Source organism: Pteropus medius, unplaced genomic scaffold (genome assembly GCF_902729225.1).
Source record: "Pteropus medius unplaced genomic scaffold, Ma_sr-lr_union100, whole genome shotgun sequence".
NCBI classification, from domain to species: domain Eukaryota; kingdom Metazoa; phylum Chordata; class Mammalia; order Chiroptera; family Pteropodidae; genus Pteropus; species Pteropus medius.
In genome coordinates, this window is record NW_024345481.1 from 2,118,899 (window position 1) to 2,190,987 (window position 72,089).

The window sequence follows — 72,089 nt, forward strand, 5'->3', positions numbered from 1 at the left end:
TCATAATGCCAATAGAATATCAACGTCAATCTTGATAAACTTTATCAAGACTTGCAAACTCTTTTCCATCACAAGGAAAAATATGCATATTTTAACCATAGAAATAAACTTTATGGAGGCACAATAGATAAAATTCTGAGAGGCACATGCAACCGGATCAGGAAAAGAAAGCCTGGGATCATAGACTCTGTTTTCTCTCACCCTGCAGGGTAATTAAAGAGAAACCAGTTCACAGGTTTCTACTGGTTTGGTTTTTTTCTACTTTTATCGTCTTTGCTGTATACTGTCAGTGCTCCCACTTAGAAGTGACCCAACCAGAGGCATAGAAAAGCCCCCAGCCCTTCGGCTACTTCCAAAACACTCAATCGGGGTAGATTTCTATCAGGGAAAGGGCATGAAGAAGGAACTAAATGGAAACAGGTACTTGAGAGTAGTGGGGATTTTCGACCTCAATTTCCTGATTTTCTAAGATACAGACAAGTCACTCTATGTCAGTCTGCAAGTTGTTCAGTAGCTGGCATGTGGAGGGGGGCTGGCTGCCACACTCACTCTTTCCTGGAAGAGGAAATATGCGTCCTTCTTAGAGAGGAAACGAGCTAATGAGCTGGGGTGTTGTCATGGCACTATTAGTTATCAGCCAGCATGGATGAGCCAGCTGCCTTCATGTGCAGCTGAACATGGAGAAAGTAGAAAGGGCCCTTCCTCCCACCAGAGCAGAAGATGGAGGCTTACAAAACTGTGGGAATGGGGCTCTGGGAACAGCCTGCAGTCACCAGTGGGCCAGTGTCTGAGAAATGAGTGTCCTTCAAATGCCTTCCACAAAGCGATGGTTTTCCAGAGCTGGGATGATCACAAGAAGCCTAGGTGAGCGATGGAGCCAGGGAACTGAGAACCTGTTTAAAGGTAAAGATTTTAGCTGCACTGGGAGCTTTGGCCTTTTCAGTGGAGAGATCCAAGAGACTACCTGTCAAAACAGAAGTCTCTCACTGAAACTACCTGGCTTGGAAAGCGTGGGTAGTCAGAGGGGCTGGAGGTGGAGTAAGGGGGAGACACAGGGTCGGTCAGCTGTCCACAGCCAGAGTCTGGGTAATGTGTAGAAAGAAGGAAGGGGAATTAGGGCCCATGAGGAAAGAATAAGAGAATAGATGAGTGGCTGTGTGTGTCTTTGAAGGTATTGCCTCCTGGACGGCGCGCTGTAGCAACAGATGCTTTTAAAAATTCATTAATTCAGTTTTACAAATAAGGAAGTGGGTTTCTTTGCCTTCCCCCTGATTACATCTTCCGTGTTCCCTGATCCTCTCCATAGTGATTCCCACTGAGAGGCTGACTTGGAGGAACAGAGCTGAGAAACTGTAGGATATTCTGCTATTTCTTTGCTCTCTTTTCTTTTAAAAAAATTGTGTCAAAGCCCCTTTCTTTCAGTAATCCTTGGTATTCCCTCAGGAGCTGAGTTAAGATTTAATTGTGAAATTTGCATAGTAACTCAGCAAATAAATTCTCCCGTCTCTCATAGACCTTTCACTGCAGAGGGCCATTTTAGTTATAAATCATTTCTTTCAAGATCTCAACCGCATCAGCATTTTGCACCCCTGTGGAAAGTGATAAGGAGGAAAATTGCAGTGGAGTGCAGAGTGGGTGCCTGGCCTTGTGTCTCCACGTGGGGTAGGGTAGAGGCAGAGGCTGGGTGGGGGCGACCGACAAGGGCCATCTTTTTACCTGCAGCTTCTCTAAGGAAAACTGCAATGGTAACAGCATGGCACTCTTCACACCTCCTCCTCTCTCAGCACGTGCCATGCTAGGACATTCAAAGAGGTGAGCAAGACCTGAACATGGGTCCACATGGAAATCCCTGACAACTAGATGCTCATAGTAAAACATATGGGAAGGAATCCAGCAAGCAACAGCCAAGGAGAGTAGCGTTCCAGTGGAAACATCGGGGCCCATAAGAAGATGAGTCCCCAGCCTAATCCAAGACCAGCTAGAGGTCTCGAGCTCCATTTGAGACTCAACATAGAAGGAAGATTTGTTTTGTTCTATTGTCTTCCCTCTTGCCCCAGGCTGAAAATGTTCTTGATTCAGGACCAGGCTGGATTGTTGTAAATAAGGTTGTTCGGTTAAATCAAATAGAACCAAATTTACTAGAGCCCAGAAAACTAAACTTTTTCAATATCTTTTCATGTTTTATTTCAGCAACACAACTAGCTTCCCCTTTCAAGGTGAGGTCCAACACAATTATGATTTAGATTATAAAGGGCAGTCACAGCAATTTGCATGACTATGAGGTGGTAGAAAATAAGAAAGTACCAACAGGAAATGAAGAAGAAATACAAGAAAGTTTAAGCAGGGGGGAAGAAGTATATTTGATTATTCACCTGGGTATCTAGTATCTGTGCCTGGAAATACCAAAATGTAAGTACCATTGAACAGAGGGCACAGTTTGACCTGCATAGCATCTCTTGGTTCCTTAAAACTTTCAGGTTTCCAAGAAGGAAGCCTTAGCAACCCCTTGAAACAATCTACTTATCCGGAAAATCAGGGGTTAAACTGCTAACGAACCAAGGTTTGATCATCCTATTTTAAATATCATAATTCTTTAAGAAAAAAATTTACAAAGAACAAATGAGGAATTTTATGCAGATAACTTGCATTCACCTAAAAATTTGAAGATTGCTGATCAAACACAAGCCCTGTAGTCATATTTCTTTCAAACAACTGAGTTCAGTTCCTTATTTATTCTGTAGCTGATCAAAACATGGTGCCCTAATTTTCGAGTTATGCTTGTCAGCCCCAGGAGATCAGTGAAAATTTGAATTCCAGAGATGAATCAACAAGTCAGCACATCTCTATCAGATACATATCTCTCCATTGATACATGCCAAGTGGTCCTTCCGTGTAAGTTTTCTTTTCTTTTCTTTTCCTACATCTCCCATTTAATCAATGTAAGTTTCTAGAACTCGATCGAAGCTGCTTTTTCTAACGACTCTATAACTGAGTTAACGATAATTTTTCCCAAGAAAATGATACCACAAGAAATCATAATGAATGCAATATAGATATTAGTGAAATAAATAATACCCATTTGAAACTAACATAAGGTTTACGAGCGAAACACTAGGAAGGTTACATTGAAATCAGGAATAAGAAAAGGTGTTTACTTTATTAGTCATTATTGCTTTGGAAACACTGGCTAACGAAATGAAACAGAAAAAAAAAGAAACTACCAAATATGTAAAAGCATCAATAATAAGAGATATTATGTGTAAGTTATATGACTATATGGCTAGAAAACCAAAAGAATTCATCAAAGATCAATAAGACTCAGTATCAAGATAATGACAAAGTATGATTTTAAAACAAACATTCCAGTCACTTAATCAATAAAAATAAAAATACCAGAAAAATAAAAAGAAATAGAAGTAGACTAGAACAGCAGAGCGAGCTTCCTTGCAAAGCCCTGAAGAATCTCATCATTCCAAACTCCAGGCTTAGAAGTAAGGAATAGAACATGAAACTTGAAGATAGGAAGATGGATTAAAAGTCATAATATATAACAACAAATTTTCTTACCCCTTATTGGGATATCTAACAGCCACGCATTAAAAGCCACCATCCCTTTATGAAATTATGAGTCTTTATTATTAAATAAAAAGAAGGAAATGCACGAGTGCTGATTTCAAAGCAAAAATCCACTCTATTTCAGTGGTCTCAAAGCTTAATTGCCACCTCTTTGTTTCATCTAAAGCTGATAGTCCATATACAGGACAAAGACTGCAGTTGATCGATCCAATACACAAATAGGTATTAGACTGAGGAAAGAATGGAACGTGAAGGAGAAATTCAAGATAAGCAACACGGAAGATAACATGAAGGAACTTCAAAAGAAAAATAGCTCTTATCAGTATCCTCAAAGAAATTAAGATGTTAATTTGTAAAACTAGAACAGGACAGCATTAAAAAGAAACAGAAAAAAAATATATATAGTAGGAAAACAAGAATGATCTCTTGGCAGGAAAAATAATTTGATGAAATCAAGAATCTCCTGAAATGGTTAAAAGATAAAATCATTCTCATGCCAAAGAAAATTAAAAGAGAAATGAAGAAATATGAGGTAAAAGATAAGTGACAGAGTTGATGACTTCAGGAGGTAAAATATCTGACTAAGAGAAATTTCAGAAAGAGAACAGAGAAAGCAAAAGGGAGGAAATAAAGAAATGATACAATAACGAATTCTCATAGTGGCAGAAAAACACGAGTCGCTAGGATGAAAAGACCCACAGAGAACTTCCAACATAATGAATGTCAAGACATTTACATGTAGTTTCAACAGAACATTACAAAAGAAGAAACCAAGCTCCCCAAGAGCTTCCAGGGGGAAAAAGCAGGTCACAAAGATGAAAATTAGATGATATCCATCATTTTACCAGGAACACTGTATACAAGAATATAATAGAGTTCAGTCTACAATGTACTAAAAGGAACCACATGTAACAGAATTTTATGTCCAGGCAATTGTCCCCTAACCTGTCAGAGGACTGAAGAGACACTCTTAGGAAAGGTTGAAATAGGGTGTTCTCTGGCCTCGGGACACCAGGCACCACTTGGGCCAGGGTTGGGAGCCATCTCAGAAATGGATGCACAAGAATTCTCAAACATTTGAGAGAACGAGCAGCACGAGAGACAAAGGAAGACAACAACCAACAAGTTGAAAAGAGTTTGGCATAAATAGATACAATAATTGCAGACAGTAGCAGGAAAAACTATCTCCAAAAATATTCTCAGTGACATAAGAGGAGATATTATCCATAAAATAAGAATGGTAAGCTATCAAAATAATACTCAGTGAATAAAGAAGAGGCCTTTGATATTAAATTACAATGGCAGAAATTTAGAAAACATATTAATAGCTGTGAAAAATAAGCTTAGAAAATCCCCCAGAAAGTAGGGAGAAAAAGTCAGAGATGGCCAACATAAAAGTTCCATCTAGAGTATCTAATATCCAAATATTAGGAATTTCAGAAAGAAAGGACAGAGTAGAAAGATGAAAATATAATAAAATTTCTTGGACATTAATTTTCACCTTGATAAAAACTACCAACTTTTCAGCTCATTAAATAAAAATATTCTCACTAAATCATTTAATTTTGAAATTATTTGTAAATACACACCAGGATAAAAAGTAGAAGAAATTTCCAGGAAAAAAAAACAAAACAAAAACAAAAACAAAAAACAGGCCACGTATAAAGGGATAAGGAATATAAATAGCAATTGACAACTCGAAAACAGTACTAGAAGCTGGAAGACAATGAAGAAATTCTTTCTAAACCCTATGGAAAACTATTTCTAACCTAGAGTTAAAATTCAGCCAAATTATTATTCAAATGTGAGTGTAGCATAAAGATATGTTTGGATGGTACAAACACATTCAGAGGATCTTAGGAAGGTACTAGAAGCTGTGCTTCACAAAAACAAGAAGTAAACTGAAAAAGAAGAAGACACGGGGTTCAGTGAGCAGGGACAGAGGCAGGGGCCATCTCCAGATTAAGGTCCAAGGAAGGCCCAAGACAGCTGCACATCAGGCCTAGAGAACCATCAGTCCTCCCAGAGACAGAAAGACCTCCTAAGATAAATAAATGAACAGGTAGATTCCCTGGTGTATTGAGAAGAGTTTATAGTTGTGTGATGAGAAGTTTACAGAAAAATAAATTAAACAAATGTAAAACAAGTAACTCCAAAAGAAGCAAAAAGCTAGCAGAGATTTTGACTTTCTGTGATTGAATGGCAAGCAGTGTTTTATGTGAACTTGATCTCTTCTAGGGCCAAAGTCATGAATTGTAAATCCATCGTAATCTTGTGAAAGATGCAGATTCAGATAGGAGAATAGATCCCTAGACACTGCAGAGATTTCAAGTATGAAAAGATGGCTTCAGCATTCAGGAGCCAGGAAGGCACCACGGTTAGGGACCTGGTTTGTCTTCTGATAAAACAAAGAGGGGGGTCACTTATGCTGTTGGAAGGGTAGGAACTGCTAAACGTTTGTGCCTCTAATTTGTAAACCGAGTGACTATAAATTAAGAAAGTTCTGTATCTGTTAACAGGTGTCTTCTCAAGTTCCTTGATCACCCTTATAAAATAGCAACCCCATCATTCCCCATGCCTCAAAGTCTGCTCTCTTTTGACTCATATGCTTAGCACCACCTGATACAGAATATGCTTCCTTTGTCTTTTGTCTGTGTTCCTCCACCTCCATCAGAATGTAAAGGACCCCGGAGAACAGAGACTTTGCTTTCATTCCTGGCTGAATTGCCATCACATACAGTAGCGCCTGGCAGAAAAGATGTGTTCAACAAATAGTTGTTAAATAAAGACTATCGAATTTCACTCTAGACTAGACTTGAGTATATACTTAATAAATTATTACATAAAATCATATATCTGATTTTCATTTCTACAGCACCTTTTCTTTTTCGCCTCTAAACCAGAAGTGGAAATGTCAAATTGCAAATTGTCATACTTTGAGCAGCCCTACGACATGGAAAAAAGCCATTTCCTTTAAAATCTCATGGACTCTACTATCATGAGATGTTTGCCTTTCTAACCAAACAGTTCAGTGTGTACAGATGAAAATGCTAAGGCTTTCCTCAAAACTACAAATTTCCATTATGGATGAAAGTCATTTAATAAATGATATCAAAAAACATTTTTTAAGAACAATAATTATTTATATCTTCTTCCTACATCAGATTTGTATGTTAAACATTATTTATTAAATGTACAAGTCCCTAGCTCTTGCCTTAAAGACCAGACTAAAAAAAAAAAAATTAATTTTGACAAAAACATCTTGTATTGATGTTGGGGAAAAGATAACGCCCAAGATAGCACAAATCTGTTCAGCTAACTAATGTGGCATCGGGCCTACTTGCATATTTTTTGAGGAGGGCATTTCTTTTTGAAGTAATTTTCCCCCTCAGACCCTGGAATATATTAAGAGTAGAAGACCAGGTCAGAATGCATGCAAACTCGGGTGCACATTTGATTATGAACGTGAGATTGGTTGACTTAAGCAATTCTGCTTTAATATTTCACTAATTAGGTAGGGGACAGCTCTGATTGTGATGAGATTGTCCCACTCTAGCTCAGATTTCCTAGGAGACATGTTAATTAAAGCAATTCTCCTTCCTCATGAACTGAAACTTTACAGAGATGAAGTATACCTCCCCCACCTTCGTCCTGTCATACACGCAACTCTGTACCACCCCCAAGAGAAAAGAGTGACAGCAAAAAATAAGAGGCAGAAAAAAACACTGCAGCCCTGGTAAGGTTGTCTGAACATTTTTAGAACATTCCAAACGGTACAGACACAATAAATCACCAATGGCTCAGAAAGACATCACAGATCTTGCTATAACCACAGGGAGAAAAATACCATCAAAACAAAAACTTTCTAAATGTAAATGTATAAAACCATACACAAACGAACGAACTAAAGTACCATATGGCAGCAAGTAGAAGACAAATTAAAACTGAATATATATCATCTCTTACATGTCTACCCAGACCATTGTTTAAGATACGGTGCTCTAGTGAATCCTTATGAAGCATGGTGACAAACATTAAAGAAATACATATGACACCTGGTTGGGAGATTAATGTAGAATAAGGACTCCTCTGTCATCAACCTCTCTACATTACGAGCCATGCCATCGTCACAACCATAGAATGAGAGTAAGGCAGGAAGACCTATTCTCTCTCGCTCGCTCTCCCCTTTTTCCACCATTATTATAACACACTCACAGAAATGCACTCACACACCTGAGATGTTGGGATTTCACAAATGGAAAGAGAGCAGCGAAGCAGGAAGAACTCAGAATGAACTCAGAACTGAAATGAGACCAATCTGGGCTTAAACCTTATCTCTGTGACTTCTTATTTGTAATTTCTTAAGCAGTTTCTAATGATACTTCCTTGTATTTAAAACTTAAACAATAATATAAACTGCAATTTGTGAGGCAACGAAATAAGGTAAAGTTCTCTACATGAATTTTTATTGTCCTTAAAACGGTGTTCACCAAATGGTAGCCCTTTCTACTTTGAGCATAAATAAAAAAGGGACGTTTCCCTTGGTCCACTCAGTATATTTTAGGAATGAGGAGATACAGAGAATAAGCAGAAAAGAGGAGATCGGAAGATTTCATATAGACTTTTTAACCGATCTAAAGTAAATGTCTTTTTTACTGAGTTAAAAATACTTATTGTCAACTATATGCTAGAAATCATCTCTATTTGTCAAATTTCCTAAACTTACATAACAAAATTATCATAACAGAGGAGAGATGCTTACAGAATTAGTCATAACTTGAATTAGTTTACTGTCTCTATTAACTATATATACTGGACTGATGTCCATTTACTTGAAGGAGAGAGAGAAAGAGGGAAAGAGAATTTTCTGTTGAGGGATCTTGTGGCCAAAGCAGCGACAATTACTAATTTCTGATATGGATTTCCAAGTCCCTAAGAACATATCTGATTATTAAAAGTGAACATGATATAGTCAGAAGGGAATGCTGAATAGTTAAGGCTTAGATAAGAACCTCTAAAAAACATTTTTGTTGGAAGTTGTACAGAAAAGAAAAGAAATAAAGTAGGTACTAGGGCCTCGCTACCTACTTTTCCAGAAATGAGATTTGTATAGAGTTTATAAAACATCACAGATTGGGTGGCATAAACAAGTGTTTCATTCTCACAGTTCTGGAGACTGGGAATGTCAAGATCAACGCGCTGGAAGATCTGGCCTCCATTGTGAGCATCTTTCCTGGTCTGCAGACAGCTGTTTTCTTGTATTTTCACATGGCAGAGAGAAAGAACAATAATTAATGTTCTTATTGTTCTTTTAATCCTCTTATAAGAGTACTAATCTCATTCGTGAGGACTCCACCTTCAAGACCTAATGAGCTCTCAAAGGCCCCACTCCAAATATCATCATATTGGGAATTTAGGTTTCAACATTAAATTTTGAGGAGATATAAACTTTCAGTTGATAGCAATCTCCATGAGTCTTCTAGTAATTTATCTGACCCTCATTACCCTCTCATGGATTTTGAATCATTCCGGTTCTAGAACTGTCATGGAATAGAGGCATACTCACAACAAACAACTTTTGAAGGAAACCCAAGAAGACCTATGTGATAGATCACTGGAACTCGACTTAGAAAACATGGTTACATTCTTCACTAGATTCCTGCAGCTATTTGTAGAATCAATACCTCAATCTTCCTAAACCTGTTTTATTTTATCAATAAAGTAAAATTAATGGTTCTCATATTCTTGCTGCAGAGAAAGTCATGAGCATCTACAGAGCAGTTTTATAAGGAGGCTCTAATAGATCAGAAGGAATAAAGATGGAAGTATGAACAAGAGCACAGCATTGCTTTCTATTGCTGTCCCATTCGCTAGAGACTAGAGAGTTGACAGCCCAATCACAGAGCGCCCCTAAACTCTAGCTCCGGGAAATGGGGCACATCTCAACTCTGCAGGAAAACCAGGGTAAGAATTCAGGGCCATCACACAAACTGAAAAACAAGAAAATTGGCTTTATGTGGAAGGTCGTGGGGTTCCACGGGTTACAGAACATGAGAATCCGAATGGGTGGGTTTTGGACGTGCCTCTAAATAAAAGGTGTGGAAAGCTCCTATTTTCTAATTCTTCCAGAAACTAGATTGAAGCAAAATTCAAGGGAGCTCCTTGATAGAAGGTCTAGGGGTTTCTTATTTCATCTAAACCCACGTTCTCAGCCCTGCTGATTACCAGGATCAGCAAATCACACGTGTGTATCTCTTCCTGTGTTGACCTCTCATTTGAAAGTCTTTTGGCTCCAATTCAAGTTCACTTAGATGTCTAGAAAGAGTTATTACTTATTTTAAAGCCATTCTAAGAGTGTTTCCAGGCTAAATGCTTCTTGTTCTAAAACCAGCATCCCATGTTTGAGATATCTTTAGATTTAAAAAAAAAAATGACCAACATTAAAGAAATACAAACTTGATGCTGCATAATTTAAAGTTACATTGACATGATTTTTCCAGAAACTCTTTGTTAAGGTATAGTAAATTCACTTTTCTAAATTCCCTAGGCTGAGCTTATCTCGAAATATCTTTGGGGAAAGTGTGATACCCATTAACCCACTGTTCTGCTTCCTTAGCTCAGGGCTTAGGAATACATAAACTACCACCTTGGAAACCCATGATAAGACAGGCCTTCCCTCTGCCTTGACTTCTTCAGCAATTGGGGATGGGCAAGGAAGGTGGGGATAATAAATATGATACTATAATGCACCTGCAAGAATAAGTCTTCTACAATAAAGATGTACTTGTATCTGTATTAGGGAGATCGTGACTGTTCAGCTTAGAGAATTTTCTAATGAGGCTTTTAAAATAAGATAAATAAAGGAAAAATGAGTGCACAAAATAAATTTGGGCTGCCAGGAGATTTTCGTGAGTTTTTTGGAAGGAAACATGGTGAATATGTAAAGGCAGATGTGAAATCCCATTATGGATTTTAGAACTGGGTAAGAGACAGAAACTAAAAAACAGGAATTAATGGTCATTCCTTATCCTCAAAGGTAATAGTTACTGCTTTAAGATTCTGATTATAGTTAATCTTCTGGTATTAATTTTCTTCAAAACAGTTATTAACAACATGGAAGTATAAAACGTGCTGATAAAAATAATTACACAGTCTGCCAAGGCTAGGAGAAATTGTGAGGAAGACAGAAATAAGTCACAAAGATGGTCAAGGAAAAGAAATTCAGCTTAGACAAAGAAAAGTGATGCTGCCCTCAAAATCATTTCCAATAATCTTCCCCAAATCCCTTAAAGCTAATATGAGATGTTAGAGGGATGCCACTACGTCTAGCAAAAGCACGGTGCACCTTGATTCTAAGGACCAAGTTCAGTTTTAGTCCGGTCAGTTTAAACAAGACACAGCAGAATTCAGAATGAGGCTGAAAAGGATGACCCAAGTCATAAGAGAAAAAAGCCTGAACACACTGTTCTGGGGAGGGTTATTGACACATAAGTTCGGCAGGGTATACCTTGACTCTGGGAATGGAGGGAGCAATTGGAAACAATTGCTGCACCTCAGCTGTGCCTTGGACGATTCGTGAGTCATCGTAAGCAGAGTTATTCTGAAATATTATCTCCCTAAATGGTGCCCTCAAAATTGGTCGATTAATTCAGAGCTCCTCAAATAGCAATCTGTAAAAGAGTCCTATTTATTAATAACGAGTCATCAACAGAAAGGGAAACTGTTAAAAGCTGACAAATGCAAACCTTCCTTTGTGTTCTCTTCTCATTTTTCCTTGGTTTACACACTTCCAGTGACTCACAGGATCTGTCATAAAGGACCAAGTTCAAGTGCCCTGTTTTTCTACTGGCCAAATATTATTTAATTCCTTTAAAATTGAATTCTGACCCTCTGGCTTTCCATTTAAGAGGACTAGGCCATGTTTTCATTTGTAGAAAAGAGAGAGAACAGAGACTTTAAACAGAGAGCAGACCTTTGGGGAGGGGGCACTTTGCAGTACACTCAGAAGGCCTCTCTAGTCACTCACAATGTTTGTGGACTTGAGACAATCCAACCACAGGAACGTGATTCCAGGATGGCATCTCCCTGCCAGGGAGACATTTGCGAATTGTCTCTTCCTTCCCAACCAGTCGGATGATGTGGATTCTGAGAATACAACCTTGGCTATTTTGCAGTAAATCTAATTCAAGCATTACAAAGGGAATAAGATGCCACCAAGAAAATAGTCATTCGAAGGTGTCTATCTTCTTCATCTCCTTGAAACATTTCAAAAAGCAACTTTTTACTCAAAAAAATCTGTCACGGGGAGGCAGGTATAAGAGGTCAAATAAAGATAATGCTGCCTCTTTCTTTTCCCTTATATAATCAAAAACAAGGATGTGGGAGGAGACCAAAGGACATGCCACTTTCCATGAAAATAGACTCACCTAGAACTCAAGCAAAACTACTTATTAAAAAAATGTATATTCGCCAAGTGCAGTGAACGTTGCACCAGATTGAGGTTGGACACCAAGGGAGGGTGCCTGCTTTTGTTTATCTAAAAGGGCTTTTCCAAAGTAGTCGACAAAAACAGTTGTCCAGGTATGGTCAAGCATGGGAGCCCTGACTAATGGCCACACACTTGGAGTTGAGGCCTGATGGGCTACAGACAGAGGGCAGAGGAACCGTAAAGGAGCCAACACTTATATGGATTTGAAATCACTACCTGGCCTGGGAAATCCTTACCCCCGAAATGGAATAATGTGAGTATGTTAGTCTGCTCAGGCTGCCCTAAACAAAGGACACCACATTGGGTGGCTTAAACAACAGAGATTTATTGTCTCACAGTTTTGGAAGCTCCAAGTCCAAGATGAAGGTGTCAGCAGAACTGGTTCTCCTACGGGTTCTAGCAAAAGTTCTGGCCCATGCATCTCTCCTAGCTCCTGGTCGTTGTTGGTAACACTTGGAGTTACTTGGTTTGTAGATGCATCACCCTGATCTCCATCTTTTTATTCACATGGCATTCTCTACTATGTGTGTCTGTCTCTGTGTCTTTTCTCTTCTCCATATAAGGATACCAGTCATAAAGACCCACCCTACTCCGCCATGACCCCATCTTACCTAATTGTATTGCAATGACCCTATTTCCAAATAGTTCACACACTGAGGTCCCAGGAAGAATATGAATTTGGGGGGAAACATTATTTAGCCTAATACCATGACCCAAAATGGCAGATACCTTTAAGCTTCTGGAAAAGACAACAGAAAAAATGGAGGAAAATGTTATCATCCCATGCCTTATATTATTACTCACATTGAAAAGAGAGCCATGTTCCAGTAACAATTGATACAGATCAAAAAGGTTAAGTTCCTCGGCTTCAAATAAAAGAAAGAAGAAACTTACTTTGGTATATCCAAGCTAAATAAATAAATAACATAATCAAGCACCCATAAGGAATAAAAAAACAAAAATAAAAATTAGACATCTCAGACTTCTCCACTGAAGCCCTCAGAACGAGGCTGATAAGTTCATAGGGAAAAAAAGCATGACCGAAAATTTATGCCTTGTTACATTATTGCTTAAATAGAAATTCAAATGGCAAACACTATAATGCCCATAACACTTGGGAAAAAGCTAACGGAAAATTGGAACACGATGTAGCAAAATCAAGTGAAGTTAAAAATGTTCCTTCTCTTCGACCCCTTCGAATTCACTCCTAAGAACACAATGTAGAGAAACCCTTAGGCACGTAGGCAGTGGGCCACTTTCAAAGGTTCAAGGAAGCTTGGTTACAAAGGCCCTGCATCAGTAAGAAGCTAAATATTCAAATTCTAGGAGTTGGGAAACTGTTTTCGTAAAGGGCCAGACAGTGAATGTTTTTGGCTTTGCAGGTCATATTAGTCTCTGCCTCAACTACTAGACTCTGCTGTTGTAAAAAGCAGACATAAACCGTTTATAAGTGAATGGGTATGGCCATTTTCCAATAAAACTTTATTTACAATAGCAGGTGGTAGGCTAGATTTTGATAACCCCTGATGCATAAGGACATTACAAAAAAATAAATCGAAGAGTGCACAAAAAATAAACTGGAAGAGGCACACTAAAAAACACCTCAACCAGTGAATACAAAAACAAGGGAGATGAAGATATTAGTTCCCAACAAATGGCTACCTATGAAAAGACATATAGCCATGAATTTCCCTATAGTTTTGACTCAAAGACAGTACACACACTACTGAAGGAAATATGAAAATAACACTTAAAGCACTACACCCACAAGAAACATAACTTTTGATTTTCCATTGTGGAAGAAGCAAGCTCCACCGTGTTACTGGAGGATTCTCTCTCTCTCTCTCGCTCTCTCTCTCTCTCTCTCGCTCTCTCTCGCTCTCTCTCGCTCTCTCCCCTCCACCCCACGCCCAGACACAAGTCCTGCCCTAGCTTTGGCAAACTGCTTTTTCTGCCCAACCCACAAAATTGAGCATCTGAAGTGAAGTGGAAAATAAGGGTTGAAATAAAGCCATATTTGGGCACAGACCTTGAGAGGTGAAGAGAGGAGAGGCGTGCAAGCACAATTAGGGAGTCTTTAGTACAAAGTGTCAGCAGACGAGGGGTGAGGGGGGACTGCGGGCGGCAAGCTGCCAGCTATGTGCACAAACTCCAGGTGTGTCACACTTCTCCCCCTTTCTCCTCCTTTTTGCTCTCTCTGCTAGACTAACCCGGGTGAGGAGACACCCCCCACATCTTTTAAATGTGTTTGGGTGGGATTATTCCCCGTCAGTGACAGACACATTGCACTAATGCTCTGGCACTGTCGGAGGAACGATCAGAAATACTCACAGTCGCTCCTTGCAACCTTGATGGCCTGGGCTGTAACCGTTTGTTCCTCAACTAGAGAGAGCAGGAGAATGATGCTCCCTCACTCAGGGCAAGAAAGATGCTCTGGGGGTAAACTGGAAGTGTTCAGAGTTGTCGGGGAAACGTCGGATCCATCCCGGAAAGGCATCCCGTTGTCAAGTGTTAGCCAGAAAAGAGAGGGATAAAAAGAGATGGAAAAGGAGAAAAGAGAATGCAGGCTTCCACCGTGGGGCAGGCTCTGTGAGATGGAGGTGAGCGAGCCTTCCTCTCACCAGAAGATTCGGTAGCAAAGGCTTCTGATAACGCTGTGGCCCAGTGCTGACAGCCCTTGGCATATTTTCAGCATGAGGTACATTAACAAACAAGGAAAAGCATCCCCCTGGGCCTCTAATAACATTTATTTCATGCATCATTTCCTCAGAGGAATAGTCAGCAGTATGTTTTTTATTCCTGGTGTGTCCTGTCTAAGAAATAACGGCCAAGCTCACCTGTTTACTTCTGTGTATTTTACAATGCCCTTAAGCTTTGTTTGTCTTTCTTCAGCTTCTTCTTCTTTCTAGGCACTCCACGCGATGTGGGTCTAAATAAAAGGGTTGGAATACTAATAGAAAAGCTAGATTTACCGACTTTGTGGTGTCTTGGGCAAGACATCTCAAATCTTTTATGGAAGGAGGCAGAGTAAGAATCGAGAATAAATAAATCAAATGACCAATGTACTATAAACCGAAATGAGGATAAATAAGCAAAAATTAGAGTGATTCCCATGCTTTCATCAGGTCCATTAGTCCTAAGCACCTGCCAGGCTCTCTTGGCTTCTCTGTTGACCAGTTAGCCTGAGTCGAAATGTGCTCCCTGGCCTGGATGCACAGAACACCCCACCCCTCAAGCATCCGTCTGCTGCTGAGTGAATATCAAAATATCTGGTGACGAACAGAGTGATTTCAAGGTCTCAGTTCCCTTTTCTGCAGCTCTTCATCAGATCCAGGGACTGTAACCTTTACAAGTCTCTGTCCTGGGTTTACACTGAAAATAAAATGAAAAAGTTGATCTTTCCACATAATCTCAAGGGTTCTCTTCCCCAGCCCTCAGGCCTCCTGAACAAATAAGCTGTCATCCAGTACTCAAGCAGAGAGGGCGGTGGAAGACCCTGCCCAGCCCCAGAATACACCTCACCCAGCTCTGTGTGACCATTCTCCGGTGACATAACAAAGCTAGTGCAACCTACGGTCCAGGCCACAAAGCCCGGAGCAATGACATAGAAAAATGGTCATGATAAACTGTTAAATGTAAAACAGCCTATAGAACTATGTTTATATTACAGGTACAATCACATAAAAATGAATTCATTTGGTAAGAGAACATAGAACATGGGGAAATGAAAATAGCCCTTTATTGCCACGGTGAATCACAGGCCAAGTGTCTCCTTCAATTTTCATTAACATACTGTTATTGTGCAACATAGAAAATAAATGAAAAGTTTGATCATGTCAAGCTGCCTACTACGGGTAGCGCGGTTGGAAGCTGAACTCGCATGCCAATTTCCTCAAACTACAAATATACTGAAAAATACAACCAGCTCATCACCATGACACAATCCTGCAACTCAGGCTACAGAGATAACTGACTTTGAACCCTCTCACCTCTGCCATTCATTCATACTGTCTCTTCTGGCAGCTCTAAAGTTTCGTGTAAACTTCTGAACAGTCTGAAGAATAAGATGGCCAAATAACCTTATCCCAAAATTGGTACTGGAAAAAAACATTTGTCTTCTGCTGCCTTTTCAAACCCACCCAGACGAATGTGAAAGCTCTCATGAGTGAGCGAGTGGGTATCAAGCCATATCTTCATCATTGACTAATTGCCCAGATTTATTCGATGGTATATGAAGTTCTATATAGACAACTCGCAATCAGTTCAAAATATTTTTTGAATATTTTGCCACGTGTTCATAATGGCACTAGGAACTATTAAGGGATCCGACAGAAATAAAAAGGAAAAAGGTCTCCATCCTTAGCAATATCAACAGAGGCTTGTAGTCGGGTGTGGGGAACTATAGTCAGAAAATGCGAAGGAAGTGAGTATGTCATACAAACACCTCATTTCCCACATGCTGCCTGTGAAAACTGGGTCACTTTTGTAACTTAAGAATCTTTATGTCATCTCTTTATGTCATCTCTGTATGTCATCATTTTTAAGAAGGCCTACAGAACAATGCTGTAAACCACTTGCCGGGCACATATTTAAGGTAAAGGAGGGAGAGCGGGAAGACAGTAAATGGCAGAATTATCTTTATGAAAGAGGAAAAAATAAATTAAATAGGTGAGTAATTAGGTTGAAAAAGAATTTGTGTAAAGACAGTCCAAGAAAGATTGGCAGCAGTAATGCCAATTTCTTTCACCGTCGAGGGCTACCTTTATTACATTTCTCAGTAGGATGCGCATTTTCGCAAAACTTTTGTCTACGAACCACACAACATATATTGCCTGCTGATTAATTTGCTTCATCATTTGCGTCCACTGAAACATGCAGAATTGCCAATCAAAGCTTTTAATTATCACGGACTAACTAACGTATTAGTAAGCTGATTTAAAATGGTCCCTTCCCCCCAGAATAGTGACTTCATGGTTAATCATCACAGCCTCACCGCAGAGAACCATTCATTTTTGAAAGGTTGAAAATAGCTCAGAGTCTATTTATCATCTCAGGATGCCAAGGGATGCAGGAACCCCTAGTTAGAACCCCCTGTGGTAAGGTCTGGAGCAGCCAAGAGTACAGGGAGCATGGAGAACAGGCAGCTGGACTTGAACGTGGTAAACTTTCTCAGGGAAAGATGCCTATGAATCCCCTGGATAACCTCACAGTCACCGGGGCCCTCGGCCGATAGCTGGGAGGCTGAGGGAGCCTGGAGAGAGGCAGATGGGCTCCCCATGTTTACCTGAGTCTCATTTCCCAGTTCTCTCCAAATCTATCTTTCATTACCTTTCCTGGAGTTACTTGGCTAATGGTGGGTTTTTAAGAATTGTGTTGTTTGTTTTGATTTTAAAGAAACAATGACTTCTCAGAACTTTTCTGGAGATCTAAGATGTGTGTAATCAGATTGCCATTATGACTTTTAAGTGTGGACTCTCTGTGTTGCTGCTCTAGACTCAGTAGAGTCCAGAGTCCCTGTGTGCTACAGAGGCATAAAAAGAGAAAAGAAAACATTTTATAACTTTCGACCCCACAACAGCTTCACAAATTGAGCTCCAATTTAAGTGCAGAGTTTGATGTGAACAAGAATGAAGGCCATACCCTGCAGTGACTGTCACGGGCCAGCAGTGTTTGTGGGCAGCATGGTTAGAAGCAGCGAAGGGCAGACCTTCTCTAGGCAAAGCCCATGTGTACAGAAGCTTGCAGGACAGGAACTGGGGTTTAATCTATAATTGAATCACCACTCTAGCAGCCATTTCCCAAGGAGTACCCCAGAACACGTAAGAGAAGAAGCCTGCTCGTAAAGAACGAGGATTCTTTTATTTGTTTAACCCAGCAACTCTCGAGATAATTTAACCACAGAAATCTTCTGAGCGGTATGTATTAATACCCCTCACATCCTATTAACTCAATGAAAACAGTGAGCAGAGGGTTTAGAATGTGGAAAAGCCTCATCCTCACTAAGTGGAGGTTGGAAAGCTGAGACCAGAGCTACTGATGTAGGATTTCACAGGAATCACGGAGGATGTGCAAACAGTCAAGGAGAGAGTTTAGGAGAGGAGCTTAATTTCTAATGTTATTTGGATACCCTAAAGAAAAAGGGGCGATGGGGAGAGGAGGCAGAGAAGGGCGCTGTCAGAGAGAGTATATTAGTTTTCTGTGGCTGCTACAACAAATTACCACAATCGAAATGGCTGAAAACCACAGAAATGCATTCTCTCACAGTTCTGAAGTCCGGGAGCCCAAGATCAGCATCGCTGGACGGAAGTCAAGGTGTGGGCGGGGCCGCCTTCCCTCCGGGGTCTCTCAGTCCTCCATCAGCGTGGCTACCCGCACATCTTCCCGGGCAGGAGCATCGCTCGGCTCTCCTCCTGCTCTGTCTTCATAGCACCTTCTCCTCTTCCGTGTCAGATCGCCCTCTGCCTCTCTTATAAGGAACACGTGATTGTATTTTAGGGCCCACCTGGATGACCCAGGCCCGTCTATCCACCTCAAGATCCTTAACTTAACCCCATCTGCAAAAAATCCTCTTATTGTTTTTGCTTTATATATATTATATATACATATATTGTTTTCACTACATGTAAAGTAAATATATGTAGTAAAATATATATAAAATATAGTAAAATGTGTATATATACATATATATATATATATATATATATTTATTTATTTATTTATATAGTCATAGAAGGTAACCGTCATAGGTTCCAGGAATTAGGAAATGGCTAACTTTTGAGGGCCATTTTTCAGCCTACCACAGAAGGAAAAGAAATGATTTGGAAATCGAGGCAGAAGAGACTTTTAAGAAGGAGTGAATGTGATCGAGTTTGTCAAATGATACAGAGATAACAAGAAAGGGGGGGATTTAAAGAAAAGCTTGGACTGGGAGGGCCACTGCGTTTGTCTTCTATCTTTTGAACCCACACAAACAAACGTCAAGCTTTTGACACGTGAGCCTGTGAGTATCAAGCCATACTTTCATCATCGGTTAATTGCCCGGGTTTATTTAATATGTTGAGTTCTGTACAGACAACTGTGGCCAGAAGCATTCCAGCCACATGATGGACAGGGGAGGGGAACTGGGAGACAAATAAACTATAAACACGAAGACCTTTCATTTTCTCTTTCTAACTTAATAGTCATAGCTCCTGACCGAATTATATTTTATAAGTGTGCCTATGCTTGCACAATAGGTTTTCGTGTCGCTTTATTTTTAACCTTAAATGACCTTGGAGTTAGTCTTCTGCTTCTTTTTACTCGTGCATACTCCGTGAATAACGTTTTCCCAATGCCCACCGCCCTCGATAGGTTAGAAACTTTTACGTCCTCTCATTTGTCTTCTTTTTCCTTCAGTGTGCAGTTCCCGTTTTCGTCCTTTTTCCCTCTTTCGTCTCGTTCTCCATTCTCCCACTAGACCTGAACTCCATTACCTATCTCACAGCCGAGAACCCTTGTCTAATCACAGTTGAGAAAGAAGAGTCGTGAAAGTAGCAAGAAAGAGGAGAAAATGCAAGAAAATAAGAAAGGTTCTACTGTATTTTTGTTGGCAGGACTAAAATCAGTGAGAAATGGGAAGGGAAATAGGAAGAAAATGGCTTTAAAAACAAACATTTGGCTCCGATCACAAATATGCACGCATAAGCGAGTATGTAGAAACACGGCAGAGTTAGCTAAAAATGATGATGGTGATGATCAAAATAATATTCGTACAGGTCCTTTCAAGAACTCATGCTTTCATTTTTGTTTTTGTTTTCTATACTGTGACTTAGACTTTTTATTCTGAGAGAAAATGTTGTCGTGTTGCTTAATTTATCTCATCTCAAAAATACTTATGATATCTAAGAGGTTAAGGGCTTTGGGATCCCAAATATTTTGCAATAGAGAAAAGGAGAGTTTGTGGGGAAGTTTAAAGTAATGTGTCTTTAAACATTTATAGCATTTTTATTCATACTAGCCCAAATGCTCATCAATAAGACAAATAAATGGTGATAAATGTATTTATTTATTGGTCTACTATACAATCACTAAAATCAATGAACTAGAACAACAAATAATAATGCAGATAAAACCTCATAAACTAAATGCCGTGGAAGGAAAAAAACAAAATTGTGTTAAATTAAACAAATATGACGCTTTTAACATAAAGTTTAAAAACGGGTAACAAAAATTTCTTCAGCTTGTTACATTTCCAGTGATATGTGGCTTCCCTCATAGCTTCATCATGCTCATGGAAACTGCAAAACTGATTCATCCCTTAATCCTGATCTCTACCAAGATGAGGGACAAAAGTCTTCAAATAGCCCAAGGCTGGGCCAACTAGCCTAGGGGAAGTAAAGGACTGTGACCCAGATGGTCAGGGTGGCGATGTCTGGAGCATCAAAGGACTGAACGAACTGCCTACGATTTCAGTGGACAGTGTCTTTTGGAAATAAGGATTCCCTCGGAACCGTGTCAACAAGCATTTGTGCCTGAAGAGAAGCAATCAGGGAAGAATAACAATTCTTTTGGGAAAAAGACAGAGTCCAAGAAGCAAGGTCACAAGCAGCGATCTCAGCAAAGGATAGGAAATGCATGTTCGAGTTTCTCAGTGAACTGTTTCACCAGACCATCCATATCCACCTCCACCTAAAAATCAGAATAGCTTACGAAGTAGTCTGTAAATTAAAAGAAATAGATGTCTTACATAAAATGCGGATATAAAGATTTTTTTTTTTTAATTGGGGAATGAGTATGAAACGCAGGCTAAGATGGGCACGTGTCCTAGGTCACTTCTAAGTGCTAGGAAGCATCCTCCTTAGAACCCGCTGGTGTTGCATGCCGTGGCATTTCCCCAGCTTCACTGAGCCCACACCTTTGTGTCCGGAATGGTCTCTTACATTTCATTGGAAAATACTGGCAATAGTGGCTATACAGAGATACTGTCGGTTTAAGGCAAATGTGAAAACATGACTATAAATCTTTTGATTGTGAGAAAAGGAAACAGTTTTCCTTCCCAGGTCCTGGAGAAATAACTTGTTTCCATTCAGTACGTGTGCATGGCAGCCGGGAGCTACTCACTCAGTCCCAAGTGCCATGAGCCAGTTCTTGTCTTCAGAGGTGATCTCGCCCTCGCCCGAGAGGCTGGCGGCTGTGTTTGATCAGGTGCCCAGGGGATGTCAGATCTTCCAGGATGATTCATCTGCCAGAGGCTCGTCAATTTGCCATGGGTAATTCCAGCCTGTTTCACATTTGAATATGACAACTCCATTCCATAATTAGAAGGAGAGATTAGAGTGAATCAGGTAGTTATGATGAATAACTTCATCGCTGCTATTAGGTCTCTATTTTCTTTAGTGGTTACTAAAATATGTTTAAGAGGAAAAGCCTATGGACGTGAATTTGCACCGCCCCCGCCCCAGTCCTCTCTGTTATTATGTACACATTCTCTATCCTGCTTTAAATATTACTATGGAAATACAATTCTATACAGGAGTCTTTTCTGGAATTGTAGGTTCCACAAGGAATCTCCCCTCATTCCTGTCTTCTAAGGACTATTAAGAAGTAATTGCTTTATTTAACCAATCACCTGCTGGGCACCGGAACCCCAAATTCAACAAGTACAAGACAGATTCACTTATCTCCGCCCTCCTCCTGTACTCTTGCTCTCGGTTAATGCCTCCGCCACCCACTCAGTCTCTCAAATCAGGAGCCTGGCTGTCACCTAGACCCCCTCCTCCTCCCTCCCACCCTGTCCCCAATCAAGCTCCAAGTGCCAAATAGCTCTTACACTTCCTCTTCTGCTCCCAGCCCTACTTCATGTCCTCACCTCACTTCTGAGCTATTACAAGAGCCTCTTCAGTGCTGTCCCCCTCCTAGTGCCCTCTTAAGTCCTAATGCTATGTGACTAAGGGTAAGCTATCCACAGTGAAAGTCTGCCTCTGCCACTTTCCCTGGAAAACCCTTCAGGGGCGCACAGGACAAAGTATGAACTCCCTGAAGGACAGAAACGGGCCTTTCTCATCTGGCCCTGCCAATTCCTCCCGCCCCACTCTGCACCTTGTATTTTCTACTTTATCCAAACCAACTCGCTCATAATTTTACCATTATAACTGGGACTTGGCTCACTGGACCCTCTCCCTGGAATGCCTGCCTCACACTGGTTATTCTCGTGACCTTGGCTCCTCTTTCAAGATACAGGCCTTCCCGCCTCCAGGGGCTCAGCTGACCCTCCCGGCAGGTTAAAGGATCCACCGCACCCCACCGCCTCTCGGCCCCCGTGACACCCCAGCACGAGTGGGATTCTCTCTCCCAGCATGGAAACGGCCTGTCTCCTAAAACCACGTCTCCTAGCCCGCATTCTCCATCTTGTTCCACTCAGTGACGAGCATGATTAGGAAAAATAACCGGCTTTGAATCAATGTACGCCGGCGCTCTTTTAGGCCTTTTCGTGTATGTTTTCTCGTTTGCTTAAAATGCTAATTACCTGCCGATCAGGTTCTTTCATTCCATGCGTGGGAAGCGCTCACACGCATCGGCTATTTCCCACGGAAGGAGAAACGGGTGTCCGCCGCCTCCTTCCCAATCCCCTCATATTTCAGTGTCTCAAAGCTCGTTGAGGTGGAGAAGGGAAGAAAACAGTCAAAATGAAAATGGTTAAGTTAATTAATGGCGAGCTCGCTTGTAGGACCAGCACGTTTATTTAATCAGTTGCCTAGTAACCCAGGCTGCGTCTGATGTCAATCTGATCAGGCTGCTGTAGCAGGTGATGGCCTCCTTTCCATCAGCCACTGTGCTCCTGCCCTGCCTGCGTGGGCTTTGGGTACTGAAACTGCAGATCTCCTTCCGGCCCGAGATCAGGGAGGCTGTGAGGTGGAAACAAATTTTTAACATCTTCTCTGTCCACTCAGTCTCTCTCCTCGGACTCCACAGCCAAGGGAGGAAGGTCTTTGCATGAACGTGACCTTTTAGCTGGTGAATCATATGACAAGAAAAATGACTCGCACCCGCCTTCCTTCCGGAGTGACCTACACACCAGGCACCGAGGAGAGTGTCACAGCTCTCCAAACTGGTATCATTTGTGTACCCGCATCGATAAACAAGGAATGTTTGCACACGCCACCGCAGGTGAGGGCCTCTGCCCGTGGCAGGACAGAGAGGGTCAAACAGAGAGGGGGCTTGGGCTTTGGGTTTTGTGTCATGTGAGCTTTTCTGAGTGACCTTAAATGGGGAGAGAGAGAATGGATGCTGAGTTTAATCATGCAAGACCAGCTCAAGACAAACTGTGCAGTTTTGTTTTCTGTCTGGGAAAAAAATAACTCACGTACTGACAGGCATCTGAGCGCTCGGCGCTCCTTAGGTGCTGAATTTATTGGAGGATTTGACGACCAGAATTTGCTTGTAGGTTTTCACCTCCCTTATGCTATTCTCTTAGCTGGTCGTTTTGAACGCCCCTCCCCCATCTTCATCCCCAACCGTCCCTGTTCTTAAGCCAAATAAAAAGGAAACATCAATGAAATAAAGATTCATGTTTCTGCTTTGACACACCATGACCATATTTTTATACTATTATGAGATGGGTTTTTTCCTTCTATTTGTCAGTCTCTGTGGATAAAAGACTCCGTCTTCCATAAAGAATTCCCACCAGAAATCTTTATAAACCTTCCATCAGAGAGACACTCTGCCTTCGTGCTGTGCGAAAGCTAATCTAATTAAGACAGGATCTGCTAAATTTAATAGCCTGCTATGAATTTTTACAGACATCTGGTAGCTGGAAGTTGGAGCAGCTCTAACATATAAAATTCACATTGTCCAGATGACCAATATCAGGGTCAATATTTTCCTTCTTTTGGGAACTCATATTGTTTTAGTATGGATGCTGTTTTTAAACCATGATATCTTACAGGTAAACGCACTGGAACGGACACCGAGGATGGAAACTTCTAAATCTCGGCTTTCCATCTGCGAAATGAAGGCAATGACATTTCCATCCTGGGGTCGTTTTATGGATAAATTTGAAAATGTATACACTGGGCGGGCTTCGTTGGGTGACCGACCTATACGGTCACACAGCACCGCATGTTGGCAAACCCCTTGCTTGGTGTAATGCTCTTGTACTGTCTCGAAATTCTTCGTTTTTGAACTAAGAGCACTGCATTTTTTATTTTAGACTCAGCCCCGTCAGTTATGTAGCTGGTCCCGTGTGTATAAAATTCTTTGCATGATGCCTATTGCATAGTAGCCACGAAATAATTATTACGAAGCTCCCCTCCCCATTCTACCCTCTGACATAAAATTATGAAATTCAAATAAGTAAATTTTCTCCCACTTCTACCTCCACCTCCCCCAACACGGTCTACATCTATCTTTAGGAAATGGAAAACATGGTAATAGAAAAAAGTTAAATTTTATATATGCTAGGGTGTGCAAAAATTACCTATTATACAAAACCCATAATTGATGATGAGGGTGTTCTCTGAGGTAAAAAAAAAACTGATATTAGGTGTTAGTTTCCGGGGAGGACCTAATTTCCATTTCATTTTGTTCTTGTTTTTGTTTTATTTGGTTTTAGCATATGTATGATTTGCCCTAAAAAATAATAATAATAATAAATTTAGTAATTTTGTTTTACTTAGACTCCAATAATCCTATCTGTACATGTACATGACTGTATATTCACCAGTAACTTCTCACTAGTTATCTGAAAAGATGGAGCTGGGGAAGGGGTGGCTTCCCCAAAATCTAACCAATTTTTCAGACCCAGAAATGTGAGTTCTACTCTAGACTCAAGGCAATAATTAATACTTAATGGAGTTGATGGACATCTCCTCGACTTCCCTTGCATTCCATAGCCCACTCCCAGAGGGAAGAAAGAGGCGGGTGCCAGCGTTCTTTCACTGGAAACCCCACCCCACCGAGCCTCCTGGGCCCCAGAAAACATGTGCACTCACAGGCACCTGTCTGTAAAGCAGGAAAACAAGAAGTACAGCAACCCATTAAAATCCTATGTTCTGACAATATTTTGCTCCGGGGCTGCTGAGAAACATAGTATCTAATAGGCTTTGAAGTGAAAGGTGGAATCCCTGTGAAATGAGATTTTTTCCAAAGTATCCAAATGATGCAGGATTTTTTTCTCCCCACCAAAGACAGCACAGGTTGAATGACCTTGAGCAACGACAAACAATATACCGCACATACCCAATCAACCCTGATAATTACCATGTTAATAATTAAGCCTATGGTCTGAATTTACATGCAATGTTTCTGTTGAATTCTGTGGGGCACTCAGGGGTGGCTTGTGGGCAGAGGTCCAGCTGACTAGCCAATTCTGAAAATATTAGTGAAATCCCTCACTTTTTTTCGTCCAAAGTTCCAGTCTCCCACAATAAAATCTAAGATACCATCCTGAATGGAAGAACAGAATTCCTCCAGAATCATTGTGTTTCATTCCTCGGGGACAGCTAACTATTTAAAGCAAACAAACAACAAAAAAGAAAAGAAAAGAAAAGAAAAAGAAACATTTGCATGCTTTTGTGAGTCATGATCATATTACCTCCTTTTTCTGTCTGACAAAAATGCTATATAAGACATTTGACTCTTTTCCTGCTTGGTCTCTTGCTGCTTCTCTGGTCTGCGGGGGACCATCACACAATTTGTGTGCCCCAGAACACAGCTGTACGAGCGTGGGAAAGCACCTTAAACAGTGGTGCACCCATGACAATCAACGGATATTAGAAAATGATGGTAGATGCTACCTCCTGCTTTCCCCACTCCCTCCCAGCTGTCGTCCTAACACTTTTGCAATTCAAGTTTCCAAAAGAATTCTATCCAGGGCAGAAAATATATGTACCTGTTGTCCTAGCTGGCAGGTTCTGGAATTAAGCTGAGCTCTCAGAAACTTGATGGTTCGCGTGTCTGAGGTGACATCTGTCAGTCTGTAACTGTTCCGTGTTTCGATTGGCTGAATGTTCGCTTCCTTTTCTTCCCAGCAGTGCCTAGAATAGAGAAAGAATGTAATAGATATTTGTTAAATGAATAAGTCAAGAGGAATATTGGTATTGTTCTCTTGTGGTCTGAGAAGCCCAGGGTACTTTTAACTCCATGCCCAGTCTGTTTTAGCCTGTCCCTTACTGCTGCTTGTCAGAAAAGAGATGTTAACTACTTTCTTAGCTTCTTCCTAAAAAAAAAATTTTTTTTTAAATTTAGTTTGGGCCATGGAGGGGGCAGTGTGGTGTAACAGTGAAGGGCATGGACACTGAGCCAGATTCTCTAAAGCAGGATCCACACACACTCCTTGATAAACATGTACAACTTTATGTTAGTTACTGAACCTTTCCATGCCTCAGTTTCCTCATCTGTAAAATGGAGATAATACATGTTCCAATGTTATACAAGTAGTTAATATTTTAAAGTACCTAGAATGATGCTAGTACATAAGTGCCATATAAATATTTACTAAATAAATACAATAAAATGGTATTTCTAAGAAACGATAATATTAATTCATGGATGGCAAATAAGTTGCAGCGTGAGAATGAATTTGTACTACTTGGTAGGAGATATCTGAAATCATATTAGGAAGGAGTTCAAAGCCACACTGGGCCTCAGGTGAAAAGTAGAATCCTGGTGATCGATGATGCCGGACGATCTCTGATGGGGCAGTGGCAAGATATGTGCCCCCTTCTGCCATCCCTGACATGCATGTGACTTTTTCTACCTGATATATTCAAAGTACCCAAGGAAATGGGTCACAAGGCTAGAAAGTTTGAACAAATATTTTTGAGACGCCCTTCTGTGACTGTATTATGCTAAGCGTTAAAACATAAAGGTGAGTAAGGCAGCCACTGCTTTCAATGTATTTAAAGACAAGAAGGAGAGATGGGCCCGTGGATTGTACTTTAGACTACAGAGCGCAATAGTCGAATGTAAACACAGAACTTTGAGAGCAAAAGAAGCGGCAACTAACACACCCCAGCATGGGAGGGAGACATGAGAATCTCTGGCGGAGACCAATTGCTAAATGCTACTTGAGTGGCTTTCCTGTCAGAAACGAATATACTAATGGACAGAACATATTAAATGATGGTTTTCCAGACCCTGGACAACAATCAGCATTGAACTATGATCCCAGAGAGAAGGAAAACAAGGTGAACCTTACGACCACTTTACCCTAAGGACTGGAGGCAGGACAAGGTAAAGCGCAGGGAGGAGCAACTCAACAGAGGCAGTGGTGTGGCCAGGTGGAGGAGATGTAGATGAAGTCAAGGAAGGCAAAGGAGCTAGAACTGTGAGACAGTACCAGGGGGCACAAAGCTTCACAGAGGGAAGGCTGCAGAGACCCGCCAAGGGCAAACCTGCATCTTTGTCTCAGTACTCGTCTGTTCATAAACTGTAAAATATTTCAGGGATGGCAAAGGAAGCATGAACATGAGGAGGAGAAAAATAAAAGATATATATTTAAAAATACAAAAAAAAAGTAAAATATCTAAACTAAAAATTGCTCAGGATCAATTTACAATACACACCTTTAATCTACCAGAGTCTATCTTCAAATTATATTGCACCTTTTCAAATATAACAGGCTTACAAATATATACTTCTATCCCCCATTTTTATGCATTGTTATTATGTACTTTACCTTTCCATAGATAATAAATCGCACAATAAATACAGAGTTATTGATTTTTCTTTTAACAATCAATTATCTTTTAAAGAAATTGTAAAATAAGGGAAAAGTATCCTTTTATATTTATACATATGTTTACCATTTGGAGCACTAATTATTCTTTTTTCTAGGTCTACATATCCATCTGGCATAATTTCCTTTATGCTTAGATAAAAGTTCTTTTAACACATTTTTAGTGTGTGTCTTCAGCGATGAGTTTTTTAGGGTTTTTTTTTTTTTTTTGGTCCTAAAGTCTTTATTTGGTTTTCATTTTTAAAGGTAGTTTTGCTGGATATGAAATTCTGGTTTAATAAATTTTATTATCAACACATCAAGGATGCCATTCCGTTGTCTAATGGACTTCATGGTTTTTGATGGCAAATATGCTGCCATTTTTGTCTTGTTTCTCTGTGTAATATGTGTGTTTTATCTCTGGATCCTTTTAAAATTGCTCTTCATCACGTGTTTTCATAAAATTTTATTATGACATGTCTTTTTGTGATTTTTCTTATGTTTTTTTTTTTCTGCCTAGGACCCACTGAAATTCTTGGATCTGTATGTTTTTAGATTTCATCATTTGGAAAAATTTTCAGGCATTATTCTTTCAAATGTTTTTTCTTCACTCCCTACATTCTCCCCACACACTTTTTTTGGTCTTTTTTCTCTGTGCATTTATTTTTAATTGTTGCTGTTGCTATGTCTTCGAAGTCTCTAATCTTTTTTCCCACATTATCTAATTTATTCAATGATTGATAGAACAATTAAAAAACCTAATAAGGTTACAAAATATTGGAACAAGACTTAAAAATCATATTTATAACTGATGTATATAGAACACTCTATCCAGCAACAGCAGAAAACACATTGTTTTCAACTGCACATGAAACACCCACCAAAATAGACCACATTCTGGACCATAAAACAAAACTCGATAAAGTTTAAAAGATTCAAATATAAAACACATCATCTGACCACATAGAAAATAAACTAGAAATCAATAAAAACAGATTTCTGAAACATTTCCAAATATTAGAAATTTTCTTAATTCAAAAATAAAATTAGGAAGCTATTATTTAACAGAATGAAAATTGAAAGATGGTATATCAAAATCCATGGAAGTAGCTAAAAAATGTTTAGAGAGAAAATTTATCATATTAAAACTTTCTATTAGAAAAGTATATATGAAATCAATTACTTAAGCTTACACATAAAGAAATTAGAAAAAGAATGGCAAATGAAACCCGAAGTGAGCAGAAGAAAGTAAATATAGAACTATTGAGAAAAATAAAACAAAACAAAAAAATGGATTTTATAAAAGATCAATAAAATTGATAAACAAGTGATAATTTAAAAGTCAAAAAAATTTCAATATCAAATAAAAGAAAGAATACTGCTACAGTTTATACATGTTCTAAAAAATTAATAAGAAAATATCATGAACAATTCAATGTCAATAAATTTGACAACTTAGATGAAACACAAATTCCTGAAAGACAGACTACCAAAATCTATTCAAAAAGAAATGGATGAATGATATAGCTCTATATCTATTGAAAAAATTAAATTTGTGGTTAAAATTCTTTTCACAAACGAAACCCAGGTCTACCCAACATTTCAAGAAACAAAAAAGCAACCCAACACAAACACTTCTAGAAAACAGAGGAGTGAGGAACACTTACTGGCCCATCTATGAAGACAGCACAGCCTTGGTGTCCGAACCAGATGAAAATATTGATTGACATTCTAACAAATATAGTGATAAAAATATTTTTTTAAATTTCTAGAAAATTGGATTCAGAAATAAATGATAAATTAATATATCTTGGCCAATTGGGATTTTTATGAAGAATCAAAATTTGTATTAACATTAGAAAAGATAAACTTTATTCGCCATTAACAGACTAAACAGAAAAAATATATATGTTCATTTTAATAGATGCAGTAAGAGAATTTGACAAAATTCAATATTCATTCGGAATAAAACTTTCAGTAAACTAGGAACAGAAAGGAACTTCCTCAACCTGAAAAAAGGGGCATTTATGACCATTTTACACTTAACAGCCTACTTATGAGTTCCCTTAAGGTTGAGAACAAGATAAGACCACTCTTACCACTTGTATTCATCATTGTATCAGAAGACTTAGTCAGTGCAATAAGGCAAGAAAAATAAATAAAAGGCATACAAACTTGAAAAGAAGAGTTAGACATTGTGGTTGTATTTGTACAAGATCATAAAGAATCTAAGTTAAAAAAAAAAAGAAAGTACAAAGAAGGGAAAGGAACTAATAAATGAGTTTACTAAGGTCATAAAATAAGATGTCAATATAAAAATTCAATCATATTTCCATATACTGGTAACACAGGATTAGAAACGAAAGGAAGAACAATCTATAATAGTGTCAAAACTATTTAAGGAATAAACTTAAAATATGAGCAAAGACCCAGACTTATAAATTACAAAGCATTGCTGAGACATTAAAAAATATCTAAACAAATGTAGAAATATATCATGTTTATGCATCTAAAGGCTTAATAATGTTAAGATGGGAATTCTCTCCAAATTGATCTATAGGTTCAATAAAATCTCCATAAAAATCCCATAGGCATTTTTGTTGTTGAAATTGACAAGCCAATTCTAAAATGTATATAGAAATGCAAAGGACCTAAGCCAACCCACAGAATTCGAAAAATAAGCACAAAGAATAGCTCTTACACTACCTTATTTCATAATTTTCTATAAGACAATGTGGTGTTGGCACACTTTAGACATATAGACCTATGTTACAGAATACATCGTCCAATAATAAACCTACATATATCTGGCTAATTAATTTTGAAAAGAGTGGCAATGTAATTCAATGGGAAAACATAGTTTTCTTCAACAAATGTGTTGGAATAATTAGATATCCATGTGCTAGCCAGCCTCCTAGATGACCCCAGTAATCACTGCTTCTTAGTATTCATGTCATTTTGTAGTAGCTTCCCATTGAACCAAAGCTGGTTTACAGGACCAGTGAAATATAGCGGAAGTGAGGGAATGAGTGTGACCTCTAAGCAGGTGTGATCATCACAGTATGGAAATCAGATCATCTTGCTCCCTTGCTCGAAATAGTCAAATAGTGTTCTCTTTCACTCAGAATAAAACCCAAAGTCCTTCCCTTGACTTACCAACATCTTTGATGAAAAGCTCTCTGACTTCATCTTTTACTCCTCTCTCCCTTACTTTGTCCTGAAATCAGCATGGCTTGCTCCCCCACTTCACTGAAGTCAAGGGATGTAAGCTCCACGAAAGCAATGACTTTGTTCTATTCAATGACAAATCCCCAGTGCCTAGACAGACACCAGCCATGTGATAGGTGCCTCTTAAATAGAATGACTGAACAGATAAACCTCTGTACTCTTTCAGATTAGGAAAATAGTGGACCATGAGAAATGAAAATAAGGCAGAAATTTAAAAGAGAAGAAATGAAAAACAATGGAGGCCAAAAATAGGAGTTTATCATAAGAACATGCCAGCTCCAAAGAGTGTTCAAAAGCTCATAGTTTGAGTCAGCTAATGGGTGAGAAATGAAGAAATATCTCAGAAGTGAAGCCAAGTTGGAAAGTCTGGAGCCATCTAAGCAGCCTAGTTTGCAGGTATATAGCCCTGTTGAAAAAAACCTCAAAACAGAGAACAAACAAAATCGGCTAAGAGCAGCTTTGCTATTACCTCCTGGAAGAATAAGGACCTGAAATGGACCAATTTCTGGAGTATTGTGAAAAGCAGGAGAGTAGTAGGAAAGAGAAAGTTATTTAGCTGAAAAGGGAATTGGGGGCAGATTATGTCCAGATCATGACAAATAATAACAAGAGGACCTTAAAATCCAGAGTTTCGGGAGCTGTTCTTAGCTCTGCTTTCTTCACCACCTTTCTTCTGAAGCTGCAATTATTTTTGTCCTGATTTCCCATGAATGTGGAGGGAAAAGCCACCACAGAGATTTCTTAGCTGATAGAGACAGTCGTCTTCCAATATTCGTTTTCTCTTTCGTTGGAGAAGCGCCTGGGTTTGACGTCGGCACCTGGCCACCCAGCCACGGACTGCAGTGCTTCACTCCCGGGGATGCTAGGGATTGTCGGCTGGTAGGATTCCAGTGGAACTGACCTGTGCTAATCCTCTGTCATCTTCTGGGCCATGCTTGCTATGGACTTGCTTCTTGCTGGCTGGATCACAGCAAAGCCCCCTGGCCGGCCTGGCTTGTGGAGGAAAACATTCCGACTCACCTCGGTCTGTTTCATAAGAGAGAAATGAACTTCTTTCGTATGTCCCTTTGTTACAGCTACAGAATCCGTCTCCTAAACACTGCGATCACGCGATGGTGCAGAGTCTGGAGTGAGAAAAGCCCAAGTTCAGAGCCTTTATCTGCCACTCACCAGGCAGGTTCTCGCGTTTTCTTTCCTCAAAGCAGAACTGTGATAATAAAACCTGCCTCGCTGTGGGCTGTATGTTCATAACTTTAAAACATGTGTAGGGTCTGATCCTTAGTATTTACTGGGTAAAGTGACATCTTTGTTATTGACTTTTTTGACCACACACAAATTCCTACCAGGAGCCATAGCACTTGACCGTGTCAGGAAAGAAAAGGATGGAGGAGAAGAGATGCACCATGGTCCTTGGGCCCTCGCCCTCCGTCCTCGGTTCTCCCGAATAGCACTCGCCACCCAGCATTTCATGCCGAACACTGAAGACGGTCCTCACATGTCAGTGTGGGAAGTCTTCACGGCTTCAGGATTCTTCATCTTACTTAAGTAAAGGTATTTCCCAAACCTCCAATCCATTACTTCACAGAAGCCTTAGTGACAATACACCGTGTCCTGCTCTCAAATCGTGTGCTTTCCCTCAGCTCAAAAAGCTAAACACTGAAGACAAAGCAATACCTCCATGATCCTCCAAATAGCATTTCTGTAGTTTTAAAACCTTCAGTGAGGAAATGCTTGAAAATAACTTTTCAACCAAAACAAGACCAGTTTGGCCACATTCTCCAAAACTCCCTGAGGGTGGTTCCCCTCCCAACCCCCTGGAACCTCTCCCCTCCGAAGAAATTTGTTCTTCGGATTTTCAACTTTGTCATCAACTGCGAAACCTCAAACACACAGCAAAAAAAACATCTTTCCAAATATGATGTACTGTGATGTTTACCATTTTAAAGGAGTCACTTCTTAGTCTGCTACACAGTAAATAACCCATTTGTTTCACTCAAATCACTTCACGTAATAAAGGACTTGTGTAAATTCAGTCGGAGCTCTGTCATCCCGGGGTGACGAGTTGGCATAGGAGAATTTATCTCTACCATCCTCCAGTATGAAAAGCTGGTGCTGCGTTTTTTAGCACGGCAAAAGCAGTGAGAAAGTTGCAGTTCTGGCTTGTGAATTCATCAAGAGCTGACTTCATGAAATCTTAATGAACAGATTCAAGCAAGGGCTGAGGATAACTCATTCAGGCAAACAAAAATGCATGAATGCAACATTAAGCTCAAGAAAATGTAAACCTATAGAGCCTGAAAATTTAGTCATTGCAGGTATAATACATAGTATCCATTTATGTATAGATATTTATACATCCGTATATGTATATAAGTGTACATACATATGTATACATATACACCCAAAAAGGGAAAGAGACAGAGAGACAGATATAGACAACGTATATATTAAATAACCATAACTCAGGATACTGTGATCTAATATTGTACAATAAAACTTTCAATAATGATAAGTTAATAACCTGAGGTTAAAAGCTGCCCTTGGTCTTGCCTTGAAAATTGCCTTCAGCAAGGGGGAATTTGACCTCCCATTTTAGAGAGAACCCCTGAAAGCAGAATTTACTCCAATATATGGAGGTATAGATATGTAACAAATTGGAGGTGCCCAGTTTATGGTTTTTTTCTGTGGACAAGGATGCTTTTTCCATGTGCATAAATCCAACTCCACCGCCTGGCGGCATCTCTGAGTTGGGCTCTGCAGACACTAACGTCTTCAAGGTCCTCCAGGTGGTCCCCCTCAAACACTCATCTGAACACACAGCCAGGAGAGGCAGAAATCTGGGTGATGTTTCCATCAAAACTCGGGGGGTGAAACATTATAAAGGGACTATGCATCCCAAATGCCAATAACAGAGTGAAATTATGGTGGGCTATGAGGTTCAACAATTACTCATGGGACACTTTCTTATAGACCAGATGGTCACATCCTCATGACAGCGCTGTGGAGGGAAGGCTCACTCTCTTTAGAGGTGAAGTGTTTGCTCCTCCTTAGCCAGACAGGTGGTGCACAGCACACACACACACACTGTTTATGACTAGATTTCCTGCTTTTCGCTAGTCCGTGCTGCACATGTAATGCTGGTCCATTCTGCTGTCCACGTCAGAGTCCCACCCTTGTCAAGGACATGTGGCTCCTTCCTTCAGCATCACCTGCAAAGTGGCAAAGGCCTAGAGCTGAGAGTAAAATTCAAAGGCACCGTCCCCAAGGAATTCATCTGAAATGCAAGAGCGATTGGACTAGGGCAGGTTTTGTTCCTGCATCCACAAGAATCCGGCCAGCACAGGGCCTTTCTTAATGCTGCTCACATACCCAGTTGAAATCGGTCTAAGCAGCTGGCTGGTACGACCTTTTTTTTTTAATAAAAGAGCTTCCCACCCAGAGCATCTCAGACAATAGAAAATAGAGATATCAATTGAACGATTTGAGCTAATGGTAGTTTTATCTCCTTATAAACATTTTCTTATTAGTTCTTTAAGTGGTTAACATGAAACCCTTTGCAATACTTTCATTTGGGAAGACTTGGTAAAGTCATCCACTTGTCAGGTATATAACTGGAAGAATTGTAATACAAATATAAGTGATCATATTTTGGTCACATGTGGTTAATTTTCCTTAGATAAAACACTGAGGAACCCAATATGGAAATGTCAAAATTGCCTCAGAGTGAAACACTCAATTTGAATATTTATATACATGCTCCACGTTGAGGCAATCCAGCAAACTGTTTAATAAAGACAAAAGAATTGAGCTGTTTGTGCATTTTAATTTGCAAAACAAAGAACATCCCATAAATGTGATTTAGTTATATTATTACACACTTTAATTTATTATTCATGCATCTTATTTTCTATAACCCAAACAAGACATGTGTTGCAAAATATCAGCATTGCCACAATTCATACCATTTACAGTAAAACTTGGGTTACCTGGTTGGTACATAGTCAGGCTGCGGGGCCAACTGTAACAAGGGTGTGTGTATATACATAGAAGTGTGTGTGGAAGAGAGAGGACAATTTTATCAATAAAAGTAAAAATAAATGAAATAGGTCATGATGGAGAAAGGAATTAACTTTCTGAACACAGTGCCACTACCTACTATTTTCATGTTTCACGTGCCTGTTTATCGTCTCCATCCTTAACTAGAATGTACACTCTATGGTGTTCTCCCTCCCCCTCCTCTCCCTCTCTCCCTCCCTCCGTCTCTCTCTCTCCTCTTTCCCATTGCCTCAACCAACACCTACCTCTTCGCAGGTGTTCAAACATCCAGAAGCACGAACAGCATCTCTTGCTCAGCACACACCAGGCATTTGGGATATGTATGACCAGTGAGACATTACATCACAAGACTGCAGGCCCCCAGTGGTCCTTAGACTCATTTGTAAGTGTTTTAGTTAGTTAATTAATTCATCTTAATTGTGACAAAGTAAACATACGCTTTACCACTATAGCCATTTTTAAGTGTACGATTCAGTGGCGTTAAAGTATATGTACGTGGTTGTGCAAACACCACCTTCATTTATCGCCAGAACTTTTTTCATCTTGCTAAACTGGAACCGTACCTATTAAACTCTAACTTCCCATTACTCCCTCCTCCCAGCCTCTGGCAACCCCTAAGTTACTTTCTGCCTGTGTGAATTTGACTACACTAGGCACCTCCTATCAGTGAAACCATACAGTATTTGAGTTTTTGTAACTGGCTCATTTCACTTAGCATGATGTCCTCATACCACATGTCAGAATTTCCTCTTTTTCTGAGGCTGAATAATATTCTATTGTGAGAATATATTACAATTTGTTCATGTGTGAACACATGAGTCGCATTGGGTTTCGATGGCATGTTCTGCCTGGGGTTTGTTTATTTGTTTAATATATTGAATTCATTTTGAATGTCTTTAGACAGGACATGTCTTCTCCAATTCTTCTGCCCTCACCACCTTTCTTCTCCAGACGCCTCCCAGATTCCCCATTAACTCCGTGTGTCCACGTCTTTCAATGGAGATTGAATGATAATGATTATATTTCACTTGTTAACATTGGAATAAGAGTAATTCATATTGTAAATCAAGAATTATACTAGAGAAGAAGTTTCTACCTAACCTCTAGTTAATTTTGGTAAAAATTTAAGAAAACATTTATTTCTTGAGCTGTCCGGTCTTAACAGATAGAAATTTGATGGGCAGTCTCCTCTGACTGTTAAATCCCAAATTATTCTATATGATTCTGATATGGTCACTGGCGTATTTGCACACAGAGCAAACTCTGGCAGAAATTAGGTCGGTGGCCAGAATTTGTTCTCCTTATTCATTCATTCAATCATTCAATACATTTTTATCGAGTGCCTATAATTTGGAAGGCTTCGAATTAGCCTGGCAAAAATTAGCATCAACAAAACCAAGAGTTTTAGCCCTTGCGATTCTCTCTGTTTCTAGGGGAGCCAATATTAAGTAAACAGTACCCCAAGTAATGTAAAACTTAAACATGAAAGGTGCCAGATAAAATCAAAACTGCGAAAGGCGTGTGAAGCTATAATAGCAAAGAGTAGTAGAATCTGAAACAGTCTTACACGTGGGTGGGTGTGGGGTGGGGGTTACAGGAGAGTCAGGATTCTTCTAAAATGAAGACAATGAGTATGCGCGAATGACAATTCATATGAAGTATCATGCGGGGGCAGTGATGATTGAGGTATTCTCATTTCTCTTCCTCTCCAGTCATTCATTCATCCAGTCAGTCAGTCATTTCTTTATTGAGCACCTACTATGTGCCTGACACAGTGTCGGGCGCTAGGGATAGAAGGATGAACCAGACCAGCATGGTCCTTACCTGGACAGAGCTTGCATCCTATTAGGGATACATACAAAAAAAAGAAACACGAGTAAAGTAACAAATGAAATCATGACAAATGCTTGTAGGTGTCGTGAAGAAAACCGACCAAGGCTAAAATAGAGAACAACATGGTGGGGGAGGCATTTTAAACAGGATGGTCAGGTAAGGCTTCTTCGAGAAGGTAACATTTAGGTGCAGTTCAGAAACTCGAGAAAGAGCTGGTTGCACAACGAAACGGAGGGAACTGCATTGTGGCCATAAGGAACAGTATAAGTGAAGTCAGCAGTGAGTTTGGCAAATCTGTGTATTTGAAAGACCATGGCAACTGGAGAGCAGTTTAATTGTACTATGAGGTTTGAGATGTACAGGAGCCTGCTAAGCCTTGGCAATAAGTTTGTAGCTTTTTTCTTTTCTTTTTTTTAAATTTTGGACATAATCAGAGAAGTGACACCATCTGATGTCTATCTGAGGAAGATTGCACTTGTTGCTGTGTGGGACACGGATTAACAATGCCATTTGGGATCTGCCCGAGTGAGAATGGCTGTGTCCTGGACTCTACATTTTCATTGTCTTATTTTCATTAGATGGCCCTCTACCTGGAATGAAAGCTGCGTAAGGGAAGGACTTCTGTCTGTTTTTGTTCACTGCTCAGGGCCTGACAGTGCCTAGAAGGCAAAAGCTGGTAGTCAACAAATATGTCTTGTTATGAAGTAAGATACTCATCCCCGAAAAATAGCTCTTAAAATACTATTTACTTTAACACATCAAGGTAATGACCAGGGTAAATTTACTGAAACAATCTCCATGGTGGAGATTCTTATCATTTTCACTTGGCTAAAGAATTCTCAGCGAATATGCCGGCAGTCTCACTCTACTTTCAAGCAAAGATTTAATATCTAGAAGCAGCTGTAAGATTGCAGATCACTAAAGCTTCATTGCCTTTACAAAACAGACTACAAGGCATTTACTCGTGAGTCCTGAAATATTATCATAAAACTAAACCTCACTTGTCAAAACAAACAAGCAAAGTAAATTCCACAAGGCATTATAGCCTCAATAGCAACTGCATTATTTTTACAAGCTAATTCATAAAACCAGATAATTCATAACAGCACATCCTTTCCTAAACGTGAATGTAGGAGATTCTCTAGCGTTAATACATCAGTGCAGATGTGTAAATAACTATACTGATCCTTCAATAAAAGTGTTTTATTCTCATCACTATTGGATAAATATGCCATCTGAATAATTTAGTTCTTCTTTCCCCTCTTGAAATAATCTTTCTGAAGATAAAAATTTAGATTCAGAAAATTAAGAAAAACTGCATTTGATTACAGTCTGCCAAACTTCAAAAGAAGAATATGAATGATAACTCATAATCATAATAGCAGGAATAATAAAGCATTTGGTATGGAAGGCTCACTACTTCACATATTTCAGTCTATTAGTCACCCAAACAGTTCCAATTATTCACATATTTTGGCATTGTGCAAATAAAACATCTGAATGACTGATTACATTTTTTTTCCTCTTTCAAAGGTTTTTTTCTCAAAGTTATTGTAACTTAGAAGTGGCACTTTTAAAGAGTGCACAGCATGCTTTGATTTGATTTATTGTCACAGTAAAAAAATTGTCAGTCTTTAATCTCTCTTCTATCCTATATGTGCGTCGGATAAGTAAATCCTATAGATACTAATAAAAAAATAACACTCAATATGCATTTGATCATTTCCATTCCAAATCCCTTTCATATTCCAACTTGAGTAAATATAGAAAAAGCCAAACTTGTTTGAGATCCAGATGGAGTCTTCTAGAGAATCATACTTTCCATATATACGGAAAGTAAACTCATTATTATAAAATGTAAAAGTATATATCTTGATTGTTATTAAGGGCCCACAGGATCATATTTTCAGTTTTTGTTGACCAGAGTCTTTATCTGCTATCACTGGAATTTATAAGAGCTTCTATAATTAGAGTTGCTACTTTATACTAATACTAGCTTTGTTTCTAGGATTTAATCACAACTACAAATCTGCATCTGACAGGTGTAATGGGCCTTATTTCTTGATCTTTGGGCAACATTTGCATCATTTGGAAAGTAAATTGGTATTTGCAATTGAGATGATCATCTGCTTATAAAGAGGTATTTCAAACTAGTATCTAGTAGAAAGCATTTGACTAGCCTAAAATAGAGTATAATGTGTACCGTGGTATGGGGTGGGAGGAGCACTTGGAAAGATGACAGATTATTGAATTGAATTGTGAAAAGAAGAAACAGGATTTAAAGTAAGTGAAATTGGAAAGAAATGAACCATATCTGCAAGCACTCTCAAAATAAGTAAGACTCTATAACATAATGTGAATTCGTTCTTGAAAATACCTTGAAAGCTTTTGAAATTCTCTGATGGAAATTGCTATATGAGTACAAAGCATTAACATTATTAGTAATTATTATTATAAAACATTAGTAGATAATAGCAACACAGGAATTTTCAGTAAGTTTCACAAGTGTAAATATAGTGTATCCTGCTAACATTTTGACAAAATATATATATAAATGAACATATAGACTGATTGTTCTTTTTACTCTTTTCATACCTGAAAAATAAACACTACAACTGGATGAGTAAAACTCTCAAATGTGTCAAGTGGCATCAATTGCCTAGAAATTGGTTTCTTAAAAGAGCGAATGGTTTTTTTCCTAATGAGATTTCATTTAACCATCGTGTTGATTCAACAATCTCGTTTTTAGCTCTGAGTACCTTCCAGGCACTGTGCTAGGAACAGAGCACCCCAGGAGGCCCCCACCTTCTAGGAGCTAAGAGCGAATGTGGAATATTTACTAGTTTTATTGTTATCTGTTGTAGAAGGAATAGCATCATTATTAATATTCAATTGAGTCTTAACTCAGTAAGGGTAAAAAACATGAAATGTCTAATTTCTGTGATTGCAACCAAAGAAACTCCTGAGGTCCTTTGGATGGCTGGGGCAGGTGTTGGGATGGTTTTCCATTTCCTTTCCATGTAAAATGCATCTATTTATTATTAGATCTTGATGGAACGAGCTATTTCAAAGGGCCTCTTATTTTTAACAGTCCCTTATCTGGACGGAAATCTGGCCTCAGTGCGGTTTTTAGGCGTGCACCAGGCCCTAGGAGAAGTAAATCCAGTAAATTAAATTAAATCAATTAAAATTCAGCACTAAAGGGCCCAAGTAGAGCGGAACTCAAGCGCACGGTCCTAGCCCAACTCCAAAAACTTTAGGGAGGCCGAGGTCCGAGCCGACTGACAGGATAACGTATCCACAGTGACGACGGGTGTGTCGCCCCTGTCAACCACACCTATCGTTCAGATCAGAAAATCTCCCTCTAATCTGCTAGTTATCGCGGGCCTCTCTCAAATTTTCACTCCCGCGGAGGACCGAAGGCGTGAAGGATAACTGCAGGAAGGATGATGTATCATCCTTCCGCCGGGGGAGTCATTTCTCCCATGAACAGAGGAAAAACTCTGGTTTCAGAGCTCTCGCTACAAACACAATATGGACCAGCTGGCTGACTCAAATGCTGCCGTGAGAGAGAAAAAAAACGAAGCGGGGAAACTGTCATAACGTATAAACCAGGGTAAAGACTGTGGAAACCACAGGTTAATCTCGCGACTCCACTAATTAGATGGCAACGCGGGGCTTTGCCCTAAATCCAGGTGTGGAGAACTTGGCCAGCGGCCAGAGAACGCAATACCTGCACCGGAAAGTCCCAAGGAACTGGGCATTTGTTCTGCCAGAAGAAGCCAAGAGGCGGTCCTAGGTCCCTGTGTCCGCATAACGAAGAGGAGCAAAAGCAGCGACGGCTGGACCAGTTGAAAGGGTCAGACAGCAGCGGGGGGATTTAGGTTCCAGCGGTTCCAGAAATAATCACTTGTGCACATGCTCGGGGGCGGCCATCGGCCAGATATAGGTGATATGATTACTGCCTGGGCAGAGGAGGTCAAGACCCCTGAAACCAGAGAATGCTGCTCAAGCCCCTCGGGAACCACTTGTCCGCAAGTCACAGTCCCATAAGACAAGAACCGCATTCCGCGCCTGTCCTTACCTCACCCGGGCCCCAGCCTTCTGCGGATCAGCCGCATCAATAACAAAGGCCCAGACCCCAGCGGAGAAGAAACGCAGGCTCCCAGCACGTGATGGGTGCAAGGCCGGCGGTTCCACGCGGCCTTCCTTTTTCTTTCTTGTTTTTATTTTCTTATTAGGAAGAGTTTCGAGGTTCTGCTTTTTCTTTTTTTCTCCTTAGGAAGAGTTGCATGGTTCCGATTCTTTGTATTTTGTGTGTGTGTTTGTTTAATAAAAGAAATGCTAAAAGATAATCATAAATAATCATAAATAATTCAGAACAAGGCAGAAGTACATAAAATATAGAATGGCGCGGTACGACGTGGTGGCCCCTAGCCACTTGTGGCTCTTGAACACAGGAAATGTGGGTGCTGGGAATTGAGATGCCCTGTTCAGTCTAAGGTACACCTGGATATCAGACACTTTGGATGAAAACAAGATTGCGAATATTATATTAACTATAACTTTATACCGATTGTACATTGAAGTGATATTTTGGATATATTAGATTGAAAATATATACCATTAAAGTGAATACTATGTGTTTCTTTTTTACTTTTTAACCTGTTTAAATGTGGCTAGTCGAAAATCTAAAATTAAATATGTGGTTCCCTTATGTGCCTCTCATTGTAGTTCTGCCGAATTGCGCTAAGATGGAAGATGAAATGGAAGCTCCCCTTACTCTCGGCATTCCTGTCCCCAGAAAAAACATTCGTAACAATTTATCTATTCTTAAAGACCTCCTTTGATACATAGACAGTTAAAAACAAAAAGAAACCATTTTATATGTATTTTGCAGAAACTGTCTGTTTTCCACCTCACTGCAGGTCTGGGAGATTGTTCAATGTTGGCGTATGCACATGTCCCTCGTTTTTTGTGATTGCAATGTGCATGTTTTATGACTGTCTCCAATATTCATTCCATGTTTTTATTTATGGAATTTAAGTTTTTTCTCATTTTTGTTTTTGTAATAATGCTGCAATATGCATACTTGGACTTGCTGGGTCAAAGGGACTAAGAATTTTTCATCTTGATAGAGATTGCCAAATTGTCTTTCGAAAGGTATTCATTAAATTGTATTACCACCTAGTACAAAAATACCATTTTCCCCACACCTCTGTCAAGCTTTTAAAATGTTGTCCAACTCGATGGATGAAGTATATATCATTTAAATTTAGTTTTCCCTGTTACTGATGAGTTTGAATATTTTTTCACATTTCTAACCAGTACATGGACTAAGCAGAAAACAACTTGATTCATTTTCACGACTTCCTGTTGAAAACCCAATCCAGGACTCGAGACTTTTTCACATTTTTTCTTTCTTTCTCGCTTTTTGTGTGAAATCTCAGACAAATCCATTTGTGTTTCCAGCGACTAACAGAGTAAAAGTCCTCCCATCCCTTTCAATCACGGGATCAATTTTGTAATAGGAAGTAAAATGTCCAGTTCAGGCTCATAGGCACATAATACTTTACTTCATTCAACTCGAAGCTAGGCTGTACCCCAGCCCCTTCTCTTCAGATTGGAACACCTCCCGCCCCACACCTGCCCTCCCCCACCCCCATGGAGGAGCAGGTGTGTACACTGCAACTCCCACTCCCTCCTTACCGCGCCCTGTCCCCATACTCATTTTAAGTTAATTAATTGTGCCAGTTTTTTTTTTTTCCTTGATGTTTATAGAAGCTCTCTACATACTCTGGATATTAATTCTTTGTCTGATATATACGCTGCAACTATTTTCTCCCAGCCTGTCACTTCTTTTTTTTTTTAACTTTATCATATCTTTTACCAAATATAAATTTTGAATGCTAATTTATCAATCTGTTCTTTTAACTTCTGTGGTTTGCACACTGAGCAAAGCCTTATATACTTCAAGTTTACAGGAATAGATTCATTTTTATTTTTGTAAAGGCATCATTGAGATATAATTCACACACATTGCGACTTGCCCATTAACGTGTACAATTCGATGGGTTTTAATATAGTCACAGAATTGTGCGATCATCGCCACAATCGATTTGAGAACATTTTCATCACCTTAAAAAGAAACCCCGCGCCCTTTAGCCATCACCCCCCAACACTCCCATCCTCACCAGCCCTGGGCAACTGCTCATCCGCTTTCTGTCTCTATGGATTTTGCCTACCGTGAGCATTTCAGACACGATGTGGTTTTTTTTAAAACAGGCTTCCTTCACTCGGTATGTTTTCAGTTCATTCCCTTTGCAGCATATTCAAGTTCTTCATTTCTTTTTATGGCTGAATAAGCTCCATTGCACAGCTACACCACCTCTACTTATGCATTCATCAGTTGATGGGCATTTGGGCTGTTTCCACCTTTTGACTGTCATAGATAATGTTACGATGAACATTCCTGCACAAGCTTTTATGTGGATATATGTTTTAATTTTCTTGGGTCTATGCCCAAGAGTGGAATTTAATTTTCTGAGGAGATGCCAGGCTGTTTTTAAAGTGGCTGCACCATTTTCCCTTCCTACCAGCATGAGTGTATGAGGGTTCCAATTTCTCCCCATCCTTACCAGCACTTGCTATGATCTGACTTTTTGATTTTAGCCGTCCTAGTGGGTGTGAAGTGGTATCTCGTAGTTTTGATTTGCATTTCCATAAGGACTAATAATATTAAGCATTTTTCATGTGTTTATTGGACATTTAGATATCTTCTTTGGAGAAACGTCTATTTGAATCTTTTGCCTGTTTTTAATTGTGTTATTTGTCTTTTTATCATTGACATGTAAGAGTTCTTTATATAACATAATGTCCCTTATCAGGCATATAATTTGCAAATATATTCTCCCATTCAGGGTTAGGGTTATCTTTACATTTTCTTGATATTGTCGTTTGATGCACAAAAGATTTTTTTAATTTCAATGAACCCCAAGTTATCTTTTTTTGTCATTCATGTTCTTGGTGTCATATCTGAGGAGCCATCACTAGGTTCAAGGTCACAGAAATTTGCTCCCATGTTTTCTTTTAGGAGTTTCACAGTTTTAGCCCTAACATATAGGTGTTTGATCCATTTCAAGTTAATTTTATACACGCTTTGAGATGGGGTCTACATTCATTCTTTTGCATGTAGATATCTGGCTGTCCAAGGATCATTTGTTGAAAACATGATTTTTTTCCCCCATATAATTATTTTAGCACCATTGCTGAAATAAATTGATGGTAAACGTGAGGCAAGCCTCCTATCATTTTATTCTCATATTTTTCTAGATTTTTTTTTGTTTTTATGTAGATATTTATTTCATCTGCAATTTATTTCAAGATACGATGTGAGGTAGAGGTCTATTCTCTAAATTGATAACTAATTGTGACAATATTATGCTTGAATAATAGGTTTATAGGTTTTCTTTCTTTATTAACTTGAAAATTCACTTTATCTTGTGCCATATTTTCCCCTATGCATAGATCTATTAAGAACTTTTCATTACGACAGGGTCATGTCCAGGTGACATTTGCAACATTACCCTTGCAGCCCTTAGTCAGAACTTGCTTCCTTTTTCAGCAATAACATTTTCTTCTCTTATTTTATGAATAATTTCTCTCCCCCATTGTCTTCTTCTGGAAGAGACGGATACCTTTGGATCCATCCTTTATGCTTTAATTTTTGTTCCATGTGTTCTAATTCTGCGCTTTTCCATTATTTCCTGCAAAAATTCTGCAGTTTAACCTTTAACCTTTACACTAATTTACTCTTCATTTGTGTGTGCGTTTTTTTTTTTCCGTTATGCCCAAATCTTCTGCTAAATTAGTTTTTACAAGCGAGTAAATGCAATTTCCTCTCCTATCTTTTTCCGAGGATGATAACTTATTGCAGAAGTCCCGAGTATGCCCCTCCGTCTCAGTGCATGTGGATCTCTCCTCACACAGGCCAATTGCCAGCACCTGTATTTCTTTGCCTCAGGGCTTTCTCTTGCGTCTGAAGCCCACGTTGCTGCCAAAATCGCAAGCTGGAGGAATCGAGGAATTAAACCCCGGGAACAGCCCTCAGCCAGTGACTGATGGGAGTAGGCATATAATTACCTAAGCTCTCTCTCACCCTCAGGTTGGGTCACTCTGACTCATGTGTTCGAAACCGGATCCAGCTTCCCCCGTGGGACTGAGTTCTAGCTGCCACGGTGCTTGCCGACTTGATGTCGTTCTCTCTATTGGCTGCCTTTCCTTTCTTATTTCCTTTCCTCTCTCTCCTCCTGCTCTTTTCTCCACCTCCCAATAAATCACTTACCCTTGAATCCTTGTCTCTGGATCTGCTTCTGGGCAAACCCAAACGAAGACACCTTCTCACGATTCACCCTCTTTCTCTAGGCTTTAGTTCTTCTGTACTTTTGGTGGTTGGCGATTCTTATTTGTTTGCTTATCTTTGTATGTGAGATTTCCTGCTACTGTGTCTGTTTAGGCTGAGAAGCTTGCCTTAGAGGAAAGAGTCCACGTAAGCATTTCTTTCCTAACCTCATCTCTTCTGCATCCACATCCCGGGTCCCTAGCCTCCGTTTCTGACACATCCTAGGTTGGAGGTGGGGACAGAGAGTAAGAAACAAGAGCAGTTTTATTTGATGGGCACAAACGTAACCTAGCGATGGTACCCTCGAGTGCGGTATACTCCCAGCGTGAGTTTCTAACACACGAGGCACTTCGCCGAGCTCCTCTGAGAGTTCCCACTGGAAATCCCTAGCTTCCATTTTTTGATGCAGAATGACAGCTGAAAACTCCAATCTCCCAGACCGGGGGCATCCACGCAGGCTTTCTTCGTTAGGGACCATTGCTTGTTCCCAATGCCGCTTTTTAACATCTTTTAATTTCTCAGACATAAATTAAACACCAGTCCCTGGTATACCCATCGAATTCTAGAGGAAACATGTCACATCGTTTAAGCAGCCCCCCTAGTTGCCCCCACACAAGCACACACCCATTTGACTTAAAACGAGACGGGGCATCTTGGTAGGGAGTGACAGGACAGCGAACTGATCCCTCTTCCCAACGACAGCCTCTCTATCTGTGGTCTTCCCCTCCCCAACCTTTCTATCATGTCGAGGCTTCCTTTTTGGTATGGTTTTGGGGATCTTATATAAAAATCTTTTCCCGCCTCAGCATTATAACAGTATTCACTTTTTATTTTTTTGAAGTTTTATTTTTGTCATTTAGATCTTTAATAAACCAGTGCATTCTTTACTCCCCTTAAAATCATAATGCCCTGAAGTCCCCAGGTGTTATACAGCTGCACGTCTTACTGTAGGAAATTGGGGTCGGGGGCTGGAAGTGAGTAATTCCAGCTAGAACAAGATAACCGTTGCTCAGCTTTGTTTTCAAATAAGACTTTTTTTTTAATTATAAAATGAGATCGTTGTCTCGGGAACTTTATTAAGAGAGAAAAGGTTTCTCTGTCACCCAGGTAGATTAGGCATCTTATTGATATACAAAAAAGAAACTCAGGGTCTGGCCATTCAGGGTCTTCCATTTCGACACTGCTGAGTCTCTTTTTTGCATATCAGTCGGATGCCTAACCTACCTGGGTGACAGAGCTTGGCCAAGGGAAGATTCCACCCCACGTTAGAGGTGAAGCTTTTCTAGTCTTGGATGTAGAAAAAGTTGAGAAGAGGAAGGGTTGTGGAAGAGGTCAGAGCTCACTATTGAGGTTCTCCCTCCAGCCACAGCCCTGGGGCGGGGTGGGCACAGGGGAATCCCAGGGTTGGAGACCTCTATATCACGTCCTCTAACGATACGGTGAAAATATTGTGTCTTTATATAAATGCCATATCCAATATGGCACCAACCACACAGCAGGTCAAACATGACTACCAGAAGAATCTCACCATAGAAAGGACCGGAGACAGTAGCTTTCATATCTCGATTCCCACCTAGAATGGAGATATCTGTTTCTCCAGGCCAAAGACGCTTGCTGGGTTTGGGGGTGCATCTCATACCTCCAGTATGTAGCTACAAATGGGTACGTTCTAAGACATTTATGTCTCTCTAGGAAGGGTTCCTGATTTTAGGTACTTGTTCCAGACTTAATATTTCAGTACAAAATTCCCATCATCATTTCTTGTCTAACTCTCCTCCTAATTTTAGGGACGTTCCTGAGAGTTTCCCATGAGTCGAGGCACCATGGACCCACCAAGACGCAGCTAACTAAGAATTGGAGGGAAGGGGTGGCCGGGATTCGGAGGAGAGCCATCCAGTGCCAAAGTCAAGGGGGTGGTTGTGCTGGGAGAAGGGTTTGTGTTCCCCCAGTGAGGATGCCAGCGTGGACCCTACTCTGTGGCCAGGTCAGGAAAGCACTGCCCCTCTGGCCAGTAGAACCACAGGGGAACAGTGTGACAAGAGGACATGTGTTCTTCTCCTTATACCCAGATACCATTCTAGTGAGGAGAAGGGAGAGAGAAATCCTAAAAGTCTGAACATTTACCTAAGAGAAACTAAATCACCCCCAAAGATATCTTCTTGTCAGAAATATATCGATTTACCTTTCACGGGTAGTTTTTCCTCCATCCACAGAAGGATGGGGCCCCGACCATAAGATGAGAAAAATTATAGAAAATTAAAGAAAACTGCTTATTTTTGAGATGAAAACTCATTGCAGTGTAGCATCAGCCCCACTGCATGTATGTCATAGACCTGTGACAATTACCTTTAGACACTACACAGCACCGGTCTGATTTTTTTTTATAGAAAAGTTTAAATGCTAGATTTTTAAAATAATACTGACCATGAAGCAGTCTATATTTTTTAGATTTTTAAAATAATACTGACCATGAAACAGTCTATATTTTTAGCATCCCGAATGTCGGGAAATTGCAATGTACTCCGCTTTGCACTTATTTTCAATGTCTGCCGCAGTTACTAGACCAGAAAAACGGTGTGGTTGAAGGAGAAAGCCTATGGCTTCTGCAGACAAAATCAATTACTTTACTTAACTGCAATTACAGTGGGAGACGAAGAAGTTTAGCCTTCTCTTAGCTCCCCTCTTCGCTTCTTCCTCAGGAGGCATTTCGAGATGCTGCTGCCGATGGTCTCCCTGCAGTAAAAGGCAATTAGTGGGATTGCGAGATGGCCAAAGTCACGGCGAAGTGCACCTTCCCTTGTGTGAAGGACGCGGAGCTTTCTAATGGAATGACGTTAGGGAGGCAGAGTCCGCAAGACTGTGAGTGCCCAGCAATGTCGGAATGGAAGACCCTGAACGATGCCAGACGCCGAGTCTCTGGGTCAGGAAGGGCCGAGGCGGCTGGGCAGCCTGTAATCTAAAGGATTGCTCAGGTCGATTCAGGGGGACAGGGGAGAGCTGAGAGGACAGAAAAAGATAATCATAGTTAGAACTTGGAATCTTAAAAGCAGGTGAAGGAAAGAGAAATGGGTAGGAATACAGGAGAAAACACTATCGGGGAAAATATTCTGTTTCAAAAGAGCTGAGCAATAAAAGCAAAAGAAAATAGAACGGAAAGGCGGCCTCCTCCCTCCTCTCCTGCCTCCGGGGTCCGGCCGTGGCCACGGCGAAGGGGACAGCAGCGGACTTTCATCCCAAGAGATGACTCTCCGCCTCTACCACCGCATCCCCGAGTGCCCCGAGCTCCAGCAGCTTCTAGAAAGTACATCTTGTCCTCATGCAAGCTTAATGAAGTGTGGAGGATTCAGATCATAATCCTATTCATTGTTTCCCTAGGTGCTAAAAGTCACAGAATGAACCACCTTGTAAACCCCAAACCCTCGGAAGTGGCCCACAGAATACTGCAGAGAGAAGCAAGGGAAAGGACGATCCATCAGGCTTGTAGCCACCATCGCCTCCTGACTGGGCGTGGCCTGGCAGGTAATGGCCAGCCGTGCTAACTTCTACACCTAGCCATTAAGTTCACAGTCCCTTTCCCAATGCCACGAATGCTGAATTAAATACTTTAAAAAAATAATAATAAGTAGAATAAATAGCACATGCGTCCTGAAATTGGCAGTAGAGTTAAGTAAAGAATGATGCAACTTAGTTGTGGTTTATCGGACAGAAACATTAAGTGCAGAACAAGTATTTCAGACCAGGAACCCTTCCGAGAGAGACGTGGATGTCATAGTGTCCTCTCGGAGCTTCTTATGTTCGGGCAGCTTTGCATCAGCTGCACCCAGAGATGTAGGTAAACAGGAATTATCCGGCCCGGTCTACGCATCTAATGCAAAATATGGCAAGTGTCTTGGGCCTAGAGAAGCAGGAGGGAAAGGAGACTCAGAGTCTGCAGACACCAGCTAGAAGGGGTGGCTCCAGCTCTCCGGGCCCTCGCCCCATCTGTGGTTGAGTATTAATTACGTGCCGGGACTAGTGGCGAACCTTTTTGATATATTTCCTGATCTAATATTTTGCCAATGCTGTGATGCAATTATTATTTTCATCTTTCAGAAGAAGAAAGTGGTGGAAGTAACTCGCTTGCGATCACGGAGGTAGCAATAGAGATGGCGGCGTTTCCAGCCTAGTCTGTCCGGCTCCAGCGCCAGAGTCCCTGGCCCTTACCTGGGACCCAGCAGTTACCGGTGGGCTCCCCCGCTGCATCTGCAGTTGCCTGAGACAGCCCGTTAGTCACCTAGCCCTTAGGGTGACGGCAGGTGAAGCCCGAGGACACATCTTAAGAGCTCCCCCGTGGGGCTAAGGATACACGCATTGGAAACCTGAGCCTCCCCCAAACACTGCACTGTGCCTGATGCCAAAACAAAGAAAAGCAAAAGAATCAGGTACGAAGAAGTTTCCACATTTAGTATACACTTATTTACATCTTTTCGAAATTATAGCATATATCTATAGGAAACTTTCGCAGTTTACAGATACTAGGGAGTTGTTTTTGTTTTTGTTTTTCAAATCCACGTAGATCTTCTGTCCATCTACCGTTTGTGGACCGTGGTTCCAGATGGTGCCTCGCTGTCAGATGTGGCTTATGCTCTTCTCTGGTCCAGCTTCATTATTACATAAAGGACCATGTCTTGGGCAGCGCGGCTCATTCTCGGGTTTCCGCGTCTGGCTGCTCGACAGAGCCACCTTCCCGTGTACGCGCAGACCGTGCACGTGCAGACGTTCGCTCTGCTTTTTCTCCTGAATGTTCCCAGCCATAGCTGGCCAGCACGTGTCCCACGGGCTTCTGTCACCACGCGGAAGCTAATTGCTCTGAGTCAAGCGCGCACTACACTCGATGAGGACACATACTGTCAAAGAAAGGAAAAGAAAGTGCACGTGGCCCTTGGCGAAACTTCATCTGAAAGATGGAGATTCGGGAATCTTTTAAGAGTTGTAGTTCAAAAATTGGCAATATTTAAATCAATGATTTTTAAAATAAGAACATCTCTGGACATTTCTCCTACCTGGGGAAAAAAATAATTCCTGCAAAGAAATCAGAGAACTTTGTAATGGTATAAAGAATGATAATAATGGTAAGGACAAAAATAACAACCACAAAACCCCCTAGGTGAAAGGTCAGATTAGAACGACTTATGAACAGTGAGATGTGAAACATATTAATAGACTCTATTAATCTAGTATGACACTGTATCAATCAGTGCCTAACTAGCGAACACTGGTTAGAATGCACTCTGGGGTGTCAAACAGGGAATTCAATAAAGAGTTACACGGATGATGGGTGAACTGAAAAGTCATATAGGGGACCATGAGGCAATCAGGACTTTGCCACAACAGGAAGTCACTTTTACCCCGAGAGCCCTACCAGCCAAGGAGGAGCAAACTACATTGCTGGCTTGCTCAAGGGAAAGACTCTCTGGCATAAACCAGACCTGGAGGGAAGCGGAGCTGTTGCTGGAGGTGCCACTCAAAGCAGAGAGAAACAGAAAGAGACAGCCGGGCTTCTCCCTGCTCCCGCCCTCCAATCCCAACGCCTCCCATTCGATGAACCGCCAGAGCAACAGAAGGTTGGGAACCAGAAATACAGCCTCTGGCAACCCGGAACAGTGCAGGAGGGGCCAGGAGAGGATACCGAAGAGACAGGTGAGTGACCAGCCCAGAATTTGACCCTTTTCTTTCCTCATCAGGAAATACTTTTCATTGATTTTCATTCATAAGAAACAAAATGGAATTTTTCAAAAGTAACTCATTTAGAGTTTCAGGTGTAAGAATGTTTGTGTTGTAATAGCTGGTATTTACTTTAGTAACAATGTGACTAAGGAGTAATATGTATAATATGTATCTTTACTAATAAATACTGATATTTTAATAACAATGTGACTAGTTAGTAATATAATACACACATTAAAGATGTGACTATTAAATAGTGGCATATAGTCATACTTCTTTCAAACAAAAACAAGAGCTTTTACCATTATGTTTCATTATTACTTTAAATTATATTTGTATATTCACATTTATATTGGATTTCACCGAAATCTGAGTTTATTTCATGAAGTGGCCACAATATTATCCTTCCGTATCTTAGAACTTCCTTGGATCAGAGGTAACATAGGGTCATCCTTAGTGAACTTTACTCTCTGAGATGATGTTTTTGTGAGAGACAAATTTATTTCTGAGTAAGACAGTTAATCGATGACCTTAAAAACTGAGGAAGAACGTTGCCATGTTAGATGGCTCCCCAAACCTGCTTTGTAGGGGACCATACCAGGTACATTCAATCTGAGTGGCTTATGGTTCTTCAGCCTGAAATTATTTACTGTCTAAAAGAAAAAAGAAATTTATTGACCAAACACATGCTTTCTTTGGCTAATTGGCCAAATCCAGCTCTTCTCAGATTTCTCTCCTTGATCCACATCTCTCTTAGGTTCATGGAACATCTTTCTGTAAGAGGTGACAGTGGGAGCTATATCTTTTTTTCTAATGCGAAAATGATTCTTATATGAACATTTACTGACTTTATCAGTGAGGAAAATAGAAATTATTACCTATCGGTAAATCTGAAACTTACTTTTAATTATCAAGTAGCATTCAAGGCAACTAACTGCCTTGTTAGCTCTTGAATCCTTTCATAAGGCACAAGTGAACTACATCAGAAAAAAGTCTTTAATACGAATTTCCTGGGACTCCATGTCTACTCAGCATTTCCTTTTATTTCGATTGTTCTGGGTCACCTGCTGCTTCTGCAGTGAGTCCCTCATGCCTTTGATCACTACACTGATGGGGCTTTTATGACACTTGATATTTATAATCAGAGAGCTGCATGCAGGTTATCGTTACATATTCAGAATATGTTTTTCCTTTCAATGAGAATGAGAATTATTCCCTTGGCAACGATAGGAGTGATGGAAGCATTCAAGGGAAAATTTAAGGGAAAATGTAAGGCTCCAGTAGGACCACCTGGAAGACAGTGCACTAGATAGGATCCTGCTTTGCCCAGAATGAGGGACATTGGCTGGTATCTACTGAAGTGGAAAATGAAATGAGATCACATGAATCGAAGGCAAACTTTTATCTACTACAGAGGAAAGAACCTCCTGGGAAAATATGGGCCTGCTAGGAAATAGTCCTGGGTAGCAAAGGTGATTTATGCTTCCTGTAGTCAGTTCTGAACTAATTCCCAGAACGGCGTGAAGAGATGCCAATTTGAACAGAAGACAAACTGTGCTCTCTGTCCATTTGAAATCACATCACCTACAAGAGGAATACAAATGGCTTGGAGTTTTTTATAGTCACTTACTTCTAAGGAGGTCCAAGGGCTTCCCACCCATGATCTCATTTACTAGCACATCGTGAACACTAGTCTCCCACGTGCAAGAGCAGTGCATCTCCCCCGGGTAACAGAGAGAGGGCCTTTCTCTATTCCGTACCGCGTCTCTATTTAACCCTCTGCACGAGCAAAGAGGGAAATATGTCAGCTGCTCAAACTGGCACCCCCAAAAGAGCAGGGTCTTTCGAGCCAGGAGACACAGCCTAAATCTGAGTTCCCTCTGCCACTTTTCATCTGGATGAACTTGGCCAACTCATTTAGTATCTCTGGGCCTCAGTTTTTTTTGTTTTTGTTTTTTTTTGTCAATAAAATAGGAGAAGTGACTCCTACCTTGAGGATTGTTGTGAGGATAGAACGAATGCAGCTGAAATGTCTCGAACAACGTTTGGTGAATACTTGGTGTTCGACGAATAGTGTCATTTGTTATTATCCTCTATTTAGTTGATCCCAAGGTCAACGACCAGGCCTGCTTCCCCTCTCCCACTCCTACCCCCCATTTCCTCTCTTTCCAGCTCCCTTTGTGATATGAATTTAGAAAAATGGCAGGACGGAGGTGTGGACATACATAAGAGATGTCCAGGCAGGAGTTTTTTTTATCCCCATCAAAAATGGGCACAGGCAGTGGGGCCCCTTCTCTCTACCCATCTGCTTTTACAGAGAGTGGGGAGAAAGTCTACATCCACCCAGTGAAATCATTCAATCAGTTATCCCATATATATTGCTGTCAAGGAGGTGCAGAAATTTCCAGAAAGAAGAAGAAGAAGAAAAAAAAAGTCAGTCCTTAAAACCTCGTAAAACTAGGGATTTAGAAAATCAGTCACCTACAACTGGTGTGGCTTGCTAAATAGATCGCAGACATATTAACTTCTGTGTCTCATTTCACAGCTCCTGCAATCTGCCAGCCACCGTCCTAGACCCTAGGAGCCAGGCCCTGCCCTTGAGAATGTCACAGCACAGCTTCGAAATGACACTTTACACGTATACAAAACAGAGTGAGGAGCAGGCACGTCGTTGCACAGGAGAGCCCGCAGGCCATCTTTTCTTTGCCACCCAACCCCTGCGTGCGACAGGACTGAGCCGGGGGAGGTGAGGGGTGCTAGGTTTGTCACTCAGCACTTCGAAATTACGACCTAAGATGTCTTTAGAGAGGAGTGACTATTAGTTTTGGAGAAAAGAAATCATTTAGGAATCATCATTGTTTTGTTTTGTTTTGTTTTTTATTTTGTTTCGTTTTGTTTTTTTTTTTTATTGTTCCTGACTCCCTCTTGGCAGTACAAATTAGTTCTCAAATCACTTACTAAAGTAATCTGAACCTTATAAAAACAATGCAGATTAATTATTTATTTCTAAAGTGGTTTCCACAGTTTAAAGAGTCTTTGAATGAAAGTGTGTTTCCAGTTATGTATTCATAGAAAAATAGCTATTCTTATAAGTTTCATTGAGATATTTTCTGGTACCAAATATATTAATTTTTTAGAGGATAGAAATAAAAACTGAAGTTTGGGGGTTTTTTTTTTGTAATTTTTTGTGCCTTCACTGCAGATTGAACAGCAACGTTGCCAATTAATGTATAAAGAATGTAATAGACACATTTGCAACCCTCTCTAGCTGTTGCTGGGGATCATCCCAAACCCTGCTAGAAAATTCCATAATAAACTAAACATCAAGGGTCCCCAAACCTCCTTCTTGGTTTGGAGTCTACTCTGCAGGATTTACCCTGACACTTTCTAAACAGACTGCATGAAAGAGACGTCTTGTCTGGTTTTGCTGGTTATCATTCTTTTTTCAGAATGATTTCAGAAAAGACCATAAGCTTGTGACAGAGTGAATTTGTGATCTTATCCAATCATCTGGGCTGTTTGCAAAACTTCAGTAGGTGGCAGCGTTTTGTTGATAAATGTTTTGTTAGCCAAGTGATCTCATTTAGTGCAACTGTTGCAATATTAATAAACTGAACTTATGATCGTGTTTGCCGGGACTGAAAATATTGCCATTCTATCCAGCGGGTGCTCTTATCTGAACTGACAGCAACATTCATTGTATTAGAGATGGGGGGGCGGGGGATACCCCGTGTGACTGGACGTGGGAAAGTGATGGAGGCAGAGGAAGGGTTTGGGAAAGAAGGCTTGAGATAAAGAAAAGGAACATGAAGGAACCAAGATAAGTTGTCATGTCCACTACCTGGCTGGTTCTAAGAAAATCCTGGGCTGACACAAATGTGTGCTCCTTCCCAGGTGCCCTGTGTGGCCCGTAATGACCCTGAAGGTGATCCCTGAGGTCCTAAGCAAACTGGATGAGGGCCATTGGCTAAGCAAGCCTCTCAGATTCCTTGTAGCAAACACAGGAAGGCTCACAGGGCTGAATCGCCCTGATACCCATTTTATGAGGCCAAGCCAGGGTGTCCCAGATGTGTCCCCATGCTTCCCAGGGCCAGCACAGGCAATATCCCATTACCTTTCCAAATTAAAACAACTTCTGCCAGGCTTATTATGACCAACCAGGAGGAAAAGTCCCAGAGTAGCCTCTAGAAAGAAGAGGATGCATCTCCTTTACCGATAGCCTCAGTCTGACCCTCAAGGCTCTTCCATCTGACCCCAATCAATCATCTGACCTTCCTTCATTCTCCTCTGTAACAAACCTCACTTTGCAGATTGTAAAGACCTGACCAGTAAACAGAACGTTGGGCATATTTGAAAAAGTGCCCAGTCTTTCTCAGGGGGTGGAGAATCTACTGTTACACTAGAAATTTGTCAGAGTCCCCTAGACCAGCACTTCAGGGTGGTTCCTCGTTTCCTTGTGGGAATTATAGAGTGAACCCAGATACGCCTTTTATTTCCCAATTCCAAAACTTCGCTACTGCCATTTCTCTCCCTTGCTTGAGCTGCCCCTTATCCTTCATCTGTCAGAAAGACGAATTTCCTAAGTAGACTCAAATCCTTCCTCAGCAATAGAGGCCTCTCTGATCACCCCAACTGGAATGGACATCTTTCTTTTCTGAATACCCACGGCAATTATTGCTCTGCCAGCTGCCTTACACTGCCTGGTACCAGGAAGAGAACTTGTCATTGCTGCAACTTAACTGCAGTGTCTGAAAACATGAGGACCGTGGCCTATATATGCCTACAGGCTCTCAATTAAAACTTAGCTAATACGTTATTTGCACTGCTTTACTTTTTATGTCACTTATTTTTGCCTTGTATTAAAATCATAAAAATACCCTATGTGCAATGCCTACTTTCTTCTCCAGACTGTAAGCTCCTTGCATGTAAAGGTTTATTGTATTTATCTTTGTATATCCCTAACACCTAGCCCCATGGCTTAATGACAACCGCAATGACAAAAAAAAGGTCTTTTGAATTAATTAATGATTAATTGATGCCTTTATATTCAAATTAGCATGCTAGTCAGTCTCTTTGCTGTGCGAGGACTCCTTCGATTCTGTTTTTGGTGAAGTCATTTCTCTAACACACTACGGTTAAATGCCTCACCAAGGAAAGAGCCACATGAACCATTTCAGCCACTATAGCACAAGACCCAGGCCTCTGGACAATTACACTAATGACTAACTGAACAGATCAAAAATTATAGAGCTAATTTGTGTCCAAGACTAATATATAAAGCATTTTTCTTAGCATCAATTAGCAACCTTTCTTATTTCTCTTTATAATTTCTTATCAAGGCGAAATGATGACTATTATTTGCAAGAAGGTTTTCTTTTTCTTCCTTGCCAAGTCCTCTTATTAAAATCAATCAAGAATCTTGGAGGATACTGATTATAGATAATATCGAATTGTCCGATGTGGCGCCAAGGAACACATCCTCTTTCCTAAGAGTACCTCAAGTTACTACTTGAAATAAGCTGGGACCGAAGCCCGTTTTCTTTACACAAAGTCTATCACCAAATATGAAAAGCTTTATTTATATAGCCACATTGATTTATTAGTTCATCGTGTCAGAGTGAGTTAGGTACATTTAAGAGTGCATGACTGCCCATGTACATCAGGCACCATCGTTACAGCCAAATATTTTCTGAGACTGCACAGAAAATATTCTAAAGGCCTTACACAGAGAAGGAAATGATGTCTGGGGTCAGAGCACGGGCTTGGACGCATAGAGTACTTAACAGCAAGACATGCAGTATGAGGCAGGGAGGAAAAACAAAGGCCTCTGGTGGCATTACTAAGTCCCTCCAATATGTCTTCCAGATACTTCAGAGGTCTTTTGCGATAAAACGTCTCAGAGGTCTGGGCGGGAGAACAATTCTTCTGCAGCTTCAGTCCCACAATCTATCAGGTTGTGTCCCTTCATACAATATTGTGATTCAAATGATTGTCTTTTTCTATCCTAATGCTTTTCCCACAGGACCAAGCAATGTCCGTGTGTATATATGCGCGCACCACACACACACACACACACACACACACACACGAGGGTCTATAGAGGTTTCGAACTGTAAACTACAGGTTCATGACGAAGCTGAAATGAGAGCTTTGCTTTACAAAGAGGCCCCTATGTTCACATTATAGCAACAAAATAGTGTGGGGGCTTCGTCCGCGGGTTTAGAGTCACAACCAGATTCACTTGAGACCAAATCACCACCATCGTTTCAAATGTCTACAGTAATCGATAAAATCATGTGCATTCATTCTGCTTGAATTTCTAAGCCACACTCCCCCGGAACCTTTGCATTTAAGTCTATCTGCCCATGGTTCACTTCAGAGTGATCATAATGTAGTCACATCCCACCAGATAACTGGCCATCACTTTCATGGAACAACACATTCATTGCTTCATTCTTTCATGCTTCAGCCCACGCACATCCTAACTGGTTGAAGCAAATAAATAACTACGTTATGGACCAAAGAAAAAAGCACATCGCAGAAAATGTTAATCCCTTCACAGCAATGACATAAATTAACTACCTAATGATGGGAGATCAAGCAGAAGTGTTTTTCACGACTTGCCGCCGTAACTGTGTCTTCCTCATATTGCTATCCCCACGTAGTTGCACCATTATTTCTGAAGAATTAAAGTTATTACAATACAGTGGATAGTGGATAGGATGCTACTCTCCCACTTTCCACATTTAACAATAATCAGCCTGATGGAAGGTCTAGAATTCACACAGCTAGTCTGACATGAATGGGCGCTGGACATATTAGAAGTATAATTCTTAATTTTAGGAATGTATCTTATCACATGGCATGTCATAGAAAGAAGGAAAAGGGGCCTGATTGTGATTGTCAGTTTGAAAGTTCTCACTATTGTCCTGATTAGTGATGAAATCTTAAATCTGACATCTCAGCTGGTTCTCTCAAGGTATCATTATTTAAATCACTCATTATTACAGCGCTGGCAAGCAAATTAATTTTATATCACTATGGCTTATTTGTCTGGCATGAAACGATATTGTAAAATTTATTGCAAAAGCCCCTTCTCACTTCGAAGTTGAAGGAAGTTGTGCGGTTGTCTTGAATCCAAGGAGCCAGCTGAGATATGTACCAGAAGGAGCAGTGGGCAGAAGTTTCAACTCCAGAACCAGCCCCACGTCTATCCCAAATTAAGTGACTTTATACAAGTCGCTCTTCTTCTCTGGGCCTCTGTCATCCTTTCAGCAAGACGAGGCCAAATGCTGGCTAAGAGTTCTCTACTATTCATATTCAGTGATACTATTAGCATTTTATGATGTCGATACAAAAAAAAAGAAATCACGAAGATTGTGGTTGGCCACCAAAGCTCACAGAATTTTTAAGAACCTTTTCCAAACAGATATGAAGTCAAAGGTGACCAGTTGATCAGAGTGATAACAGGGGTTACTAGTGATAACAGGGATTACCCACAAAGGACTTGACCTGAGTAAGTAGGTGATAAATAAGTGGCGAGGAAAAAACTAAGACTCTTAATGATGAAATTTTATAGAATGGTGTTTATAGATGTATGTGTAGCACCTACTCTGGATATAATTTTGATATAAGCAAATATTAATTTGGGTCTATAACCTCTTTCTCACCTGTTTACCCCTCTTTCAATTTTCCAGGACCTGTAGTGTTAGAATGGGTTTGGGGCAGAGTGGAAATGCCACATAGATTTTACATTAATCTTTAACTTGCTTACTATTTTCACTTCAAATTCATGATGATCATTCTCAAAGAGGCCCTAAAACCTGCCTAAAAATTTTTCTATATGTCTCTAGTCCATTGATTTCTTACTCTTCTAGACAATTATTCATACTTCCTCAAATCTCTAACACTTCCTCTGTCATCTTCATTTTCATCTGACAACTTTGCTTCCTACACCGATAGAAAATGAAACCCATAAACCTACCTTCAGCAGTGCCCATATATTCTACTTCCTTTCCTTATACCATGAGGGGTGAAGGGCTCCAAGCTGAGAAAAAAATCCCTCCATTGCCACTAAATCCCAACCCTTCTCAGCTACACAAAGGCCTTTCTCTGGTAATTGTCCCAACTCTTACCTGCTTCTTCCCGTTCGTTTCCCTCTTTCTTAGTGTACTGCATACAAACATTCTATTAATTCTACCACCCTTAAAAACCAACCCGTTTCTTCTCTATGCATTATTTCTTTGCTCTCCTTTATAGCAAAACTCTTTGAAAGACTGGTCTATACTCACTGCCTTCTATTGTTCTATTCTTCTATTGTTCTCTCTTAAAGCCACAGTAGGCAGCTTCACCTGCACCACTCCACTCCACTCCACTCAGGTTGCTCCAATGTCAACGAAGACTTCTCTATTATTTAATCTAACTGTCAATTCCCAGTTTGCCTCTTATTTGACCCTTCAGTAATTTCTCTGCCTCCTCGAAATAATTTCCTCATTTAGCATTTAGCTTCCATGATATCTGTCTATCTTGGTTTTTCTAATACATTTTCCCCACATCTCTCCAACCATCTTTCTAACCTCTTATTTTTAGTCTACTCCAAGATTCAGTTCTTGAATTTCTTTTTTCTCTATAACTTTACTTTAAATACTATATATGCTAATTAACCTTTTTTTTTATCACCAGCTGTAATATCTCCTCTGAACTTCAGACTCAGATATTCATCTGCTAATTAATATTTGGATGTTTAGCAGTACAACAGATTTGGCATGTCAAAAATGAAACTCATGGTGTTCCTACTTAAATCTTCACCATCTCATTAAGGGCTACTTTATTCTTCCAGATGTTCAGGCCAAAAAATTCATGGTGTTAGCCTTGATCTCTCTCTCTCTTTTTCTCACCTCTCACATGCAAGCAGTCAACAAATTCTATTGGCATTGCTTTCAAAATATATGAAGAATAAGATGAATTTTCACTACTTCCACCACACTGATCTGAGCTAGTATTATGTCTCATCTGAGTTATTCCAATCACCTTGTGCCAGGTTTTGGAGCTTCCATCTTTCTTCTTTATAGTCATTACAGCAACGGGAGTGAATCTATTACAAGGTAACTCAGACCAGGTCATTCCCCTGATTAAAACTCTGCAATAATTTCGCATCTCACTTGGATTAGACAGCAACATCTTCCCTGTCGTCTCCAAGCAACTAGGTAATTTGCTCCATTCATTGTTAATTTACTGATCACAGCTTCTGTCACCTCTTCCCCATTGCTCACTCAGCTCTAACTGTCTGCCACTGTGGCCTCCTTGCTCCTGGAACATGACTGGTACCCTGTTGCCTCCAGACCCTGTACCAGCTACTCCTTTTGCCTAGAACCTTCTGCTCACGGCTTTGCTCCCACATATTCTTCTTGTATTTGCTCAATTGTCACCTTCTCAGTTATGGCTACATGATGTCTTACTTATAAATTATAATTAAAATCCGCCTACCTCCCTTGTTTCAATGTCCATCTACGAGTTGTTTTCCATAACACTAGTAACCTTCTACCATACTATATTTTATACATACATTTTTTTTCACTCTTTATCGCCATGAGAATATCAGCTTTCCAGAGATTTGGAATTTTTGTTTTGTTGACTGCTATAGCCTCAGCAACTGAAAAAATATTGGGGCACATAGTAGCCACTCAGTATTATTGAATGACTGAATTTCTTTAGTTCCCAATTTCCAAAAACATTCAGGTATTATAGTTATTGATGATCTGTTCTAATATAAATTTGTGGGGATATGTGTATGAACAGACTACTATTTTCTATCTAAGTATTTTATATGTAGCGATTGTGGTTTTATTTCACTTTATATAGTGAAAGGGCCTTAAATTTGAAGACAGGTTAGGCTGACTTCAAATTCTGGTCATGTTGCTTGTCAACTAAATAACTTTCTGAAAATTTTTTGGGCCAGCTATAAATGATGTAATGAGGGAGCCTGCTACTCAGGGTTTTTGAGAAAATGATATGCGTTGACCTATATAATGCACATAGAACAGTGTCAGGTACAGACTAACTGCTCAATAAAAGTGGTCTTGAATGTTCGCATTGTATGAATTAATCAGATGTCTTAAGGCTCACAGAAGGTTTAGTACATAATCCCTTTCTTCTTTAGGGAGCACTTTGATTCAAAGGAGGAAAACGTGCAGGAGAAATGCCTAGTCTCAGCCATCATGGAGGAGATTTTTATTGGTGATGGAAGGAAAGACAAAAGGAGAGGCTGAGGTAAGCAGAGCACCCTCCCCTCCCAGGCCTCCTCGCATGCCATGGGAAATCACTCTCATTACAACCCTCAGTGTCTCTGAGCTTTAATAGAGTGAGAGACTAATTCAAGAGCACATTGTGACTTCTGTAACACAGAGACAGACTGTCTTTGAAGATTAAAATCCTACCGAAATGTCCCCCGCAGAGATGAAATGCTGAAAGAGAGGAAAGACAAGCATGTGGAGAAAGGGTGGGGCGAAGAGAGAGATGAAACAAAAAGTAGGAATAATTTCTTCTGTAATAATTGCCGCATTAACACCTGAGTGGCTAACACACATGCCCCGTGGCATGTTACATGAGAAACTTCAAAGACTGTAAATACAAGAAAAGTGAGAATGCTTGACCCTAACAGTTGGTATTCACAGGCAGACAGCAGTTGGCATATATAGACTCAGATTCCCCAGGCCACACATGTGGAGAGACACTTGTTCCCAACATCCCCCGTCCGTTAATAAGCCAATAAATATTGATTCTGACCTGGTTGCCACTTGTTCTCCTTACATCGTCTTTCATTCCAAGGTTTCTCAAAACTATAAAAGCTAATTTCCAGATTCCTAGTCTGACCAGAAGGACTCAGTTTTTCAATCAGATCTCCCAGAGGTCTGATAGCAATCATTATGAATGAGAAAAGGCATTTTGTATTCTTCTTAGGTTGGTAGCAGTTAGAAGGAGGCTGGCTAGTTACCTATTGAGGCCAGGATCAAATTAAAACACTAGGACCTGCTACTCACCATGGAAGATCACAGAAAAAGTGGGGCAATAGCTTGACGTCCAAAAAGAAGGTCAACAGTCACTGAAAAGTATAGCTTTTGGACTCAAATTATGATCAAAAAGTCAAAATGATTCTCATTTCTCACCACCAGGATTTTGTCTCAGGCAATACAGTTCTAAAGAACCTTATTCTGAACAACATACATGATGACAACATGCATGAACCAATATTTTTTTCACTTTTCAGAGTCAAGAATACCGAGAATCTACTCTATGCTTAGCACTGTTGGAATAGGTCACCTGGGTAACAGACAGGTCCCTAATTCAAAGAGATTTCACTAATTGGAGAAATAAGACAAGCCTGTATGCTCAGAGTTCTGTTTCTTAATATTTGGGGGACCATGGACCTCTTTGAGAATCTGATGGCTGGTGCAGAGGCCTGTTTTAGAAAAAGTCAAGTATGCATATAATTCTCTACTCCATGTTAGAGATTTCGCACACCTCATAAACACCTCTGTGGCCAAGATGAGGTGAAACTTCTCATCACACTTTCCCATAATGCCCTTACTACCTCTTTGGAAGCACATGTTACATGTCTAAAGTGTATGTCTTATTTTGTCATTACCATTAGGTAAAGTTCTATCCCATAATAACTATTATTGAATAAATAAATGTATCAATGAGTTCAGAATGCCTGCACTGGAAAGTAGAAAAGGCAGAGTTGATGCTCAACAGTCTGGGCCCCATGTGGGGTCCAGATGATCATAGTAACAGAAGGTCCATCAGGACTGGTATAATTAGGAAAGGCATCATGAGGGGATTTGAGTTGAAACTTGACAAATGAATAAAATTTGAGTACGACCAAGTAATGAACAAGTATTATCACCAAATCACAAAGAACGAAGGCCTCTTGTAGGTGGGAGAGTAAAGTGCCTTAGCTTGAGAATCAAGGGAACAGTTACCCTCTCACTATGTTGGAAAAGGGGCCTTTATTTGGAGGATATTTGCGGTGCCTGGAATCAAATGGAAACCACAAAGACTGGGGTTGGAAAGTAAGCAAGGAAATCCTGCAACTCAGAAGCTTAGCTACAAATGAGGCTGGACCACTACTGTGATGAATGTCTCCCAACATGCTTTCCATCATGCAACCAGGATGCAAATTCTGGGGGGAAAGCACTGATAGGATGAGCTGAGGTTACAGTTCTGCCCCAGGTGTACCAGAAACATATAAGTAAAAGAATCTCCCCCTCCCCACACAGCTTCTGTAGGCAGAGGTGGCAAGAGATGGAAGCCTGAGAGACTGGCTTTAAGAATCGCTCTCCCACAAAACTACACGAAGCAGTTCTCCCCAAATGAGAGACAGGTGCTAACAGGAAGCGAAGGAATAGTGATAGATGTCAGAAGCCAAACCCAACAAATTTCTGAATTATCTTGAGCAAGACTTCCCAAGCCTATTCCATTACAGGTAAAAGTAGAGATGATGGTCATAATAATTGCCTCAGTTTGAGGAAATTAAATATGATAATTCCTGGAAATAGCTTTTAGCTTAGTGCCTAGTGTATGTTTAATAAATGACTATTATTATTAATGCTATTATTGTTATTTGTTATTTAGCTGGATATGGAGGACAAGATTTGGATACCCATGTGTTTTTAACTTCAACCTCCAGATGTATCCTATATTTAGGTCTACATCTTGAAGACATAGAGGAGAATGAAGAAAGTAAGAAAAAGATCTAATAAAAAAGTCAGCTCCGTCCTGGAGAACCCACTCTTCCCCTAGTCGGTGTCCTTTCCTTCCCTGCTCTCCCAGCTTTACTTAATGTCCTAATACTAATGACTTCCTCCAAGTTCACTATTTCCCGAAGCCTGGAATTGCTTATTTTTTTATTCTTTGTCCAGTTCTTTAAAGTCCAGGCTGGTTGCTTGCCCTCAGGAATCTGACCCCTGAGGGGCAGGAGAGCATTTGCATCCGTCCCTGTTTCCAACAACTGCCTTGCCCTCCGACCTTCAATATGAGTGTGCCTTCATGCAATATTCACCCCGACGTAACTTGAGGGGGGTGTATGCAGAGCAAAGTCACAAGTCCTATACAGATTTGATTAAGAAGCTTAAATGTCATTTGCCTCACACTTCTACACTTAATACTTACACATTTCCTGCCATTCCTCTTGAGGGCAGAATCTTCACTTTCAAGCAAGAACATAATTTTAACCCATTATGGGAACGGTATGATTAAGACCTTTTTGTAGCCCCTGAGAACTGGTCTCCACCATTTATGAGTGAATGCAATTTACTCCACAGAAAATTTTCACCATCTTCTTTCTTATATTCCTTCCCTCCCTCCAACTCTGTGAGAGTGTGTGACAGCAAGGATGAAAGATAGAGAGAAAACATCACTGGGATTTGGGAAATGAGGTCAAAGTTGATAGGAGTTAGAGGGAACATTACACTGCTTCCTTTTCCTATTTTCCATGGCTTATCCCCTTCGTATAAATAATGGGAAGCAATATAACTGACCAAAGGAAAGAGTTTGAATAGTTTTTCACTTACTCATCAGAGACCAACATGTTAAATATCAAATTGCAACTATCTCCAAAACTGCATGTTACTTACTCACTGCCAAGATGTAATTACTAAGTTTTCATCTATTCTAAAAGCCTCCTTATGCAGTCAAATCTTGCATACCAACTCAAAGATACTTCGTTAAAAGCAGGTCCCATCCAATATGTAAGGTGAGAGTGCCCATCTTACTAATTATGGATAAAGACTTATAGAGACTGAGGTCCACAATGTATGTTCATGTTTTTCTGTCATCTTGATCTGCCTGGACAAAGCCTTTTCTTCTAAATCAGCAGAGATGGACACTATCAAAAGCATATGGACTGCTAACCAAGCCCTAATCAGCAAACCTAGGGACAGTCTGAATGTACAAGGCTGACGATCATTCACAGAGATGTTGATGTCCTTATGTCTATTCGTTTATCTGCTTAAATCAAAGGGTGAGTGGAGGAGGGGGGGACAGGGACAGAAGCCTAGGCATGATCAACAATAGGTGCAAGACAGGATGAGCTGGATTAAACTGCTCCATATGCAAATTACACAAGTCTGATTGCATCGGGACCACGCACAGTTATAATGAGTATGGTAGGATGCCTTTATCTCTGCTTGGATATGTTCCTAAAAGGAAGGCTGTTCCCAGATAAACCTCAGTTTAATAAGGAGATTTTTCATTACAGAGTCGATGAGCATTTGCATATCTTTCCCTCAGCTTCAGGCCTTCTCTGTGCGGCACCTTCGTCTCTCATTCTCTAGAGTTTTTCCCTCCGTCAACTCCCTCCTCCCCGCTCTTGCACCCACCAGCCTCTCTGATCCACATGGCTATTCCGATTCTTTTTTTTTTAATGGAAGTCAGTAAACATTCTCATGCTGTTGTCATATATTTTAGGAGTGTGTATACTCAGTGCAAATTAAAGAGAGTCCTGCACAGATGAGATTGAAATCTTTAAAATGTGATTTGAGCAGTTATTTGTCTTGGAGGATTTTCGAATTGTTTAACATTGCCATGTTTTAAAAATTCTTTAGTTGGTTATTTAAATATGTTCTGGCAATTTACTATTTATATTTTTTAGTTTCGTTTTTTATTTTCACCTTACTAAACTGCCGTGTAAGTTGCAAGCATGTGTTGAGGATATAGGTTTTGGAGTTGAAAGGCTTTCTCCACCTCCTACGAACATTTACTCTTGGACAAGTCACTTAGCCTCTCTGCCCTCACTTTCCTTATCTAATAAAATGGTGACAATAATGCCTGTTCATAGAATTATTTAAGGATAAGACTATATAATGTATGCAAAGCAATCAGCACAGAGCTTGGAACATTGCGTGTGCTCAGTAATGGTCGTTATTCTTCGTTGGGAGCAGCTTCTCCAAAAGTTTTAAGTGGGTAACTACATGTCTGATATATACTACATATATATGTAGTTACAGTTTTGTGTATACACACACGAAATGGTCTCTCGTGGACCAGGAAGGAAATTCTAGGACAGATTAGCTATACTGATGCAACCTAAATCATACACACACACATATATGTACATATATGCACCTGTGCATTTTTGTGTGTATATATCCATATACGTACATACACACATACATGTGTTTATGTGATTTGCATTGCATCAGTACCGCTAATCTGAACTACATGTCCTAGAATTCCCTTCCTGGTCCACAAAAGACATTTTGCTCAAGACTGGGAAGGTGGAGGTGAAGCAGCAACCAACTTGCTTTTAACTCTTGAAAGGTCAAAACAGAGCTTGAGATGGTATCACAACTTACGTATGTTGTCACTTATGTTCTGCCTTAATGAGTCAGCATGGGGCTGACTTCCGGCTTTCCGGTTCTGCTCCATCCTGAGGAACACCCATCTTTGAAGTTACAGTCTTGGAGATGGCGAGACACCATCCCAGGCTCCAGTCTGTCCCCATTTCCTGTCCAGGTTCACCTTCTCCTCCTGAATACATAAACTGGAGACTTCTAGCTCCTGCACTGGATGTAAAAACAACATCCTCAAATAGACTGTGAAAGCTGCTCCCACAATTGCATGTACAGTCAAATCCCCATTTTATTTCTATGTATGTATCCCTTTGAAATATAATTAATACCTTAGATTAAAAATAACTATCATTCTCAAGTGAGATAATGTGAAAATTAATATTTTGTAGATGACCAGGCCCTACATAGAAGTTGCTTCTTTATGATTTTCCAAACTGAAAGCTAAATGAAGGCTAACCCAGCTTTGATTCATATCAATTTCCTGTTCCCAACACGCAGCCTAGTGCTCTTGAAGGTTTTGATAAATGATAAAACGAGTTACAATTGCAATGTTAGGAAGATTGCAGTGGTATAATTTTTTGTAGGAAGTTAAGAACAATTGACAACAGTGAACAAAAAATTAAAATTCTATAGAGCTTGATACATGTATTTAACTATGAAACCGTCACCACAGTCAAGACGGTGAGTTGGTTGATAGCGTTTAAGCCTTCTATGTCCTTATTTATTTTCTATCTACTTATTCTATTATTTATTGAAAAAAGCATATCAAAATTTCTGACTGTAATTATGGATTTGTCTATTTTTCTCATAGTTCTATCGTTTTTTCTTCATGTATTCTAAAGTTCTGTTATTGAGTGCATATACACTTAGAACTTTAGGTCTTCTTGATAAATTGACTCTTTTCTTATTATGAAGTGATCTTCTTTGACCCTGGTAATATTCTTTGCTCTGAAACATGTTCTGTCTGATAATAATATAGTCACTCCAGATACCCTTTAATTGGTGTTAGTAGGATATATTGTATTCTATCCTTTTCCTTTTAATCTATTTTTGTCCTCATATTTAAAGTATGTTTCTTACGAGCAGCATAGAGTTAGGTCTTGCTTTTGTATTTAATCTGACCGTCTCTGTGTGGTATTTAGATCATTGACATTTAATATGATTATCATATTAGGTTTCAGTTTATCAACTCTCTCTTTGTTTTCTATTTGTTCCATTTATTCTTTATTCTCCTTCTTTTTAAATTGATTGTTTTTATGATTTGGTTTTATCTCTTTTCTTGGCTCATGAGCTATGAATAATTGTTATTTTCATGGTGGTTGTAGAGTTTCCACTATACGTTTCCACCTTATCACTGTCCACCTTAAAGTAACATTATATTAATTCATAGATATTATAAAAACCTTATAATCATAAACTCTCATTTCTCCCATTATGGTCTTTATGCTCATATTGTCAAACATTTCATTTTTATATACATTGTTATTGTTTTGTTTAAACCTTAAATTATCTTTTAAAGAGGTTTACATAATAAGAAAGAAGTTGATATATTTACCCCTGTAGTTAGTTTTTCTGGTGCTCTTCATTCCATTGTATGGATCCATATATCCATCTGTTATTATTCTTCTACCTAAAAGACTACCTTTTTACAATTTTTATGCTGTTCTGTTTGTAATTAATTCTTTCAGCTTTTGCCTGTGTGATAAAGCCTTTATTTTGCTTTTGTTTATGAAAGACATTTCCGATGGGTACAGCATTTTATGTCCTCATTTTTTTCAGTATTGAAAGATGGTGCTCTATCTTCTTCTCACAAGGTTTCAGGGCCCTACCAAACAGAACCTGAATTCAGAACAAGTCTCCAGTCTCAGGAAAGAACACAAGTATCAGGCAACTTAGCGAACAGAGTGAAGATTCAGGTTACAGAAACATGTAGGTCAGCCCCACCATATCAGTTACTGAGTCTGTTGGCACTAAGATCCAGTCACATGATGGAATCAGTAATCTCCCTTGCCATGATAGACTCAATCTTTGGCCTATTGATGGCAATTATTCATCAATGGGTGGTCTCTAGGGAGCTAGAGAAAACAAAAGTAAGGAATATCCTGAGATATATGAGAATAAAAATTTTCAGATATAGTGTGTACTTAAAATTTAAATAGAATATGAATGACTCATTCAGCACATCACTAGTTTTCTGTGATATATATGAAGTTTCATCATATGAACTGAAGATGAATTTGCCTTGCACAATTTATAACTGAAACCTCAGCATATTCAAAGAGTAAATAACAGAATATATTGCACTCCCTGGTGCTGTTTAAGTGAGTTATGCAAAACCTTAACTCTACTATTGTAGGCAACTGTACCTACAGTGACATCAGCTAGTAGAGGGATGAGCAAACCTGTACAGGTATGAATATAGAACATCTTGATCAAAATCTTTTTATATCTAAAAGGGTAAGGAATGAACAGAGATGTGTAGAGTTTGGAGGGGGGAGAGTTTCATGTATTTGCAAAGTATTTTATTATTCAGAACCATTCTTTGCTCTTATTGGTGAAGATTTGGTGATAATTTGATTGCCACCTGAGGTTTGAAAAAATTGAGCAAATCAATTTCATTCCTTTAGATGTTGTCCTTGAGTTATTAAATCATTATAAACTTAATTACACTCCAAAGAGTTATTTTTGTGCTCTGATCCTATCAGGGTTCACAAGCATATGGATGGTCAGTCACAGTCAAGAAACGTAAGAAACCAAATCTCTTAACGAAAGCAACTCTATTTTTTATGTGTATCCTAAACCATAGGGGCCATTGCATTCATTCATTCTTCATTCATCCCACAGATTATTATTTTTCTGTGTTTCAAATAACATTTCTAATGGAAGTTTTGCCAGCTGCTCTAAACAATTTACAGTACCTTGTATATCTGCAGATTTTTATGTTTATGACCCAGGATGGTATGTCACCCTCATTTTTAGATTATGCCCTCCACCTTTTCGCATTATCTGAGCTATGTAGACCGTAAGTCCTCCTTGGATAAGAATCATGGGTTACAATTGAATAGATACTTCTTAATTTATAAAGAAGCAATTGCCTTTTAAAATTAATAATTTTCTTAATGTTGTTCTTAGGTCTGTTAGAGCACACGCTACTCAAGTGAGGAATCCAACTCGGATCTCTGAACTCGTGCACCTGTGAACCAGCGCGAAGACTCACAGCTTCCTCTCAGGAGACGCAAAGGTGGTGAACAATCCTTACCATCAAAGTTCAAAGCTGAAATTCTAATTAACTTATTTTTTTTTTTTTTGGCAACTACAGCCCTTGTGAGTGTTGCAAGTCTTTGTCAAGGTCCATGAAATATTTAGTAATTCCAAGATATCTAGAAAAGAGTAAGTAAAAATAAAATATGTTGCTTTGTGCACGCGGCGTTATTTTTTATGATATTTTAGACAGCTATATAACAAATAAATCCTGGGCCCTCGCATGCCTGGTATCTGTGTGGAAACTTAACAAAGACACATTGCTCAGTAGCCAAAGAGTAAACATTAAAGGAGAACTCTAATATTTACTTATGTTTCCAGAAAAACATCAAAAGAGAACCAATGAATAATATACAACACTACTCAAAATCCTTTCCTTTTCCCCTCAATTCTCTTCCACAGAGCTTCTCACATCCTAAAATCCAAATTGACCCCACAGTTCCAACCACAATGATATTCTCCCTGTCTTCTCATATCCTCCATCGGAGAAGAGCTGGGACCAGGCTAGGAGGTATTCTTCTTTAACGGGAGGAAGTGTAGAGAAAGAAGTAAGATACAAAAGTCTTGACCATTAAAAAAATTACAGTGGTTACCAAAGGGTAAGAGGTGGGGGAGGAGGGGGAGATATACGCGGTAAAGGGGGTCAAATATATGGTAGCTGAAGAAAAGTAGACTTTGGGTGGTAAACACAATACAATATACAGATGTCAAATTATAATGTACACCTGAAAATTATATAATCGTATTAACCAATGTTATCCCAACAAACTTAATTTAAAAAAATTACATTCCTAACAGATTCTCTTAAAATCTAAGAGAACTAGGCAGTTTTGCAGATTTGGCCTACTTGTTGCAGAAAATCAAGGTCCTAACAATAACTCAATTGTTTCATATTTCCATGATGTTGATATTATTACCTTAATCCCCCAAGTCAAATCAATTATGTGGCATATCCCTAAATAGCATCATTCAAATACTGATGCCACACAAGCTTTTGTCCAGGGGTCAGCAAATAACAGTGTACCTCCTGTTTTATTTTACACTTTTACATGGTTTGGAAAAATCAGGAGACTATTTTATGACACATGAAAATTTGGCACGATTCAAATTTTAGCGTCCATAAATGACAGTTGTGTTGGAACACAGTCACACCTTTACTGTTCATGTTGTCTCTGTTGCTTTTGTACCTGGACTGCAGAGATGAATGTTTGTCACTGAGGTGGGATGACCCACAAAGCCTAAAATATTTACTACCTGACTTTTTATAGAAAAAAACTTGCTGACCCCCACTTATCTCATAACTTTCCAGTCTTATTTCGTTCAGGAAGTTACACCTGCATCTGCTTAGTATTTAGACAGCAAGAGGTCATTGTATGTATCCTATATAAACTTTTTCACCACAGAATTATTTGCCCTACAAAACTTCAAGCCTCAAGATGGCTAGGTCTATGAAGAAAGTGCATTTTATAGGAGAACTAGAGCCTTTGGTGCTTTGGATCCTTATTTTGTTTTTATTAAAACAAGACCAAGGACTTTTTAAATTACTGTTATAACAAATTTAGTGAACTGCTAGACCAGGATCCATTTGCATGAAGAAAGGCCTTTACTATTTCAGTTGGATCCCAAGTATCTTTCTTTCTACTCCTCATTGAAGGAGGGATCCAATTATTTTGTATTAGACGGTGGTTCTGTTCTACCTTAGAGATGGTTGCACTGCATGCAGGGGTGGTACTTATAGGAAAGAAAAGGTACGTGTGAAGTCACCTGCACCCCTTCCAGAAGAAAAGCACCGTGTTACTACTGAATGCATTAGAAAAATAAGAGGTTTCTGTTTATGGTACAATACGGAAATGCTGTATTAAGAGCATCTTAAATTATAAAATTATTCCACTTTGCTTTTTATTCTCCCTCCTCACTTCTGCTTACTTCTTTTACTTTGAGTTTTGACCTCAAGTCCTGTTCTTGTTTCATGTAAAAGCCAAGCTCACTCCCTACCCACCACATCTCCCCGCCCCCTTATCTCCTAAGTCACTTGAAAGCATTCGCTTACTCAGGCTTAGAGATAAAATTACTCTGAGAACTTCAAGGTTACCAGATGCAAAAGCTGTCTTTTATTTATTTCACAGTCGGTGTACTAAAAGCACAGAATGAAAATTTCGATTGTACATATCTGCCTGTGTTTAAGAAGAAGCACTAAAAAAAGCAATAGGATCTCTTAAAACATTTTTTAAACAGTATTATTCAGCTAATAGCCTTGTTTATAGTAGCATACCAGGCAGAAATGCACATTTAAAACTGACTCTAAAAAGAAAAACAAAATATATTATTATTAATGTGTTTGAAAAGCTAAACCACTGATGAGCATTGAGTGGTTGGAGTAGAGGGGATCATATTTGAAGTTATTAAGAAGAAGTCTTGATGACGGAGGAAGAAGCTCTGGTTTCAAGAATAGCTGAAGCTACTACTTTTAAATGGTGTGAATTTTGAAGTCATCAA

General features: G+C 39.8%; 1 protein-coding gene across 1 annotated transcript; it reads right to left on the minus strand.

Moving 5' to 3' along the window:
• Positions 1-20,768: 20,768 nt before the first annotated feature.
• Positions 20,769-50,070, minus strand: LOC120611444 (uncharacterized). Its single transcript, XM_039873934.1, has 5 exons — positions 49,938-50,070; positions 40,960-41,152; positions 25,932-26,076; positions 22,569-23,302; positions 20,769-21,347 (listed from the first exon to the last, which is right to left on the minus strand). The coding sequence occupies exons 1-4, from the start codon at positions 50,068-50,070 to the stop codon at positions 22,781-22,783; spliced, it is 993 nt and encodes a 330-aa protein (XP_039729868.1). The 3' UTR covers positions 20,769-21,347; positions 22,569-22,780.
• Between the last annotated feature and the right edge of the window lie 22,019 nt (positions 50,071-72,089).

Bases quoted from the DNA above. Each gene is read 5' to 3' on its own strand.
- LOC120611444 (XM_039873934.1), bottom strand. From the start codon at position 50,070: ATGGCTGGGAACATTCAGGAGAAAAAGCAGAGCGAACGTCTGCACGTG. The intron at 26,077-40,959 runs GTAAGGACAGGC...TCTCTATTCTAG, and splicing joins AAGGCTGGGGCCCGGGTGAG to GCACTGCTGGGAAGAAAAGG. The intron at 23,303-25,931 runs GTACATATATTT...TCCCCATTTAAG, and splicing joins CCTGCCAGCTAGGACAACAG to GTCACTCAGAAAAGCTCACA.